This window comes from Lactuca virosa, chromosome 2 (genome assembly GCF_052849685.1).
Source record: "Lactuca virosa cultivar CGN04683 chromosome 2, Lactuca_virosa_CGN04683_v6, whole genome shotgun sequence".
In the NCBI taxonomy this organism is placed as follows: domain Eukaryota; kingdom Viridiplantae; phylum Streptophyta; class Magnoliopsida; order Asterales; family Asteraceae; genus Lactuca; species Lactuca virosa.
This window is the reverse complement of record NC_136427.1, coordinates 102,960,750-103,032,838: the sequence shown is the minus strand read 5'-3', so window position 1 is coordinate 103,032,838 and position 72,089 is coordinate 102,960,750. Positions and strand designations below refer to the sequence as shown.

Genomic DNA, 72,089 nt, shown 5'->3' with positions numbered 1-72,089 from the left:
TTGGATCTATGTTTTCTCTAATATACATGCAAATACTTAAAATTCCAAGGTTTCATCCTAACTAGCATATTATGAAGTAACTATACTACAAGAATCTAGTAGAATAACATACCTTGTTGTTGTAGCTTGACTCCATGGGGCTTCAGTGCCTAGTGCCTCAAATGTGACACCTTAAATGGCTCACACAACACCAATTACACTTGGAATAAACTTGAGAGAAAAGACCACTTCATGAAATCAGCTAGCCCTCTTCTTCACACACTAGTGCCGATTTTGGTGAATAATATGACCTTTATATAGTGTGTTACAATTAGGGTTACACCATGTAAACCCTAATTGTCATGACCTTTCATTTGCATGACCCATGGGTTATGTAACCTCCATGGAGCATCCATGGAGCATCCTATGGGTTTAACCCAACTTGATTATCCATGGAGCTTTGGCCTACTATATAAGTTATAGATGATTTACACAATCAACGCATATATTTAATTAGTATTCTTTTGATCACATAATTAATTCTAAATTAATTCTTGATCAATACTAATTAAATATTATTATTCTTATTATTAATATGTTAGAACTTATAATATATTAATAACCATAAGTGTCTTATTTCACTCATTTAGTCTATCCAAGTGCATGATGCCATGCAACCCAAATGGACCATGCGGGGTCGGGTCAAGTACATACCAATATAGTTATGGACTTAGACATTAATCCAACAGTCTCCCACTTAGATAAGTCTAAAACTATTATTGCGTATGACTTCGAAACCCAACTAGCAATCGTAGCTCTTAAAAGCCGCTGTCGAACTCTGACGTTGTAACTGAACTCTGATCTCGTCAATGACTTGTCCATTAGATAAGGGATCATATATATTCCTCCATTCAAGATATCATATGGACTGAGACATGGATTATAAATCATTCTCTCTATCCATTTGTTGTTTCCCGATTTCCGATTTATGACGACTGACTGATTGAACAAATCAAATCAGTCCTGGCTTGGCCAAGCACTCACATGTGTCATCGCTAAATCATCGAGGGGCCCACAGATATCGATTTTATCCCGAAGGTAAAAGGAATGGATAAACTTCGACTCATATGGCTTGTTCTGCTACTTGTTGAATCATACACAAAGGCACGTTTTATAACATCGAGTTACCAATGCGTTTTCATGCAATCAATGTACTATCAACTCATAGTAACAACTCATATCTCAAGGTTTGAAGAATATAAGATATTATCGTCTCATGATCACTCGTGATAAAATCCATGAAGTGATTCAAATGAGTGTGGTTGAATTCAATACTCAGAACTTATGAGCACTCATGAGTGTTGTAGCACCACCTTGTCCACCAACTTGGACCTCTACAAGCCAACTCATGACAGTCTTGATTCATATCTACTTCCAACATATGACCGACTGTGGATGTTTTGAATAACTTAGTCATTTAGGAAGAATAACCTAGTTTATTCTGGAAGTCAAAACATGCAAAATGAAAACAAAAATAAATGAATCTAATATGGTATCAAAAACTATGAATATAAATAAAACATTTTTTATTTATGACCATACTGATTACTCATTATTCATTGTTTCGGTTTTATCAACTTTATACTTGAATTAAAAAACACTAGTTGTCCCATGCTCCAAGCATGTACACTATGTTTTTCTTAAACAATAGCTTTTCCATACACCAAGTATGCACTCTATGTTTGTCTATGATCCTTACTTTGTGAACTAGATCGATTGAACGTACTTTCAATGATTCTCTTTACACACTCCCAAATCCTTATCGAAAAATATAAGAATTCCAAATTCTTATCATTTATCGAAATCTGTTTAGATTTTAAACTTATATGCACAGACCCTCTTGTAATGAATGTGTACAAAGTCACAAAACTTGTCAACAGTCATTACAGGGCATTCCTATGAAGATCAACTTCATGAAATTAAGTCTCATATTCAAAGTACATAGCTTCAAACATGCTTCTTGCATTAAGTTTTTATAATCTTACACATATAACTTCCACCTATGGAGACAACTCCATATTCCCATTTTGACTACACTTTCTGAACAAGAGTTGCCTCTTTCAGATTGTGTCAATATGGCCCTTCCAAAGTTAACACTATACTTCCAACTGTCCTTGAGCAACCAATCTTTGGTAAAACCTTAGATTGTCCTCGACAATTCCTCAATCACTTTAGTCATATCCAATTCTAGACCTTTTCCCTCCTTTATGCCCCAAGACATTTGGAAAATTTAGAAAGGATAAATATTATAGCACATGTAATCGATCTTGTACCCAAAGCAAATGGGACACGATTCATGATGTCTCACATAAAGACATGATTCTAAATCAGTCTTTTGCTACAATATTTTTTTATTTGCCATGTTCTCAAGATTTGACTATGAAGAGGGATGTCGTAATCATAATCAAATTTTGAGAATGCAATATATAGAATTTCCTTAAGTTGAACCAATCCAACATGAAATTCATATATATATTCTTGACTAAAGATGATTAAAATATCAATCTAAGCTTAAAATCTCACTCTAAGCCTTTTAGATTGACATGAAGTATAATTTTCTCTCCCTTAATTATAGAAAAACAACTTTTCCAAGCCCTGCAACCTCATGAATTGAAATTTTGTTTTCTATAATTAACATTGTGAATTTGCAATACTTATCATAATTATCATGCTCCCACTAACATGATGATTATTAGCATAACACTTATGCTCCCACTAACTTTGACATGTATCAAGAAATTACTGGACTTCTAGAAAGCAATACTTTATTGACTTTCTTACCAAAGTTCAGATTTCTGATACTAGATTGCTTTGATAAGACTTTATCAAAATCATACACCTCCCCTTAGATAGCTCACAGGTGTGTCTAAAAAATTTCAGAACTATTAAAAGGGATGCCGTAATCATAGTCTTAATTGTTTAGACCTTTGCTATTTCTCATAAGTCCTTGTTAGTGTGCCGGTTAACCACACACGCTCCATTAACGACTTTGAGAATGCAATGATTGCTATCTGCTTAAAATCTACTTGGTGGAAGTGTTTCCTCACCATCATTTTCATGAATTGGAGAGACACCATGTGACCCTTAGATTTTATGGTGTATGTGTTCTTATCCACATGAATTTGTCAAAACCATAATCACAAGACTAGGTTAGTGACAAATCTTAACGCATATGGATTGAACTTGTGCAATCTTAACTTCTTGCCACCTGGCATCACAAGGGACTGCTATTGCTTCCAAGTAGTTATGCAAACAATTAAGAGCATGTAGAACTCAAATGTATAGCCAACTTAACTGGAATGGGCACAGAAATGTCAACACGATAGGTTATAAACATCTAGTTGTGCTAGTGATGAAATACATGTTTTATTCTTGATTAGTTCTTAAAACCATTTCAGGATCTTTTAGACTCTCACTGTCTCCTTGACCTATAAGACTTTCTTGCCAAATATTCAAGAGATAGTGTAGATTCAAATCAAGACAAACACTTCACACAATTGGCCTTAGTTGGTCTTTGTTTTATCCAAAACATCACAACTTACCAATTTCAAATGTACAAGAGTAGAACACTTTTACTCTTACATTTGACAAGTGTTTTTAAACCTTCTTTAAGACGTGTCACTCAAGATACAATCTTGGAGTATGACTCTAAGATTTTTTTTGGAACGAAGTATGATTCATCTTATTGATTTAACCACTTCAACAATTCATTACTCCTTTTCTTAGCTATCATAATGCACTTAGAGGATGAATTGTAAGAAGGTCTCAAAATCATTAAGATGATCATAAAACATGATACTAAAGTACTCTCCCATCTTTTCAGATTTGAGAAACTTTTATCCTTCTGCCTAATTTGATTCTTCTTATTCACTCTGCCATACATTTGGAACTTTTCCAATGTCTCAGAGTTATACTTAAGCTTGTAAGTATAATCATATTTACTAAACCTTAGTAAATCACGATGAATAGTCTTATCCATCTTTTGTGGTGGACTTTGGCTAGTGCACAATAATGTGTACTTGATCCCTTAGTCCTTCACTTGACTCACATATACATGTGAACAAGGAATTAGTCTTAATTTTCCAAAGTTGAAAAATTCTCATACATCATAGTATACACCTTGTATGATTCCAAGTTTCGGTCCAATTGAAACTTGGGTGATGAGAATCTTCCCTTATTTGGTAAATTTAGACACTACCACAAATGAAAGAATCAAATTCATATTTCCAATATTACTAGAAACATACAAACATCAAGTTTTCATAAATGCCATTGTAAGGAGATATAAAATAAAGAAAAATAAAACTTTTATTTATTTATCAAAATGCGGAAAATCTTTTCCTTACAATGTAATCTTGAAATGAAAACTATGATATTACATGTTTCCTAGCAAACTATCATAACTCCTAAGGAGTAGCTCAAGAATCCGATCTGCAACCATGCGATAGAAATCCATCTTCGCGATCAGATTCAGCATACTCTTTCTTTAAGTTTCCTTTGATTCTCTAAAACATCAAGATGTAATTAGATTACATTATGTATTAGGAATCTCCAAAAGATACTTAGTAGAGTTAGATAATGGACTTTGACTTTACCATATCTTTCAGGTAAATCTGGCAGCTTCGCTTCCAATACCCCTTTTCTTCACAATGAAAACATATAGACTCTTTGAGAATGGTACAAAAGGCTATTCCAAACTTAGACTTTCTCTTTACCTTCCGGTCAACCGAGTTGACTAAGGCCGATCCCTTTCCATTGGGAAGAGAAAGCTTTTCTGGATTTTCAATGTTACCATTGTCCATGTCCATGGAAATTTGAGAAATAGACCTTCCATTCATATTTGCTTGACTATTGCACCAAATCATTTCTGATTCAGCAGCAATAAGCAAATAAGAATGATCCATTAGGGTCATGTCGTGACCTGTCACATAGTAGTCTTTCTATATGACTCAGGAAGTGACTGAAAGACCCAGTCAATAGCCAACTTCCTTAGAACAATGACACCCAACATTCTCAACCTGTCAATGTGTGACTTCAGTCCTAAGACATGAGTGCACACAGGACTTCCAATTTTATGTTTATTGTGAGTAGGGATTGAGTGATCTTGAACTATTCAAGTCTTTGAGCTTGTGGGTCAGGGAGAATGATTGAAGGAGGTAGAGGAAGAGAAGTATGATTTCCATGAGACAAACCTGGGAAATCATCTTCATTAGGAAAGCTTGATTTGGGAAGATCATTGTTGTCTAAACTAGACATCACAATGGGAGAAATTCAAGTAAGTTGATTTAAGTCCTTAATATGACACCCAATATGAAATATTAAGGCTAGGACCCAACAAACTATTTTATAACTTGGAAGAGGGATGCCGTAATCCAAGCTATAAAATATTTGAAGGTAGGTGAATGACAATTCACCAATTTCCACCATGAAAACGAAATGTATTATTAGGTTTTAATTGATTTTGAAACTCCTAGATTTTTCGAGATTCATTGAACTTTTCAATGGCATGTTTCAATCTCGAGTGTGCCCTTCAAGTTTTGTGACTGGGATGCCGAGGATCACAAAACAAGGTGTGAAGTAACCATGCAAATTACTTGGTACCCTTAATGTATTACCCCTCAATCGAAGTGCCGGTTAACCACACACGCTCCATCGATACTATGATACACATTAAATTACCGTTTGCCTACCTTGTTAAGTCTAATTAGTGTGCCGATTAACCACACACGCTCCACTAACGGCTTTAACAAAGTGCAAAGTGTAATTTCATGGATTAGCACCTTATTCACATTTTCCTAAGTAACTAAGATTGGGAATTTCTAAGTGTTTAGTTACTTAGTATTTATCATTATACTTATAATGAAGGGAGAATTATAGTCCTTGTCCTACCCTTTTCGGCTAACGACCCTCCACCGGTCAAGAAAGCGGTGGGTGGGAGTGGACACCCATTAAACTGCCATTTTATAGGCAGTAACCTTATACCCCCCTTATAGACCGGCTTCGTGAATGAGGCCTACTAATGATAAGAGGACTTTTGCTCTTATATATATATATATATATATATATATATATATATATATATATATATATATATATATATATATATATATATATTATTAACTTATAATATTATAATAGTATAAGGGTTGAATTTTAACTTTTAAAATTCTAAGGGCTTAATTTGGAATTAAAGTATTGATAAAGAAAACTTTTTAAATTCCAAAACTTGAGGGCAAGTTTTGAAACAATTCAAAACTATTTAATTCCATAACTTATATGATTAAAGTAGTTTTAATTAAAAAAACTCTTCAAGTTCCATAACTTGAGGACAAGTTATGGAAGACTTTAAAACATTAACAAGAAGACTCTTCATCTTTTTATAACTTATGGAAATTTTATGAGTTTTAATAATCATAAATGTGACTTTTAAAATAACTTGAGGACAAGTTACAAAAACACATATTATGAACAACTCTTAGATTAATTTGGATTGAAAACACATATTCAATTAACTTTTCTATTAATCTAAGCAACTCATAAGAACAAATATAATTCACATCAAACTTTTTCAAGTAATTAGCATAACTCTTAAACTAATACAAAATATGAATCTATTGACAATTATCTTTGAAATTGGATTAGCATGAACATTACCACATCAAAAATAGGTTTATAGGTTCAAAAACAACTTATGGTAATGTTCCTTGTCCATTTCCAGCCAAAAACTTCGAAGATAAGCTGTCAGGGGGTCCAACTCGTCGAGTGCATGAACCAACTCGACGAGTTGGTTGAGTTTTGCCTTGGACTCGTCGAGTCCATCAGGGAACTCGGCGAGTCCACTGTCCAGACAGCAGCTAACTTTGATTTTTAAGTAGTTTTGCAAGTATAACAAGAAAACAAGCCTAGGCTCTGATACCACTCTTGGGTTTTGAGCAGTCTAACACTCCTATGGTGTACATGCAACCCTATAAACCTTGGATCTATGTTTTCTCTAATATACATGCAAATACTTAAAATTCCAAGGTTTCATCCTAACTAGCATATTATGAAGTAACTATACTACAAGAATCTAGTAGAATAACATACCTTGTTGTTGTAGCTTCACTCCATGGGGCTTGAGTGCCTAGTGCCTCAAATGTGACACCTCAAATGGCTCACACAACACCAAATACACTTGGAATAAACTTGAGAGAAAAGACCACTTCATGAAATCAGCTAGCCCTCTTCTTCACACACTAGTGCCGATTTTGGTGAATAATATGACCTTTATATAGTGTGTTACAATTAGGGTTACACCATGTAAACCCTAATTGTCATGACCTTTCATTTGCATGACCCATGGGTTATGTAACCTCCATGGAGCATCCATGGAGCATCCTATGGGTTTAACCCAACTTGATTATCCATGGAGCTTTGGCCTACTATATAAGTTATGGATGATTTACACAATCAACGCATATATTTAATTAGTATTCTTTTGATCACATAATTAATTCTAAATTAATTCTTGATCAATACTAATTAAATATTATTATTCTTATTATTAATATGTTAGAACTTATAATATATTAATAACCATAAGTGTCTTATTTCACTCATTTAGTCTATCCAAGTGCATGATGCCATGCAACCCAAATGGACAATGCGGGGTCGGGTCAAGTACATACCAATATAGTTATGGACTTAGACATTAATCCAACAGTCTCCCACTTGGATAAGTCTAAAACTATTATTGCGTATGACTTCGAAACCCAACTAGCAATTGTAGCTCTTAAAAGCCGATGTCGAACTCTGACGTTGTAACTGAACTCTGATCTCGTCAATGACTTATCCATTAGATAAGGGATCATATATTCCTCCATTCAAGATATCATATGGACTGAGACATGGATTATAAATCATTCTCTCTATCCATTTGTTGTTTCCCGATTTCCGATTTATGACGACTGACTGATTGAACAAATCAAATCAGTCCTGGCTTGCCCAAGCACTCACATGTGTCATCGCTAAATCATCGAGGGGCCCACAGATATCGATTTTATCCCGAAGGTAAAAGGAATGGATAAACTTCGACTCATATGGCTTGTTCTGCTACTTGTTGAATCATACACAAAGGCACGTTTTATAACATCGAGTTACCAATGCGTTTTCATGCAATCAATGTACTATCAACTCATAGTAACAACTCATATCTCAAGGTTTGAAGAATATAAGATATTATCGTCTCATGATCACTCGTGATAAAATCCATGAAGTGATTCAAATGAGTGTGGTTGAATCCAATACTCAGAACTTATGAGCACTCATAAGTGTTGTAGCACCACCTTGTCCACCAACTTGGACCTCTACAAGCCAACTCATGACAGTCTTGATTCATATCTACTTCCAACATATGACCGACTGTGGCTGTTTTGAATAACTTAGTCATTTAGGAAGAATAACCTAGTTTATTCTGGAAGTCAAAACATGCAAAATGAAACACAAAAATAAATGAATCTAATATGGTATCAAAAACTATGAATATAAATAAAACATTTTTTATTTATGACCATACTGATTACTCATTATTCATTGTTTCGGTTTTATCAACTTTATACTTGAATTAAAAAACACTAGTTGTCCCATGCTCCAAGCATGTACACTATGTTTTTCTTAAACAATAGCTTTGCCATACACCAAGTATGCACTCTATGTTTGTCTATGATCCTTACTTTGTGAACTAGATCGATTGAACGTACTTTCAATGATTCTCTTTACACACTCCCAAATCCTTATCGAAAAATATAAGAATTCCAAATTCTTATCATTTATCGAAATCTGTTTAGATTTTAAACTTATATGCACAGACCCTCTTGTAATGAATGTGTACAAAGTCACAAAACTTGTCAACAGTCATTACAGGGCATTCCTATGAAGATCAACTTCATGAAATTAAGTCTCATATTCAAAGTACATAGCTTCGAACATGCTTCTTGCATTAAGTTTTTATAATCTTACACATATAACTTCCACCTATGGAGACAACTCCATATTCCCATTTTGACTACACTTTCTGAACAAGAGTTGCCTCTTTCAGATTGTGTCAATATGGCCCTTCCAAAGTTAACACTATACTTCCAACTGTCCTTGAGGAACCAATCTTTGGTAAAACCTTAGATTGTCCTCGACAATTCCTCAATCACTTTAGTCATATCCAATTCTAGACCTTTTCCCTCCTTTATGCCCCAAGACATTTGGAAAATTTAGAAAGGATAAATATTATTGCACATGTAATCGATCTTGTACCCAAAGCAAATGGGACACGATTCATGATGTCTCACATAAAGACATGATTCTAAATCAGTCTTTTGCTACAATATTTTTTTATTTGCCATGTTCTCAAGATTTGACTATGAAGAGGGATGTCGTAATCATAATCAAATTTTGAGAACGCAATATATAGAATTTCCTTAAGTTGAACCAATCCAACATGAAATTCATATATATATTCTTGACTAAAGATGATTAAAATATCAATCTAAGCTTAAAATCTCACTCTAAGCCTTTTAGATTGACATGAAGTATAATTTTCTCTCCCTTAATTATAGAAAAACAACTTTTCCAACCCCTGCAACCTCATGAATTGAAATTTTGTTTTCTATAATTAACATTGTGAATTTGCAATACTTATCATAATTATCATGCTCCCACTAACATGATGATTATTAGCATAACACTTATGCTCCCACTAGCTTTGACATGTATCAAGAAATTACTGGACTTCTAGAAAGCAATACTTTATTGACTTTCTTACCAAAGTTCAGATTTCTGATACTAGATTGCTTTGATAAGACTTTATCAAAATCATACACCTCCCCTTAGATAGCTCACAGGTGTGTCTAAAAAATTTCAGAACTATTAAAAGGGATGCCGTAATCATAGTCTTAATTGTTTAGACCTTTGCTATTTCTCATAAGTCCTTGTTAGTGTTCCGGTTAACCACACACGCTCCATTAACGACTTTGAGAATGCAATGATTGCTATCTGCTTAAAATCTACTTGGTGGAAGTGTTTCCTCACCATCATTTTCATGAATTGGAGAGACACCATGTGACCCTTAGATTTTATGGTGTATGTGTTCTTATCCACGTGAATTTGTCAAAACCATAATCACAAGACTAGGTTAGTGACAAATCTTAACGCATATGGATTGAACTTGTGCAATCTTAACTTCTTGCCACCTGGCAGCACAAGGGACTGCTATTGCTTCCAAGTAGTTATGCAAACAATTAAGAGCATGTAGAACTCAAATGTATAGCCAACTTAACTGGAATGGGCACAGAAATGTCAACACGATAGGTTATAAACATCTAGTTGTGCTAGTGATGAAATACATGTTTTATTCTTGATTAGTTCTTAAAACCATTTCAGGATCTTTTAGACTCTCACTGTCTCCTTGACCTATAAGACTTTCTTGCCAAATATTCAAGAGATAGTGTAGATTCAAATCAAGACAAACACTTCACACAATTGGCCTTAGTTGGTCTTTGTTTTATCCAAAACATCACAACTTACCAATTTCAAATGTACAAGAGTAGAACACTTTTACTCTTACATTTGACAAGTGTTTTTAAACCTTCTTTAAGACGTGTCACTCAAGATACAATCTTGGAGTATGACTCTAAGATTTTTTTTGGAACGAAGTATGATTCATCTTATTGATTTAACCACTTCAACAATTCATTACTCCTTTTCTTAGCTATCATAATGCACTTAGAGGATGAATTGTAAGAAGGTCTCAAAATCATTAAGATGATCATAAAACATGATACTAAAGTACTCTCCCATCTTTTCAGATTTGAGAAACTTTTATCCTTCTGCCTAATTTGATTCTTCTTATTCACTCTGCCATACATTTGGAACTTTTCCAATGTCTCAGAGTTATACTTAAGCTTGTAAGTATAATCATATTTACTAAACCTTAGTAAATCACGATGAATAGTCTTATCCATCTTTTGTGGTGGACTTTGGCTAGTGCACAATAATGTGTACTTGATCCCTCAGTCCTTCACTTGACTCACATATACATGTGAACAAGGAATTAGTCTTAATTTTCCAAAGTTGAAAAATTCTCATACATCATAGTATACACCTTGTATGATTCCAAGTTTCGGTCCAATTGAAACTTGGGTGATGAGAATCTTCCCTTATTTGGTAAATTTAGACACTACCACAAATGAAAGAATCAAATTCATATTTCCAATATTACTAGAAACATACAAACATCAAGTTTTCATAAATGCCATTGTAAGGAGATATAAAATAAAGAAAAATAAAACTTTTATTTATTTATCAAAATGCGGAAAATCTTTTCCTTACAATGTAATCTTGAAATGAAAACTATGATATTACATGTTTCCTAGCAAACTATCATAACTCCTAAGGAGTAGCTCAAGAATCCGATCTGCAACCATGCGATAGAAATCCATCTTCGCGATCAGATTCAGCATACTCTTTCTTTAAGTTTCCTTTGATTCTCTAAAACATCAAGATGTAATTAGATTACATTATGTATTAGGAATCTCCAAAAGATACTTAGTAGAGTTAGATAATGGACTTTGACTTTACCATATCTTTCAGGTAAATCTGGCAGCTTCGCTTCCAATACCCCTTTTCTTCACAATGAAAACATATAGACTCTTTGAGAATGGTACAAAAGGCTATTCCAAACTTAGACTTTCTCTTTACCTTCCGGTCAACCGAGTTGACTAAGGCCGATCCCTTTCCATTGGGAAGAGAAAGCTTTTCTGGATTTTCAATGTTACCATTGTCCATGTCCATGGAAATTTGAGAAATAGACCTTCCATTCATATTTGCTTGACTATTGCACCAAATCATTTCTGATTCAGCAGCAATAAGCAAATAAGAATGATCCATTAGGGTCATGTCGTGACCTGTCACATAGTAGTCTTTCTATATGACTCAGGAAGTGACTGAAAGACCCAGTCAATAGCCAACTTCCTTAGAACAATGACACCCAACATTCTCAACCTGTCAATGTGTGACTTCAGTCCTAAGACATGAGTGCACACAGGACTTCCAATTTTATGTTTATTGTGAGTAGGGATTGAGTGATCTTGAACTATTCAAGTCTTTGAGCTTGTGGGTCAGGGAGAATGATTGAAGGAGGTAGAGGAAGAGAAGTATGATTTCCATGAGACAAACCTGGGAAATCATCTTCATTAGGAAAGCTTGATTTGGGAAGATCATTGTTGTCTAAACTAGACATCACAATGGGAGAAATTCAAGTAAGTTGATTTAAGTCCTTAATATGACACCCAATATGAAATATTAAGGCTAGGACCCAACAAACTATTTTATAACTTGGAAGAGGGATGCCGTAATCCAAGCTATAAAATATTTGAAGGTAGGTGAATGACAATTCACCAATTTCCACCATGAAAACGAAATGTATTATTAGGTTTTAATTGATTTTGAAACTCCTAGATTTTTCGAGATTCATTGAACTTTTCAATGGCATGTTTCAATCTCGAGTGTGCCCTTCAAGTTTTGTGACTGGGATGCCGAGGATCACAAAACAAGGTGTGAAGTAACCATGCAAATTACTTGGTACCCTTAATGTATTACCCCTCAATCGAAGTGCCGGTTAACCACACACGCTCCATCGATACTATGATACACATTAAATTACCGTTTGCCTACCTTGTTAAGTCTAATTAGTGTGCCGGTTAACCACACACGCTCCACTAACGGCTTTAACAAAGTGCAAAGTGTAATTTCATGGATTAGCACCTTATTCACATTTTCCTAAGTAACTAAGATTGGGAATTTCTAAGTGTTTAGTTACTTAGTATTTATCATTATACTTATAATGAAGGGAGAATTATAGTCCTTGTCCTACCCTTTTCGGCTAACGACCCTCCACCGGTCAAGAAAGCGGTGGGTGGGAGTGGACACCCATTAAACTGCCATTTTATAGGCAGTAACCTTATACCCCCCTTATAGACCGGCTTCGTGAATGAGGCCTACTAATGATAAGAGGACTTTTGCTCTTATATATATATATATATATATATATATATATATATATATATATATATATATATATATATATATATATATATATATATATATATTATTAACTTATAATATTATAATAGTATAAGGGTTGAATTTTAACTTTTAAAATTCTAAGGGCTTAATTTGGAATTAAAGTATTGATAAAGAAAACTTTTTAAATTCCAAAACTTGAGGGCAAGTTTTGAAACAATTCAAAACTATTTAATTCCATAACTTATATGATTAAAGTAGTTTTAATTAAAAAAACTCTTCAAGTTCCATAACTTGAGGACAAGTTATGGAAGACTTTAAAACATTAACAAGAAGACTCTTCATCTTTTTATAACTTATGGAAATTTTATGAGTTTTAATAATCATAAATGTGACTTTTCAAATAACTTGAGGACAAGTTACAAAAACACATATTATGAACAACTCTTAGATTAATTTGGATTGAAAACACATATTCAATTAACTTTTCTATTAATCTAAGCAACTCATAAGAACAAATATAATTCACATCAAACTTTTTCAAGTAATTAGCATAACTCTTAAACTAATACAAAATATGAATCTATTGACAATTATCTTTGAAATTGGATTAGCATGAACATTACCACATCAAAAATAGGTTTATAGGTTCAAAAACAACTTATGGTAATGTTCCTTGTCCATTTCCAGCCAAAAACTTCGAAGATAAGCTGTCAGGGGGTCCAACTCGTCGAGTGCATGAACCAACTCGACGAGTTGGTTGAGTTTTGCCTTGGACTCGTCGAGTCCATCAGGGAACTCGGCGAGTCCACTGTCCAGACAGCAGCTAACTTTGATTTTTAAGTAGTTTTGCAAGTATAACAAGAAAACAAGCCTAGGCTCTGATACCACTGTTGGGTTTTGAGCAATCTAACACTCCTATGGTGTACATGCAACCCTATAAACCTTGGATCTATGTTTTCTCTAATATACATGCAAATACTTAAAATTCCAAGGTTTCATCCTAACTAGCATATTATGAAGTAACTATACTACAAGAATCTAGTAGAATAACATACCTTGTTGTTGTAGCTTCACTCCATGGGGCTTGAGTGCCTAGTGCCTCAAATGTGACACCTCAAATGGCTCACACAACACCAAATACACTTGGAATAAACTTGAGAGAAAAGACCACTTCATGAAATCAGCTAGCCCTCTTCTTCACACACTAGTGCCGATTTTGGTGAATAATATGACCTTTATATAATCTGTTACAATTACGGTTACACCATGTAAACCCTAATTGTCATGACCTTTCATTTGTATGACCCATGGGTTATGTAACCTCCATGGAGCATCCTATGGGTTTAACCCAACTTGATTATCCATGGAGCTTTGGCCCACTATATAAGTTATGGATGATTTACACAATCAACCCATATATTTAATTAGTCTTCTTTTGATCACATAATTAATTCTACATTAATTCTTGATCAATACTAATTAAATATTATTATTCTTATTATTAATATATTAGAACTTATAATATACTAATAACCATAAGTGTCTTATTTCACTCATTTAGTCTATCCAAGTGCATGATGCCATGCAACCCAAATGGACCATGCCGGGTCGGGTCAAGTACATACCAATATAGTTATGGACTTAGACATTAATCCAACAATAACTTCATCTTTGGATATAAAATCCTCATCCCTGATTCCTCGCGTTGTCGTCTGCCTTGTCGAGGATCATGTGGAACGCCTTTGGCTTTGCTGGTTCTTTCTTCTTTGGGCAATTGATCGAAATATGCCCTTTTTCATTGCACTCATAACACACTTTCTTACTGGATGCACATTCATTGGCGTAGTGCCCGGTCCTTCCACACTTGAAACATGTAACCTCCTCGTCACATTTTCCTAAGTGTTTCTTCTTGCACTTATCACACCACCTTGCTTCATCTCCTCCTCCTTCGTACTTTTTCAAACCAGACTTTGAGAATTTTCCCTTCTCGTCGGATCTTGATGATCCTTCAATTTTTCTCTTCTCGCCAACCCCAACCTTGTTGGCGGTTCTGCCCTTCATCATTCCTTCGACAGACCTAGCAACCCAAATGGCTGCCTCAATGGTAGGTGCCTAGCGCACTGGCACAGTGTACTCCCATGGTAGTCCCTTTGCATACCTATCTATTTTCGCCAGCTCGTCTGGGACAATACGCAAAGCAAACTCCATCTTATCAGTGAAGGCATTTGTGTATTCATCAATGGACATGGTGTCCTTCTTTAACGTTAGGAATTGGTTCTCTATCTCTAGCAGATCTTGGGCCGAGCAAAACTTCCGTTTGAATTATACCAAGAATTCTACCCAAGTCAGTTGCAGTGGCTCATTGGGGCTTATGGTCTCCCCCAGAGTGTTCCACCAGCGAACAACACTACATCTGAACTGACGTACTGCATATGTGGTTTGTAGCTTGCCCTTGCAACCACATGTTATGAATGCCAATTCCATCTCAGATATCCAATCCATAACTCCAATTGGGTTTTCTTTACCTGTGAAATTCGATGGCTTGCAAGTTAGAAAATCTTTGTACTTGCATCAATTTCTTTCGACCCCGTCGTCTTGGTTTATACTCCTAATCACTGGTCGATCAGCTTAACCAACAGTCCCACTGTGGTTCCCCCTTCCGAATATCCTCCATTTACTCCGGGCTCTTCAACTTTTATTGAAAGTTCTTCACGATTCTGCTGAAGCAGATGTCTAGTTTCTTCCATCTGACGATCCAACATCGTTTGAATCATCAATTGTACTCCAGCCATTGTCATCGGCTCAGGTGCTGCTGCTGCAACAACTACTTGCTCAATCACAGGCGCTTGATTCCTATTTTCGTCCGCGTTTCCAACTCCACTTTTTGTTCTCACCATTTTAGATCTATACACCGAATAAGGTGAATTTCGATCCTTAACCACGATAGATATTTAAATCATACTTATCACTCCGAAACGATTATATGTGAGTTCTAATACCGTATTCTTACACTTATAATCCTAAACACGTAAGGTTTCCATATTCGGTTGGCAACAAACCGTAGATCCGAACAAATAATATCACATATAGTAAACACAGCATTTAGCACATAAAAGCATTTTAGGCATCTTTCCTAAAATAAACTAGTGCTCGTGTCTAAAATATAACAGACACACGTCTCACAATCTTCACTTAGCATTCTAAGTTTAAGTCTAGAAATCCTACAAATTCCTAGTTCGCTTAAACTAATGCTCTGATACCAACTGTGACATCCCCAATTTCACGGCCAGAAAAGACCGGTTTGTTTATGCTTTGTTTTAAAATCAGAGTTATCTTTTAAAGAAAACAGTTGCAGAATTCGTCCTAAAAACAAAATATGATAACCATTTATCAAAACAATTCTCAAAGAGAATGTATTTTCATTAAATAATAAAACCTCGGGATGTCATGTTCCGATACAGACCAAAAGCATAAACAGTATTGTATAGACCTTACAACAGTTATTTATAACAACTGGTCTATAATCCGTAATCTCTCGTCAAGTCATCCGACTTATACTCTTGTGTCATTACCTGTAATACAAAGAAAACTGAGTGGATCAGGCTTGGGAACCTGGTGACCATATAGGGTTTTCAACCCATAATAATATAATAATTATATTTAATCATCAAACAATCAACCCAATTACCCGTCCCCATTATCTCCTTTTATTTCTTAAAGCTTTACCTTAAGAATCAATTATCCTTCATTCATTTATTGCTAAGTATAGACATAAGGAATTGACACAAAGTCCGTTACTGTCCACGGTCCATACATTTGGTGAATACGTAACTCAAACGTCTGACGAACACCTAGTTCTAAAATACCCAGTGAACACACTCAGTTCAACAACACCAAGTGAAAACATCTAGTTCAGAAATACCTAACAAACACATTGAGTTCTAAAATACTTAATGAACACATATAGTTCAAAATACCTAATGAACACATTGAGTTCAAGGACACCAAGTGAACACATATAGTTCAAAATACCTAATTAACACATTGAGTTCAAAAACACGAAATGAACACATAGAGTTCAAAAATACCTGATGAACACATTGAGTTCAAAACACCTAATGAACACTTAGAGTTCAAAAATACCAAATGAACACATTGAGTTCAAAACACCTACAGGTTACAAACCTGTTGACTTTTCGTTGGATTGTGTAGAACAGACTGTGGTCACCATCTCTATTCCACTATTTAACTAGAACATCAATATCATCCAGACTTCTTATCCTTTCGTCTCACATTAACTATTTCATCTAGCCATGTTCTACCCAACATATTTGTAGATATAAATTACATATACAGTTTTAATCATTTAAAAACTATATAAAACATCCATTCCACACCCATCTCATATAAACAAACAATATATAAACACATAGCACGTATTTCATAGCAAATACTTCGTATATATGTGTTAGAAGAAAGTAACTACACACTCACTTGATCAGAAGATGATCAGACATCACTACGGCTTGTAAAAGTAGTATTCTTCGGTAGATCTGGAAGATCTTCACAAAAACCGGCTTCTCGCGGGCAGAGCTTCGGCTCGGAAACTCTTTTCTTCTCGGGATCTTCGGGCTTCGGGACTTGCTTCGGGTCTCGGGATGATACCGGGGCTTCGGGGGTACTTCTTTGCACGTAAATCGATGTAATATGGGTGAGAGAGAAGAGTGTTGGCAACCACAAACGGCTGCCCCTTCAAATCAATTTATAGAGCTGTTTTCTCGATTTTCTCGTCGTGAACAGTGCTCCCACGTCGTGGGCATAAATGTAATTGCATGCGTCATCGGTCCACTTGCTCTGTTAGGCTCCAGAAGACGTCAGAAGTCAGTTCACGTCGTGAACACTGTTTTCACGTCGTGGTCCCTAACACAGCTTTGGGGTTCGCGCCCCAAACTTCAAAAAATCATAACTTTCGCATACGAGCTCCATTTTCGACGTTATTTTTTCCACGCGTAGGTAAGAAGAAGATCTACAACTTTTGTTTAGACTCCGTCGGCTAATTTTGATTTTATTTTTATTATATTTTTATTATATTATTTTTAGTAGGCCGGGAGAGGAAAACTCCGTTAGAAAATCATAACTCCTTCGTCTGACGTCTGTTTTCGTCTGTCTTTTCACCGTTGGACTACTATCGACGAGATCATCAATTCTCGTTTAGATTGTTTCGACTAAATATCTCTCGATCTCGTATTCGAACTTTGGGTTGTACACTGCTAAGCCGAAACTTCGAAAAATCATAACTTCCTCATACGAAGTCAGATTTCGGCGTTCTTTTTATGGACGCTCTCGGTTTAACGTATTCTACAACTTTTGTTTGGATTACTAAGGCCAAATATCGCTCCATCGTAAATTCACTATTCATGTCACGCTGTGTCGTGCCGGTTCTCTCGCGAACCTTCGACAGGTCATAACTTCTTCGTTATAACTCGGATTCCGGCGTTCTTTATATGTCCGGAATCCTTATCACGACCACTACAACTAGGTTAAGACTATTCATTCTTCATAATCTTCTAATAAAAAGTCATTTTTGACGCTTATCGTCTTTAAATTGACTAGCCCTGATCTACGGGCGTTACAGTATACCTCGATAAGAGCTTCCCACAATGCTTTAGCTGAAGTGTACTCTCTGAATCCTTGTGCAATATCTGGAGATAAAGCCATGGTTAAAGTAGCCAATGCTCGCTCCTGTTCTTCAACTTTTTCAAAATCCTCATCAATATAGTCAGCATACAACTTATCAACTTTTTGTCCATTTGGCAAAGTAGTAAGGATTCTGACTGGACCTTTAAGAATGCTTCTCCAAACTTTGAAATCCTTCATCTTAATGTACTTTTCAATCTTGTACTTCCATTCTGGGAACCCATCAGCAGACAGTAAGCGTGGAATTCGAGTTGTTGTTCCCATGATTGAATCTAATTCTTGATGAAGTGATGGGTTTTGAGAATCCATTTTTGTTTTGTTTTTGGTGGTTTTTTTTAATTTTTAATTTTAAGAATGAAAATGACTTGAAAAAAAAAACAAACAAACAGAATATGGTTGACTTATGAGATTACGGTTGGTTGGATGCCTGGACCGTAAACAGTGTTTACGGTTGAGATTACGGTTTGAAGATTATGGTTTAGAGATTACGGTTTATGTTTTCGGTTGAATTCACGGTTGATGAAGATCTATTGATTACAGTTTATGAACAGAGTACACGGTTTGTGCAGATCTACAGTTTACGGTTGCAAAGAAAGTTCAAGGTTGATGAATTTGACCGAAAATGCTTGGTTTTTGATGAAACAACACGAATCTGAAGCTAATCTGATCCTCCACGCAGTGAAAATAGCAAAAACGAGCCTTGAACACCACCACAACGAAATCACTTGGACCGTAAACACCACCAAAATTCGAATTGACACCGGTTTGGCTCTGATACCAATTGTAAGGGCCTGATTACTAGGAACCTAACTGATGATCAATCAAATATCAAGTAAACAATAAGAATTGAGTAGAAACAGATTGGATTCAAGCCTTGCACACATTACACTATTGAAAACTTCATGTACAAACTTGACCGCAAACAGCTAGAATAGCAACAACCTATTACAGACTAAGACAAGATCCTTATATAGTAAATAAGTCATGACCGTAAACTAGTTTACGGTCATGACCGTAAGCAAGACAGTAAACATGTTCACGGTCAGCCAGACCGTAAACGCACAAGTGAACCGTAAACACAAGAATAGACCACAAACACATGAAAACAAAAAACCAAAGCTATTATAAGAGATATCCTAGCCCAAACCATAACCAGGACCCTTCAGTGATGGCTGTCAAAATATAGTTAAGAACACTCTCATATATGTGGTAATTGGTGAGTAAGGATTGCTTAGAATTGTAGAATAATTGTCTTTCTATTGTCTCTTTGGTATCTTCGTTCATGATTTCTTTTGCTCCAATTCTCATAGATTCTTGTGTGATGTTTTTCTATAAAAAGACCATAATTTTAACCCTCCAAAAGGTCTTCAAAACAGTCCTTTAAGGTTTCATATGTGGCTTAATGGTGGAGGAAACTCAAGCCCTTAATGGTGTTTTTTCTTTTAGCAATGTTTGAATCTGCAAGAAGTATTATGAGTTGGCTTGGTGATTGTGCAAAGGTATAAATTTTATATTTTTATAAGATAAGATTAATACGTTTATTGATTTTATAAATTTTGACAGGTTATAGCAGTGAAAAACAATCCAGTACAATGGACAACTCGTCTTGGACTTCCTGTTGTTCAACCATACCGCAAATTAGGAAGACATCTTGTGAGTTCTTTTAGTATGTCAAATTGTCAAGTAAAGTCCTTGTATTTTGACTTTTTTGCTAATATGAACCAAGATATTTTTGTTGTTTTTTTGAAATGTGTAGATTAAGACATCGCTTCAAGTTTTGACACTACAACGAGAAACCGATAAGGTTATATCTGCAACCTTTTCTTTATTATGCTAAATGCAAGAAAAATAACTTTTTTTGTTGGTTATAAAAGGTGATGGTGAAAAGAATAAAAACAACCTTTCCTCCTAACTTTGTCCACTCTCTTGATAGGTCCCATATGATGATGATAGCCATTGCTTGTAAAGAGGCTGGCTTAAGTTTTGCAGGTTCAAAATTATTATTATTTCATATATTTTATTTCTCCATTTTTTTTCATTAAAAATATATAAATTAAAATCTCATTCAACTCTACGTGATTCAGCCATGAAAAACCCTAATTCTACTCTCCTTAGAAGTAAATGGAGTTCTATTCCAATACCCCATAGAACTATCCTTGAACCTAAAGGTCAAGATCTTGATTACATCAACATAGCTCACAGTCATCTTCTTCACTCTGATTCGGCTTAGCTAGATAAATTATTAACCAAATCTAATTCATTATGAGTGAAGCACATTGTGTTAAAGCTTCAAAACGACTACGTCATTTCACTAAAATTCTTCAAATGGATTGAGCTTCACAACCCTAGTTTACTCACCCTCGAAACAAATTCCATCATCCTCCACATCCTCACCAAGAATCGTAAATCTGTGTCAGCTGAATCCATTTTAAAGAAGATCATCGGTTATTGTTCTTGTGATGTAAACCTCCATTCTATTCTCTTCAATGCTGTTCTTCACTCTTATCGAATGTGTGATTCCACTCCTCGTGTTTTGGATTCCCTTTTCAAAATGTATGCATAGATGAAACAGTTCAGGAATGCAACATATACATTTTGTTGTATGAAGGAATACAGATTTCTTCCCACCATTGAATCATGTAACATGTATATGAGTTCACTGCTTAGTTTCAATCGAGCAGACATCGCGTTACCGTTTTACAACCAAATGAGAAGATCCAAGATCACAATCAATGTGTTCACTCTCAACATGGTGATGAATGATTATGTTCAATTAGGGAAACTAGAGAATGCAGTCCAAGTGTTCGATGAAATGCAAGGTATGGGAATGAAACCTTTTGTCTCCTCGTACAATACATTGATCACTACATACATCAACCAAGGCCTTTTAACAACCGCAATCAAGTTGAAACTTACAATTGATAAGAATAGAATCAGCCCGAATGCCATAACATACAACACAATAATCCATGGATTCTATAAAGAAGGGAAACTACATGATGCTTTTAAAGTTTTCCATGAAATGTAAAGGGTAAATGTGGATCCTAATACTTTAACTTACAACACATTAATCACTGCATGTTCCCAATCAGGTAAAATCGAAAAGGGTAATCAGATTTTTGAAGAAATGATAAGAACCGGGGTCAAACCTGATATTTTGCTTATAATGCATTGTTGTTGGGACTTTGTAACAAAGGAAAAACCAAGAAAGCTGCTTATTTGGTTAAAGAACATGCTAAAAAGAAATTAGTACCAAATTCTTCAACATTTTCTGCCCTAATTAAAGCCCAATGTGCTCGAAAGAACCCAGATCGTGGTTTTCAACTTTATAAAAGCATGGTGAAAAGTAATTGTCGTCCAAACGAAGATACTGTGAAGATGTTGATTTTATCATTCTTGCAAACGGATGATTATGATGGTGCTTTTGGTGTTTTTAAAGAGATGTTAGAGAGGCCTATTGGGCCTGATTTGGTTGTTTTGAGTGGGTTGTGTAAAGGGTTTTCAAAAGCTTGGAAAGATAGATTGGTTATGGATCTATTAAGCGAGGTTGATAATTGGTGTTTTAGTTATGAACGTTATGAGAAAGTTAAAAGCATTATTTGTGACTCTAACAATGAAGGTAAAGAACTTGAAGAAAATGTGTAAGTTGATTTATTTAATCATGACAAAAATGAATCTGAATACAGAATGTGTGTGGGAGCAAATAATGCGTTATACTTCATAATGTATATTCAATAAAGCTTTAAAAGTTTTTGATTTATATCAAATTAAACTATGATATTTGTGCTATCTATATCTATACATCTATACATATATATATGTATATATATATCCTACATCTATACATCTATACAATTATATAAAGCATATTGCTTCTTTCTTGAATTTTTAAGAGGCATAAGGTTCACTTCTTTATGTACACATCAACTTTGTATATAAACTACTATGTGGCCATGATCCTTAAAGTAATCACTCCAATCTATATAGCTTGCTAAGCTTAACTCTATAAATAGTTTTGAAGTAGCAGAAATAAAGATTGTGTAAGTAGCAATTGACTTTTTTATTATTTTATTTTCAAAAGTTTATGTTTATATTCTACCATATACACAAAGTACAATGCTATTTATGGTTACGTCTGTTTTGGATACGAAAGAGAAATGGGTCTTGAAGGTTGTGCAATCATGGTTGTAGTTTTCTTGGTCTTGATAGATTTGTACTCTATATATTAAAGATAACAATATTTTCAAATTTTAGTTTTAGTTCACAATAAATTATTAGTTTTATCGAAATTGGTAGTTATTACTTGTATAATCTTGATGTATGAACTATATGTGTTGTTTGATTTGGATCACACCCCATTTTGAACACATATGTGCTCTTTTATTTATATGTGTTATTGTGAGGAGGTTTAAAAACTATATTAGTTAATTATTTGAGACTTGAGAGCTCTTAGCTGTTGAGGATATTGATAGTTAAAGAATTAGTAACTTCAATTTTGTAATCTTTCATGCATTTGGTTCATAGAAAATTGAATAATTGAATGTAATTTAATTTGTTCAATGTTTCTAACTATATAAAATTATGTATTTATTTTGTTTGGGTAGATGGACTTCCATTTATCCTTTCATTTTATAGATTTAGAAGAAATGTTGGCTTAGAAATTAAATATTAAATATCTTTGATCTTTTTTTTGAAACAACAATAAAATCTTTGTTGATGTTTGGATTGATTGTGATAAATAAATAATAAGATTAGAATTTATTAATAGATAAAAGATATAGCATTTTAATTACTTTTCATTTTTAATTATTTTTTTGTCAATGAAAAAAAATAACAAGGTAAATATTTTGTGGAACACCTTTGCTAATTTTATTAAAAGAGTCAATTTAAGCTTTATAAAAATAAATGATATCTATCGATGGGTAGAGATCCTTACACGGTAACTTTTCCTTATAGACAAATATTTATGTTTTATTAAGTTGTGTAATACAAATATTTAAAACGTAAATACCAATATTTAAAACATAAATAGTTATATACAAATCACTCTTTATCTATCCTTTATATATCTTTTTAGTTGGTTAGCGGTAATTTTTTCTTTTGTAATGTGTTATCGACTTTTCATTCAACTGATTTCAACATACAACTGAATACAAATGCACCATAATCACTATTAGTTATCGGCGTTTTTATCTAAATGACTAATGTCTAAGAATAAAAAAACTTAAAGCGTTATATAAATTGAAATTGAAGTATAAATATAATGTACATATAAAAATCAATATTCACAATAATGACTACTATTAATTTATATGATTTTTGAAAAACTGACTGTCATTTTTATTAACTTAGAAAATAATTTCAAAAGCATAAACCACAAAAAAAAAAATTTAAATAACTAGATTATTTTTAATTGCTTATACTTTCCTATTTTTTATAATTTCAAAATACTAGTCATTTTTGTATTCTCTTATCATGGGTGGTCAGAAGACTATAATAGGTTTTCTGTCAACGTTATTTTTATTGTCAAATTGAGCACCCCTAAATATAAAACAATTGTATATAGTTTGTGAAGTAATGAAGGGGGCTAAATTGGCATTAAAAGAAACTTAATTTGTGAAGGTATCTAAGGTTAGGAAAGATAGGATAAAGTTCAATGTCTAAGGACAAATCCTTAAAAATTCGTCCATAACCCCCCCCCCCCCTCCCCCCCCCCCCCGCCCAACAAGAAAAAGTTCAAAGCCTAGGACCAAATTGGCATTACAAGAAACTTAATTTGTGAAGATACCTCCAAAAGTTTTTTTCCGACTGTTTTAGCCTTTACGCACGGATTAATGGAGTAATCTCAAAATCAATCCTTTGCATCGCTCGACATCATCATAGGAAAAAAAAGGCGAGGTAGGGTGCAGAAGGGAAAAAAGAACTGAGAAGAGAGGGGGGAAAGAAGGGTCTACAAGTGTCGGTTCTTGAAGGTGTGTTAAGGCTGCAAAACCGACTCATATAATCCGGTAGTTCTTTGCTTTAACTCGTCTTTTGATTTCATTTTTCAATTGCTAGTGATTGGATTCAAGCAATCTCATTCTTCTTACTTCCAATCTTTGATATGTTATGTGATTAATCCCTAGCCACGTTTTGTGTGTTTTTGATGGGTGATGGCTGTCAAAATATAGTTAAGAACACTCTCATATATTTGGTAATTGGTGAGTAAGGATTGGTTAGAATTGTAGAATAATTGTCTTTCTATTTTCTCTTTGGTATCTTCGTTCATGATTTCTTTTGCTCCAATTCTCATACATTCTTGTGTAATGTTTTTCTATAAAAAGACCATGTTTTGAACCCTCCAAAAGATCTTCAAAACAGTCCTTTAAGGTTTCATATGTGGCTTAATGGTAGAGGAAACTCAAGCCCTTAATGGTGTTTTTTCTTTTAGCAATGTTTGAATCTGCAAGAAGTATTATGAGTTGTCTTGGTGATTGTGCAAAGGTATAAATTTTATATTTTTATAAGATAAGATTAATACGTTTGTTGATTTTATAAATTTTGACAGGTTATAGCAATGAAAAACAATCCAGTACAATGGATAACTCCTCTTGGACATCCTGTTGTTCAACCATACCGCAAATTAGGAAGACATCTTGTGAGTTCTTTTAGTATGTCAAATTGTCAAGTAAAGTCCATGTATTTTGGCTTTTTTGCTAATATGAACCTAAACATTTTTGTTGTTTTTTTTAAATATGTAGATTAAGACATCTCTTCAAGTTTTGACACCACAACAAGAAATCGTTAAGGTTATACCTGCAACCTTTTCTTTATTATGCTAAATGCAAGAAAAATAACTTTTTTTTGGTTATAAAAGGTGATGGTGAAAAGACAAAGAACAACCTTTCCTCCTAACTTTGTCCACTCTCTGGATGGGTCCCACATGATGATGACAACCATTGCTTGTAAAGAGGCTGGCTTAAGTTTTGCAGGTTCAAAATCATTATTATTTCATATATTTTATTTCTCCGTTTTTTTTCCATTAAAAATATATATATTAAAAACCCATTTCAACTCTGCTTGATTCAGCCATGAAAAACCCTAATTCTTCTCTCCTTAGAAGTAAATGGAGTCCTATTCCAATACCCCATAGAAGTACCGTTGAACCCAAAGGTCAAGATCTTGATTACATCAACATAGCTCACAGTCATCTTCTTCACTCTGATTGGGCTAAGCTAGATAAGATATTAACCAAATCTAATTCATTATGAGTGAAGCACATCCTGTTAAAGCTTCAAAACAGCTACGTCATTTCCCTAAAATTATTCAAATGGATTGAGCTTCACAACCCTAGTTTACTCACCCTCGAAACAAATTCCATCATCATCCACATTCTCACCAAGAATCGTAAATTTGTGTTGGCTGAATCCATTTTAAAGAAGATCATCGGTTCTTGTTCTTGTGATGTAAACCTCCATTCTAAGCTCTTCGATGCTGTTCTTCACTCTTATCGAATGTGTGATTCCACTCCTCGTGTTTTCGATGCCCTTTTCAAAATGTATGCACAGATGAAGCAGTTCAGGAATGCAACAGATACATTTTGTCGTATGAAGGAATATGGATTTCTTTCCACCATTGAATCATGTAACATGAATATGAGTTCACTGCTTAGTTTCAATCGAGCAGACATCGCGTTACCGTTTTACAACCAACTGAGAATATCCAAGATCACAATCAATGTGTTCACTCTCAACATGGTGATGAATGCTTATGTTCAATTAGGGAAACTAGAGAATGCAGTCCAAGTGTTCGATGAAATGCAAGGTATGGGAATGAAACCTTTTGTCTCCTCGTACAATACATGGATCACTACATACATCAACCAAGGCCTTTTAACAACCGCAATCAAGTTGAAACTTACAATGGAGAAGAATGGAATCAGCCCAAATGCCATAACTTACAACACAATAATCCATGGATTTTGTAAAGAAGGGAAACTACATGATGCTTTTAAAGTTTTGCATGAAATGAAAAGGGTAAATGTGGATCCTAATACTATAACTTACAACACATTAATCACTGCATGTTCCCAATCAGGTAAAATCGAAAAGGGTAATCAGATATTTGAAGAAATGATAAGAACCGGGGTCAAACCTGATATTTTGACTTATAACGCATTGTTGTTGGGACTTTGTAACGAAGGAAAAACAAAGAAAGCTGCTTATTTGGTTAAAGAACTTGATAAAAAGAAATTAGTACCAAATTCTTCAACATTTTCTTCCCTAATTAAAGCCCAATGTGCTCGAAAGTACCCAGATCGTGGTTTTCAACTTTATAAAATCATGGTGAAAAGCAATTGTCGTCCAAATGAAGATACTGTGAAGATGTTGATTTTATCATTCTTGCAAACGGATGATTATGATGGTGCTTTTGGTGTTTTTAAATAGATGTTAGAGAGGCCAATTGGGCCTGATTTAGTTGTTTTGAGTGGGCTGTGTAAAGAGTTTTCAAAAGCTTGGAAAGATAGATTGGTTATTATAGTTGAACTGTAACGAGTAATCGAATAAAGATCCGAGTAATACAAGCTAAGATAAGAACACAAGAAGTAAATATAATCTGGTTTCAGCTCTATTACTCTCAATGAACAAAGAGTACAAAAGTAGACAACGTAATGGGAAAACTCGTATGTCTAATTCTAAGTTCAGATCCTATTTATAGGAGACTGAGAGTACAAAAAATACTTAGTAAATAACATTACATACGAAATATTACAATGACATTTCGACTCTTTACAAGACTTTGACCCTAACAATCTCCCACTTTGTAAACGAGTCGAACTACTCAGTTCGTGAGAATCTGAGCAGCGAAGTGCATCATCCTTCGAATTTCAGAATACCCAGTTAATACCTTCTTTAACTCGGCTTTGTCTCCATTATTGTTCTTGGTACAACTATTCATACAAACAATAAAGTTCGTATATTGTGAAGTTGTGTATCTTTCAATTTCAGCAACTTGGAATAAAAATCTCTTAGCCTTCACCTTCGTGTCTTTTCCAGCAAATACCATTCTAAAAGGCTTCAGACATATTTCACCATCAGCATATTTCTTCAATTCTGGTTGAGGCTTTATAGGTTTCATTGCAACCATTACTTTTCTTCCTAAACCCGAAGCGAACTCTTCGTCTGTCAGAGCAAGACAATCATAGTAGTTATCTATAAAAATCTTAATGTCAGCAAGACCAAGTCTGAACACATCCTTGTCTGTACCCTTGAGTTGAGAAGCTTCCATATCCTTCAGAATTAATGAAACTTGAATCAAGTCATTCAAGTTCATCAGAGGAAAGTCAACCACACTGAAATCAGCAGGTTGGTTGTTTGCTCGAATCACATGGAATCTGAAGTTTTGTAACATATTTTCAAACATCACATCTTTCTTGATAGCAACAACTTTCTTTATCTTGACAAGTGACCACACCTCTTCGGGTTCCTTTCCAAGTACAACATGAAATCGAATCTTCATGTGTGTGTGTAGTCATCTGGGTTTTCGAACTTTTCACTTATCTTGTACTGAGCAGTTATGAACATCATCTCATTTAACGGAAAGTCGAGCAGGTTCATATCAGTATTGGCAATGGAGTAACTCTTCTTTGGCTTCTTTTCAAAGGCATGCATATGGTTAAATGCAACCCTTGATTCGATAGTTTCATAACAGTAGAGCTTCTTCGGGTCTCCCTTTTCCATACCTGGTGGATCACTTTCCCTTAGCCTTAAAATGCTTTGAATATGCCTTTGTAACTCAATCTCAGCTTCGACTTCAGCCTTTTTCTCTTCCTTTGTCTTTTCGACAGCTACCCCCTTTCCTTTACCTTCAGCAACAGGATTCGGTTTCGATGAACTCGAACTTCCCCCTTAATTTGATGAACCAATAACAATTCCGTTGGCAATAGGTCTTGCTATTGGTTTTGTGGTTACAACAGTTGTTGTAATAGGATTGATCTTGATAGGTAGAGAAGTTGGAATTTGCGAAGTCAATACTGTCACACCCCCAAACCAGACGACGGAAACGTCCGGGGGTGGAGGACTTCATTTGTAGTATCACAACACATGCATCATAGTAATCAAAGTACAAACAACCATTGTATTTAAAAGTGAAAATATTTACATGTGTTCAATCATTGTATATTGACACCAAAACATTTATAGTAAAATACAAAAGATATGACTCAAGATAGCTCCATCTTCTCAAAAAGCTTGGGGAGTACCTGCTTATTATTTCCCTGAGAATACAAGTAATTTGAAAAGAGAGTATCAACATAAAGTTGAGTGAGTGCATAAGTGGTTATGTTTGAAAGTATGTTTTCTGTTACTTGAATATGTAAGTTGCTCCAGAAAATCCTATATTTTCTTTTTATTTGAAAAGAAGTTTTAATGTCATAAAACCGCTCTGTTTGTAAATCTCTGTTCTGTATTTGTATCCTTTTGGTAACACTTGTAAACCGTATCTCTGTAAACTTGTACTTTGAAAAGTGTAATTATGTGTTAATTATACACTAACATATTTTTAATATCTTTTTAATGAGTTATTATAACCATACTATGACTGGATGGCCTGAAACAAACGCTTGAAAGTCATTTAAAAATGGTTGATAACAATTGTCACTCGTAGGCGTGTATGCCTAACTGTAGCTAGTAGCCTGATTGCGGGGTTGTCAATCCCAATATAGATCTGCACACAACTTGTTTCGATCCCCTGGCTGGAGACTCTGGTTATAATATCGGTTATAATATCAGGACCTTAACTATGTTCTTAAAATAAATAAACAACCTGAATCGGATGACTCATAAAAAGCATATAGATGTTATGTGTATAAAGAAAACCCAATCATTCTGAAATAAATAATTGATAGTATTTTCCTTGTTAAATATACTTGAAAGTTGTATACCCTTGTTTAGTTTTGAATCAAACTCTTGTTCTTGTATAATAGTATAAACCATGTTTTTGTAATATAGTGTACTCTAGTATACTTGACTTGTGAGTTAGTATTCTTGAATCATAAATTATACCTACTATAATTTATATGTACTTTCTGAATTGATAAAAACTATTCTTGAATATAATCCTTTGCTCAACATGTTACAAAGGGTAATTAAATTAAATGAAATGACTTTTATATTTATATACATATACAATTTTATATAAGTAAAATTTAAACGACACTCGGACAAATAACCGATATTATAAGTCCACATCCAAACAAGGAAAAGGACTCCAAATAAGTTATTAGTCCTATGTCTTTTACATCTTTTATATATATATATATATATATATATATATATATATATATATATATATATATATATATATATATATATATATATATAGATATATATATATAACCTTTAGAGAAAAATATAAGTTATTAAAGGAGTTTAATATTTTTGAGTATTTTTGATGACTTAATGTCATTTTATTTTGATTTGTAATCATTTATATATAACACAAAAATTAATGTATTTAAACTTGTTTCCCCCCCCCCCCCCTCCCCCCTTAAAACAGTAAAAATTATGAAAATACGAGGGTATGAACTCACTTGATAAGTGGTGATTTGGACAATGTTTTCTTTCCCAGAAATGAGTTTATTTGAGGAAGAACCGGCTTAAATTGGGCAGAGTTTTGACTGGAAAAGATTGATATTCTCAGGAATATCGACGCTTCGGGGTTGCTCGGGGTCTTAGATATGCTTCGGGGGCCTTGGGGGCTGTAGGTAAGCTTATGGGAGTGAGAGAGCTGAAAAAGATGGAAAAAGTGAAGAAAAATGGCTTAAAATATGAGAAGTCTCGCACCTTTTATATAGGGGCCAAAGCTTCGGATGCCGTCTTAGAAGACGTCTCAGACATCGCCTCGGACGCGAGGCACGTCGGAAGTTAAGTGGGCCGCGACTTCGGTCGAATCAGAAGCAGCCATGCGGCGGATCTGCGAGAGGGAGCTGGACACGCGTTGGATAAGGCGTCTTAGGAGCCGTCTTAGACGTCGCCTACGATGCCAGGCGTGTTGGAAGTTGGATGGACCTCGCTTCGGTCCAATCAGAAGAGGGCACGTGTCCGGTACTGTTCATGCGAGATTATCCGGCATTTTTCCTTTTTTTTTTTTTTTAATTCAAAATCTTCCGAAATTCATAACTTTCACATACGAACTCCGTTTTTGACGTTCTTAATATGCACGCTTAGGCGGAAAAATAATCTACAACTTTCGTTTAGACTTCGTCGGCTATTTTGACTTTATTTTTAATATTATTACTTTTAACAGACCGGGACAGGAAAATCCGTTAAAAATTCATAACTTCTTCATCCGACGTCCGTTTTCGTCAGACTTTTTACCGTTGCACTAGTATTAATGAGACCTTAGATTCTCGTTTAGGTTGTTTCAGCTAAATCTCGCTCGATCTTTATTTCGAGTTTTTAGCTGTCTACCGCTATTCCGAAACTTAGAAAAATCATAACTTCTTCATACGAAGTCAGATTCAAACGTTCCATATATGAAAGTTCGTTATTTTTGCAAGTTCTAACAACTTTCATCTAGGTCATTAAGGCTAAAAAGTAGTTTATCAAAAACTCACTTTTTATGCGAAATAGCGTTTGCCGGATTTGTCACGGATCTTCGATTGGTCATAACTTCTTCGTTATAACTCGGATTTGGGAGTTCTATATATTTTTGGAATTCTTGTTAAAATCTCTATCACTTGGTTCATCCCAATTGAGATTATTTAATACTTTATTTTTTAGGGTCAATTATGTAAATATACACAATATGCTAAAATTTCTCTTTAATATTTCAAAAAGAACTACAAATTGACCTATATTATTACATAGGTTCGAAATAACGGTTTGTTACATTATCCCCCCATTAGAGGGAATTTCGTCCCGAAATTAGTATTACAAATAGACTCTGTGGATATTTCTGTTGCATTTGATCCTCCCGCTCCCAAGTGAATTCAGGTCCCTGTTTTGCATTCCAACGAACGTTCACTATCGGGATACGGCTTTGTTTGGTTTTCTTAACTTCCCTGTCTAGAATCTCCACGGGTTCTTCCACAAAGTTTAGGCTCTCGTTTAACTCGATTTCCTCGAGTGGGATTACAAGAGTCTCGTCAAATAAACACTTTATCAAGTTCGAAATGTGGAAGGTAGGATGAATGTTACCTAGTTCTTGGGGTAATCGAAGTTTGTAAGCTACAGGACCGATTCTAGCAAGAATCTCGAATGGTCCTATGTACCTTGGATTCAGTTTGTCACGCTTTTCAAAGCGTATCATGCCCTTCCAGGGTGAGACCTTTAACAAGACACGGTCACCAACCTGGAATTCCAAGGGTTTTCTCCTTTTGTCAGCGTAGCTTTTCTGCCTATCTCTTAAAGCTTTAAGTCGCTCTCGAATTTGTACAATTTTCTCTGTAGTTTCTCGAATGATTTCCGGACTAGTGAGAGCACTGTCAGGAGTTTGACTTCTAGCTAACTGTGTGTCACCCACTTCAGCCCAACACAGAGGGGATCTGCACTTGCGGCCATAGAGAGCTTCGAATGGAGCAGCCTTTATGCTAGTGTGATAACTATTGTTAGTCAACAAGGGGTCGATGAATATCCCATGCCTTTCCAAAGTCTATCACGCAAGCTCACAACATGTCTTCTAATGTTTGAATCGTCCTCTCACTTTGTCTGTCGGTTTGTGGATGGTAGGCTGTACTCATGTCTAGCCTAGTTCCCAGAGAATTTTGTAAAGACTGCCAGAAACGCGAGGTGAATCTGCTATCTCGGTCAGAAATAATAGATATTGGCACACCATGTAGTCTGACAATCTCTTTGAGGTAAGTTCTGGTTAGCTTCTCCATCTTATCGGTTTCTTTTATTGGCAAGAAGTGTGCGGATTTGTTAATCTATCTATGATTACCCAAATAGTTTCATAACCACCCGTTGTCTTGGGTAACTTAGTTATGAAATCCATTGTAATCCGTTCCCACTTCCATTCAGGGATTTCAGGTTGTTGCAGTAAACCTGAAGGTTTCTGATACTCTACTTTGTCTTTAGCACAAGTAAGGCATTTGCCAACAAAAGTAGCGATTTCGGCCTTCATGTTAGGTCACCAGTATAGTTTCTTGAGGTCCAGATACATCTTGTCTGAACCTGGATGAATGGAGTATCGGGTTTTGTGTGCTTCATTCATAACCACATCTCTGTAGCCACCGAGCTTTGGTGTCCAGATCCGGTTCATGAAATAATAGACTCCATCATCCCTGACTTCGAAGTTCTTATCCATTCCTCTCAGGGTTTCACCTGCCACATTTTCGGGTTTCAAAGCTTCAAGTTGAGCTTCTTTGATCTGTGTGGACAGATGTGAATGGATTGTCATGGTCAACGACTTTACCTGGCGTCCCGAGTATTCTTTTCTGCTAAGGGCATCAGCTACTACGTTAGCTTTACCAGGATGATAAAGAATTTCACATTCGTAATCGTTCAGTAGCTCCACCCATCGCCGTTGTCTCATGTTCAGCTCTTTCTGATTGAAGATATGCTGGAGACTTTTATGGTCCGTGAATATTGTACATTTTGTGCCATATAATTAATGTCTCCAGATCTTTAGAGCAAATATCACTGCTCCTAGTTCAAGGTCATGCGTTGTATAGTTGACTTCATGTGTCTTTAGCTGTCTTGAAGCATAGGATATAACCTTTCCTCTTTGCATAAGAACACATCCAAGGCCTTGATTAGAAGCATCAAAGTACACTACGAAATCCTCTGTTCCTTCAGGAAGAGACAGGATCGGTGCACTACACAAAGCTTGCTTCAGCGTTTGGAATGCCGTTTCTTGTTTTTCTCCCCAGCTAAAGGTTACACCTTTTTGAGTCAAGGTGGTAAGAGGCTTAGCTATTCGAGAGAAATTCTGAATGAATCTGCGATAATAGCCAGCAAGACCTAAGAATTGACGGATTTCTGTAGGTGTTTTGGGTGCTGACCAGTTTTCAATTGCCTTTATTTTGAAAGGGTCAACGTGTATTCCTTCAGAATTTACCACGTGACCTACGAAGTCAACCTCCTGATCCAAAACTCGCATTTCGAGAATTTTGCATAGAGTTTCTCCGTTCTAAGAGTTTGTAAAACTTGACGAAGATGTTGAGTATGTTCCTCTTTGCTTCTCGAATAGATAAGAATGTCGTCAATAAAGACTATGACGAATTTGTCTAGGAGTGGACGACACACTCTGTTCATTAAGTCCATGAACACAGTTGGTGCATTCGTCAATCCGAATGGCATCACTACAAACTCGTAATGACCATATCGAGTTCTGAACGCGGTTTTGGGAATGTCTTCCTCCAAAATCCGTAACTGGTGATACCCGGATCTTAAGTCTATTTTTGAGAAGAAGTTTGCACCTTGAAGTTGGTCAAACAGATCATCAATGCAAGGTAGAGGATATCTATTATTGATAGTGAGTTTATTCAGATTGCGGTAGTCTATGCACATGCGGAATGACCCATCCTTCTTCTTTACGAACAAAACCGGTGCTCCCCAAGGTGAGAAGCTTGGTCTTATGAAACCTTTGCTTAGGAGTTCGTTAAGTTGGCTGGATAATTATTGCATTTCAGAAGGTGCAAGACGATAGGGAGACTTGGCTATAGGGGTAGCTCCAGGAATTAGGTCGATTCGGAATTCGACTTGTCGTTCGGGAGGTACTCCTGGAAGATCATCGGGAAATACATCGGGAAAGTTGCAGACCTCAAGAATGCTTGCGATGTCTTTCACCTCTTGCTTTTTGTCTACCACGTGAGCTAAGAATGCACAGTACTCCTTGCGAAGGTACTTCTGTGCCTTGATGCAATAAATGATCTGAAGGTTTGTTCCGGGTTGTCGCCGTAACTAATAAGAGTTTCACTAGTTGGCAAGTTCAAGCGAATAGCTCTTTCATAACATAGGATGTCAGCATGATTAGGGCATAACCAATCCATACCGATTATGACATCAAAGCTTTTGATAGAGACCGACATAAGGTCTATTGGAAAAGATAAGTCATTCAAGGTAAGAGTACATCCTATGTATATATCATTGGTGGGGATTCGGATTTCCCGTTAGCCATTTCGACTGTGAAAGTTTTATTTAGTGGTTGGGAGTTCTGTTTTAGTAGATGTTTAAAATTATGGCTCACGAAGCTCCTCTCAGCACCACAATCAAATAGAATGCATGCATAAGTATCGTTGAGAAGGAAGGTACCCGTGACCACTGCAGGATCTGCCACTGCTTTATCATGACCTAATGCTAGAATTCTCCCAACTCCACCAGCATTTCCAGCTTTTGGACAATCTCTCTTGAAATGCCCAACTTCATCGCATTGGTAGCATGCTTGACCTACTCCAACGACAGGTACTTGTTTAATCGGTTGGGGTGGCATTCTACAGAATTGTGCAGTATGTCCTTTCCTGTTGCAGTTACGGCACAGTATTTCTTGGCAATTTCCTTTGTGGTGATAATTTCACTTGTTGCATTTAGGGAGGTTACCAACATAGGGCTTAGTTGGTGCATGGTTATTAGGGACAGCAGTAGGTATAGTAGCAGATATGGTTGCAGGTACAGTAGCGGCATGGACTGCCACTGTTTGTTGCTTCTTTGCAGGTTCCAGAAGAGATTTGCTTTTCCTCTTGTTCCAACCCTTCTTCTTGTTGTTGTTGTTTTCTTTGGTTGATCTGGGGCAGCAACCACAGAGTTTTGTCGCTTTCCGTGATCAATAAGTGACTGTGCCAGCTCCTTTGCACTGTCAAATGTGACACGTCTAGAAGCAATGACACTAGCTTGTATCTGGGGCGACAGTCCCCAAATATACCTTTCAATCTTTTTGCTCTCCAGAGCAACCATTTCTGGACACAGAATCGCCAAGTCACATAATCGATTTGTGTAAGTTGTTATGTCTGTACCGTTCATGGTAAGACTCCAGAACTCTTGCTCAAGTTTTTGAATTTCCCCTCGCGGACAGTATTCCCGCATTAACATGGTTTTTAAGTTCTCCCAACTCATAAAATTAGCCACAGTCAAAGTTAGTGACTTAATATCGCCATTCCACCATGTTAGGGCCCTATCAGAAAAAGTACAAGCAACAAATTTAACTTTGCTACTCTCCGGACAGGAGCAAATTACAAACATTGCTTCTGTCTTCTCAATCCATTGTCTTAAAGCCATCACTCCTCCATTTCCATTAAAGGTTCTGGGTTTGGCGTTCGAAAAATCTTTATAAGTACACTCTCGCGTGAGCTCAGGATTCTCGCCATGATTAGTAGGATGTGCACTAGCTCCCGACCCACTAGCACCAGGAGTATTGATATGAGACATGGCAGCTACTACAGCCGCTGCGACCACTGCCTGAAACATAGCAGCGTCGAATTGAGGAGGTGGTGGTGGGGGTGGCGTTGGTGCTTCATTGTTACGCTGTGGATTCCTACGAGGAGGCATCTTGTTCTATAAAAGTTAAATGATAAAAACAGGGTAAGATATTAGAAATAAATATGAATTTGATATCTTTGAACTAAACACTTAACTCAACATGAATTTTGTAAAGAATTGGAAATAGAAATCCATTGCAAGTACAATTTTCAATAGGATAATATAAACTTGAGTGGTTATTTTTCAAAGAGTATGAAAATATATGTTGATTGTATTGGTATATTAATAATCTGGATAACTTGACCTTAAAGCATGTCTATAATATACCACAATAGTGAGAAATTTTCAACATTACACCGACCTACCGAAAATAAAATTTTCGCGGTCATATTGAAAATCATGAAAAATAACACTAAGACATATCTGTAGATTTATATTATAACCAAAACTTTAAAATAGAATTGTAACAACTCGTGATGAAGTAAAGTGCTTTTTATTTTATTGATACATGATTTTGTACATAACAGGGAAAGTAGTATATACATTCGTTATATTACAATAGAAAGTAGCGTAAACACTACTTTTTGCGATTATGGCTCCTAGTACTGGGCCCTGCCTTGTGGGATTTTAACTCCCTTAAAGACCTCTCTAATGCATCCTGACGCTCTTGGAGTGCTCTCATTTCAATTTGAGCAGCAATCATTTCTGCATGGAGCATGTCTGTGTGATGTCTGGTTTGATCATGATCTCTGTCTAGATGATGAATATTTGCGGCGTTTTGTTGGGAGGCATCCGTGACTTCTAGGATTCGATTGATCGAAACCCTCGCCTGGTCAGTTTGGCGGTTTATTCTTCGTACGATATGTGGAAGGGCTTTATCAGTCGTACCTCCATTATCGAGGTTATAATGTCCCCTAGCCATTCCGTAAGGAGGGCGTATACCTTCTTGCCTACACTAATGGTTTATATGTTGGCCCCATCTTGGTATAGGTCGGACATCACCTTGTCTCAACTGGCGTTGCCCCAGATTGAAAACTTGCGGTTCTGTATCCGTACCACTTGAGTCACTATCAGTGGCTTCCAAGGGTTCTTCTTCTGAATCACTTCCATGATTTGGGAAATACGGGTCCCCTGGTATATGATGTCCAGCCATGTTATCTATACGAGATGTAGAGATGAGATGTATATAGGATATTTAAGACACGTGGTGTTATAGCATTCCAAAACACTCCTATAGTGTTTTATATTTGTTTTTGTAGGTTTGGTAAGTTTTTAGACTTGTTGCAATAATACAATCATTCCTAGGCATATGTAAATCACTTCTCAGATAGATATAGTTGATCAGGCTATATTTATCCCAGAGTTGATTTAATGTCCCGAGGTCTAATTGTACTATTCAAAAATCATAATACTTTTAGTTAATCTTTATTGTGATACTGTATTTGTAAGTATGAGTGCTAGTACACTTCTTGTAAAAATACTTAATTTTTTTTAATAAGTATACTTGTAGTTAGAGCTCTTAGCACCAATATATTTATAGTTTGTATATCTTTTATGGATTGATATACTGAGTTCACTATAAACAATGCTCTGATACCAATCTGTCACACCCCCAAACCAGACGGCGGAAACGTCCGGGGGTGGAGGACTTCATTTGTAGTATCACAACACATGCATCATAGTAATCAAAGTACAAACAACCATTGTATTTAAAAGTAAAAATATTTACAAGTGTTCAATCATTGTATATTGACACTAAAACATTTATAGTAAAATATAGAAGATATGACTCAAGATAGCTCCATCTTCTCAAAAAGCTCGGGGAGTACATGTTTATTATTTCCCTGAGAATGCAAGTAATTTGAAAAGAGAGTATCAACATAAAGTTGAGTGAGTGCATAAGTGGTTATTTTTGAAAGTATGTTTTCTGTTACTTGAATATGTAAGTTGTTCCAGAAAATCCTATATTTTCTGTTGTATTTGAAAAGTAGTTTTAATCTCATAAAACCGCTCTATTTGTAAATCTTTGTTCTGTATTTGTATCCTTTTGGTAACACTTGTAAACCGTATCTCTGTAAACTTCTACTTTGAAAAGTGTAATTACGTGTTAATTATACACTAACATATTTTTAATATCTTTTTAATGAGTTATTATAACAATACTATGACTGGATGGCCTGAAACAAACGCTTGAAAGGCATTTAAAAACAGTTGATAACAATTGTCACTCGTAGGCGTGTATACCTGACTGTAGCTAGCAGCCTGAGTGCGGGGTTGTCAATCCCAATATAGATCTACACACAATTTGTTTCGATCCCCTGGCTGGAGACTCTGGTTATAATATCAGGACCTTAACTATGTTGTTTAAATAAATAAACAACCTGAATCGGATGACTCATAAAAAGCATATAGATGTTATGTGTATAATGAAAACCCAATCATTCTGAAATGAATAATTGATAGTATTTTCCTTGTTAAATATACTTGAAAGTTGTATACCCTTGTTTAGTTTTGAATCAAACTCTTGTTCTTGTATAATAGTATAAACCATGTTTTTGTAAAATAGTGTACTCTAGTATACTTGACTTGTGAGTTAGTATTCTTGAATCATAAATTATACCTATTATAATTTATATGTACTTTCTGAATTGAGATAAATTATTCTTGAATATAACCCTTTGCTCAACATGTTACAAAAGGTATTTAAATTAAATGAAATAACTTTTAGATTTATATACATATACAATTTTATATAAGTAAAATTTAAACGACACTCGGACAAATAACCGACATTATAAGTCCACATCCAAACAAGGAAAAGGACTCAAAATAAGTTATTAGTCCTAAGTCTTTTAAATCTTATATATATATATATATATATATATATATATATATATATATATATATATATATATATATATATATATATATAACCATTGGGGAAAAATATAAGTTATTAAATGAGTTTAATATTTTTGAGTATTTTTGATGACTTAATGTCATTTTATTTTGATTTGTAATCATTTATATATAACACAAAAATTATTGTATTAAACTTGTATTCCCCCCCCCCCCCCCGTTAAAACAGTAAAAATTATGAAAATACGGAGGTATGAACTCACTTGATAAGTGGTGATTTGGACAGCGTTTTGTTTCCCAGAAAGGAGTTTATTTGACGAAGAACCGGCTTAAATTGGGCAGAGTTTCGACTGGAAAAGATTGATATTCTCGGGAATATCGGGGCTTTGGGGCTTGCTCAAGGTCTTAGATATGCTTCGAGGGCCTTGGGGGCTGTAGATAAGCTTATGGGAGTGAGAGAGGTGAAAAATATGGAAAAAGTGAAGAAAAATGGCTTAAAATCCGAGAACTCTCACACCCTTTATATAGGGGCCGAAGCTTCGGATGCCGTCTTAGGAGACGTCTCAGACGTCGCCTCGGAAGCGAGGCACGTCGGAAGGTAAGTGGTCCGCGACTTCGGTCGAATCAGAAGCAGCCACACGTCGGATCTGCGAGAGGGAGCTGGACACGCGTCGGATAAGGCGTCTTACGAGCCGTCTTAGATGTCGCCTAGGACGCCAGGCGCGTCAGACGTTGGATGGACCTCGCTTCGGTCCAATCATAAGAGGGCTCGTGTCCGGTACTGTTCATGCGAGATTATCCGGCATTTTTCCTTTATTTTTTATTTTTAATTCAAAATCTTCCGAAATTCATAACTTTCGTATATGAAGTCCGTTTTTGACGTTCTTTATATGCACGCGTAAGCGGAAAAATAGTCTACAACTTTCGTTTATACATCGTCGGCTAATTTTGAATTTATTTTTAATATTATTATTTTTAACAGACCGGGACAGGAAAATCCGTTAAAAATTCATAACTTCTTCATCCGACGTCCGTTTTCGTCAGACTTTTTACGGTTGTACTAGTATTAATGATACCTTCGATACTTGTTTAGGTTGTTTCAGCTAAATCTCGCTCGATCTTTATTTCGAGTTTTTAGCTGTCTACCGCTATTCTGAAACTTAGAAAAATCATAACTTCTTCATACGAAGTCAGATTCAAACGTTCCATATATGAAAGTTCGTTATTTTTGCGAGTTCTACAACTTTCATCTAGGTCATTAAGGCTAAAAAGTAGTTTATCAAAAACTCACTTTTTACGTGAAATAGCGTATGTCGGATTTGTCGCGGATCTTCGATTGGTCATAACTTCTTCGTTATAACTCGGATTTGGGAGTTCTATATATTTTTGGAATCCTTGTTAAAATCCCTATCACTTGGTTCATCCCAATTGAGATTATTTAATACTTTATTTTTGAGGGTCAATTATGTAAATATACACAATATGCTAAAATTTCTCTTTATTATTTCAAAAAGAACTACAAATTGACCTATATTATTACATAGGTTCGAAATAACGGTTTGTTACAAATACTTTTCCCATTACCTTCGCATCTTCGTTCGTTTTTCGTATGCCTTCTCCCTTATTCTCATTCTTCGTATTTTTGCTCACTCTCCTTTCTCCCCCTTGCACCACTGTGACAACAGGCGGGGCATTCGTTGTTATCATCTGAGCAAATTTGGTTATAGGAGCCACTGCCTTTTGAATTACTTGATCAAAGACATTTAACTTCTGAGTAAGAAACTCAGGAGTTAAGAATGAATGTTGAATAGGCTTCGAAACTACGTCTTTTAATTCAGCAATCAAGGCATTCAGTTTAGCAAACTGATCTCTATCTTCATTAGCCTTGGCTTCGAATGTTGGTATAGTTTCTTGAAAGGACTGGATGAAATTAGTCACTGCTCTAGCAATTATATCGACCTTCTCCTGAATCGAAGTATAGTGATTATTCACTTCGTGTATTTCATGCGAAACCTCCTTCTTTAATTCTTCAAGCTTGAGATTCACATCTTCTCGTACCTTCTTCACGTCTTGTACGAAAAGAACATGTCTCTCTTTTGCAACATTCTTTAGCTCCTTTAGAGAAGAATCATACATATCACCTTGAGCTTTGATCCGAAGCTCATTATTTTTATCACTGACATCAATCTTTTCTTGGAGACGATGCTCAACAGCCTTAAGCATCACGTCAACTTCAATCCCAGAAACCGAATTTTTGGTTCCTGAATCAGCTTGGGATTGCAGAATCGAATTTAGCTTTCGATTGAGGATTTCAAATTGCTTTCCTGACATCAGCATGTGATCAGGAATGTCCACTTCTTCTGAATCGAAGTGAAGATCTTTGAATGTTCCTCCGAAACCACCTCCATCAGTTTCTTCATCGGAATAAGGCTTTTGCGGTTCAGTGGATTGAGATGAGAATAATGTTGTGATAGGTTGTTGAAGAATGTTGTCAAAGATAGGTGAGGTTGTAAATGTGGATACAGGATGAATAAATGGTGGTAGTGAAATCAATGATAATGATGTGATAAGTGATAATGAAGTAGAAAGGGAAATTGGTTGCGAAATGTCGACACTCATGTTAACATGTGCTCCCGTATCAGATACGTTAGCAGTGATGATTGAAATTGGGACCTCCTCAGAAACTGACTTGGTCACCATAATTTCGAGTGGAATGGATACTGAAGGTTTGATAGTAACAATAAGAGTAGGAGAAATAGTTGCCATTGGTGAAGACGAAGCCAATTGTGTAGCAGGAACAACTTCGTTTTCGGACGAATCGTCACAAACAATAATTTTTCGCTTCTTTCGTTTCTCCACGATGTGTTTAGCCATTCCTTCAGCTCTTCGTTTCTTTCAAGAAGGAGAAGCATGATCAGGAATTTCTCGAACAACCACTCCTTTGCTACTCACCTGTGCTTTACGAACTGTTGGTGAAGCATCATCAGAAGATGTTCGTTTGTGAGACAATTTCCTCAATCGTTTCAACACTCCTGATTTCGAAGGCATCAACTCCTTCTTTGATTCATCAATCTCTTTTTTCGTTTCTTTTTCAACATCCTCCTCTATCTGTGTTTTTGGAGACTTTGATTTAGGCTGCTTCGAACTTGTAGCCTTAACTTCTTCATCACCAGTTTTGGTCTTCTTAGAAGGCTTGGTCGAACCTGTTTCGATTTCAAGTAACACCCCTGTTTCAACATCAGGGTTAACATTCTTCAAATACTTCACCAGAACTTTGTGAGAAGGATTCACTTTCTTTAACATTGCATCAGGGATTCGTGCAATAGATGGAAAAATCTTCGAATCATCTTCCACCATCTTTGGAAATTGATACTTCACAAACTCAGCTCGTGCTTCATCAACAGGGACTTGAATTCCCTCTTTTTCATAGATCTTATCAAGAACCAGACTCCAGTATCTTGCACACGAAATACCTTCACCAGATTCGTGTTCTCCAAGCTCTTGACAAATTCTTACCATAACTGAGTGGCATAATCCACACTCAAATCGTAATACAAGCCCATTACCATGGCATACACTTCCAATCTGCCTTTGTCAAGACCCATACTCCTCCCTGTTAAACATCGGAGATAGATTCCGAAAAAAAGTTCCACATACAAGGTAGCCCTGACTTCTTAAAGTCACTAATCTTCTCGAGTGGGGGCTGATGACCAATCTCGTTGAACATATACATGATCTGAGAATTTGTAAGCATAAAGAATGGTGGAGAGTTGGGAAGTTAAAGAAATTAAGTGAACATCTTCTTAGTTAGGCAAATTCTATTCTCACTGATGAGATTAAAAGTAATCACATCAGTCGCCTTGTTGTATGTTGCAGTGGATGCAGCCATGGATAACCAGGAGATCGGAACTACGAAGGAGTTGAACATAGCAGTAGTAAGCCCAGATCGTTTGAGTGCAACGATAAGCATCTTGAGTTCATCGGGGTAAAGTGAAACATCAGCCTCAACCTGATAATTTGTGCTTTGAATCTTCATGATGGCGTTGGAAACAGTTTCGTCAGTGGTGGTGTTTTGAGTAGCAGCCACTGTTGAGTTTTTGAAGGAAATTTTGAGAGAATGAAAATTAGGGCTTTTGTTCGTCTGAAAGTTTTGATCGTGTAATGAACAAAGGAAAAAGAATTTCCTTTTATATGTAACCCCAAAATAATGTGAACCGTTTATCATTAAAGAGTAGGCCACGTATTCCCTTGAAACTCGCACCAGTAGCCGTTTAACTCATCACGTCACATAAAGTGCCTTGAAAATCGCACCATATAGCAAACGGTAACTTTTTGTAACGTTTCGCGAGTACCAAGTGTATAAGATCAAACCCTTCGGCATGGAGGCTAGGCTCTTTCGTTTTTGGGCTTAGAAACGAAGTCATTTGCCAGTCTTGCGAAATCTTTAGCCTAAGTTGATGTTACTTAGAACCTCAAGGATTCCGTGAGCGCTGTGTGCCAATGAAAAAGAAAAGAAGCAAATTAACGAAAAATTTGGATTTTGTGATGTCGAAAATTTCGACACGAAAGCAGTTAAACCCCGGGCAAAGGTTGATTCGCCAATTATCAAGAGAGATAATCAACAACTTGTGTATGTTCCCGTGAATTACAATTAAATACTTATAGAGAAGTATTGAAGGGCTTCTTTTTCAAGGCTTCAAAGGTGGCTGACGAATTTCGTTACATATCAGCCTAAACGTAAGGTGAGTAATTGTAACCGAAATTACTTGTTTGACTAGTATGGTCAGTGACAAGTTTGCTTTGGAAAATATGTAAAATTGACTAAGGATAAGAATTGATACTCACACTCAAGCCATATTCAAAGAAAAATATTTTAGCTGGATCTTGTTGGGAAACAAATGTCGTGGGCTTCGAACATTTGATCAAGACCTCTCAAACGAAAGAATGTGATTTGAAGTATACGAAATTTTGATACAGAAACAAGTGTTTCGTAAGAATCTGGAACAAAGTTCCCCGTCAATTCCTTGATAATTTCGAAAATTTGGGTTTCACTTGCATCACGGTCTCATGAATTAAGATCATTAACACAGATGTTTGACATGTCTAAGTCATGATTGGTTTGATCAATGACCTCATGAACATGTATCTTTGTGTGTGAAAAGTGTTAAGAATTTTCAGATGAAAAAGGTTGTTTAAGATTCGAATGTACCTCTGTTATATATGGACCAAACAGGAAACTCTTAACTCATTTGAGAAGAGTAAGGTAGCTTAGTTAACTAATGTGAATGTAAGCCTGATTGGGAAGAAACTTTCTTATGATAAATTTCATTAAGGCTTTCGTCAACACACATTGAGTTTTTGGAGGCTTGGGTCTACATGCTGCAGCATGCTTCTAGGGACATCTTAACTAGTACATAGTTTTAAGAAAAATACCTTTCCTAAGAAACATAAGCATGACCCTTGAAAATTCTTCGTGGAAACATCCTTGATACCTAAAAAATAAAAAAAATAACAAAGTAACAAAAATCTTTTTGCGATTTTATATTTTTGAAAAAAAAAATAAAAAATATTTTTGTGATTTTGGATTTTTCGAAAAGTAGAACAAATAACAAAAGAAAATCTTTTTGGTATTTTTGAATTTTCAAAAATTAATACAAAGAAATGAAAATATTTTTGGTTTTTCAGTTTTTCGAAAAATAAAAGACAAATTAACGAAAATTAAAGAAGATACCAAACACAAGAAAATCTTCACATCCAATATACGAAAACGAAGCATGTCGAAACGCTGAATGTGAACAGTAACCGCTGAATGATTAATACTATCAGCCTCTAAATGAATCATTTTGCCTCTGAATCGACACCTTTTTACCAATAAAGACTTCGTCAATTTTGTAAAGTTGATCCTGGAACAGAATTCGCATCTAACATTCCTAAACCTGCCAAAATTCTCACAAAAGATTTTTCATCAAGTGGTTTTGTGAAAATATCAGCAAGCTGATCAGTTGTTTTCACAAAATGAACTTCAATATTTCCATCTTTACCATGATCGTTTATGAAATGATAATGAAGAGCAATGTGTTTCGTTTTCGAATGTTGTACTGGATTATGAAAAATGCGTATAGCACTTTGTGAATCACAATACAATGGAATCCTTTTCATATTAATTGCATAATCATGCAATTGACTTTGAATCCAAATAATTTGAGAAGTGCAAGCAGCAGCAGAAATATATTTAGCTTCAGCAGTGGAAATTGCAACACAAGTTTGCTTTTTCGATTGCCAACTTACAACCTTCCCATCTAGTAATTCACATCCTCCACTTGTACTTTTTCTATCAAGAGTACATCCACCAAGATCTCCATCCGAAAAAGCTTGTATGAAAAATCCAAATTTCGAAGGATACCACAATCCTAACGAAATTGCTCCTTTGAGATAACGAAAAATGTTTTTCACAGCTGTTAAGTGTGGTTCTCTCGGATTTGCTTGATACCTAGCACAATTACAAACAGAAAACATGATATCAGGTCTACTTGCTGTAAGATAAAGTAAAGAACCTATCATGCTTCTGAATAAAGTGAGATCAACAACAGGTGTATCTAACGAAGGGGTTAATTTCGTTCCAACCACCATAGGCACTCTCAGCTTCGTGCTATTTGTCATTCCAAACTTTCAAGCAAATTCTTCATATATTTTTCTTGGTTGATGAAAATACCTTCTCTGCTTTGACGAATATTCAATCCAAGAAAATTATTGATTTTACCCATCATGCTCATTTCGAATTGACTTTTCATCAAATTCTCAAATTCACTGGACAAAAGTTAGGTCAGTAGAGCCAAAAATAATATCGTCAACATAAATTTGAACAAGCATGAGATGATTCCCAAGTTTCTTTCGAAATAATGTGGGGTTAACTGATTCTTGTTTAAATTTTGATTGTTTTGAGAAATTGGTAAGTGTTGCATACCATGCTCTTGGTGCTTGTTTTAACCCATAAACAGCCTTATCTAATATGTATACATGATTAGGAAATTCTTCGTTAATAAAACCTGGTGGTTGTTCAACATACACAGTCTCTTCAAGCTCTCCATTCAAAAATGCACATTTGACATCCATTTGATAAACATAAAAGTCCTTGTGAGCTGCGTAGGATAAAAATATTCGAACAGCCTCGAGTCTTGCGATAGGGGCAAAGGTTTCTTCATAGTCGATACCTTCTTGTTGCGAATAACCTTTTACTACAAGCCTAACTTTATTTCGAATAATATTTCCATCTTTGTCGGTTTTGTTTTTGAAAATCCATATTAATCCGACAATCGAAACATCATTAGGTTTTGGAATAAGTCTCCAAACCTTATTTCGTTCGAATTCAGCTAGTTCAGATTGCATGGCAACAACACAATCTGAGTGTTCCATAGCAACCTTAACTGTCTTTGGCTCTATTTTCGAAATAAAGACATTAACCATGCAAAATTCTTGATTAGTATTGAGTACCTCATTCTTTGCACGAATTTGAGCTCTTGTTAAAACTCCATCTTGTGGATTTCCTATAACTTGTTCTTTTGGATGATTTTTCGTCCATTTATCAAGTGGTGGATATGTTGGATCAAATTCTAATGGTGCCTCTTCGTACATATCTTCATTTTCAGAACCTGTAACAGAAATATTATCATTAAATTCATGAAATTCATCATTTTGATCAAGATTTATTGTTTCTGTTTCATTATCCTCCCCCTAAAAGTAATTATCATTTTAATACTCCCCCTCGAAACCATCGTTTTGATGCTCCCCCTCGAAACCATTGTTCATACTACTCTTCTCCCCCTCGAAAGGATGCTCCCCCTCAACATTTAAAGGAATATGTGCATGCTCCCCCTCCATGCGAGCATCTAGCATACTTTCACCATTTGCAGTAGTATCTGATGTTAATGTTGAATCATCAGTGTGTTTTGAAGATTCTGGTGTTTGATTATCAGCAGCATTTACTTCAGCATCAACAGCCCTGTCTGGAACACCAAAAATTAAGTCATAATCAAAATCGATTGAATGATCATCTTCAGTTTGAGTATTTGATTCATAAAGATTTGGTTTTTGTTCAAACTGTTTTTCCACTTGTTTGACAAAATAGTCATCAAAAGTAAGATTAAACTTTTCTTCAACTTTTCGTGTTCATTTGTTTAACACTCTATATGCAACCGACTTGTTCGAATAACCCAAAAATATTCCTTCATCAGCTTTAGCTTGAAATTTCGAAAGATTATGTTCGAGGTTCATTATGAAGCACCTGCAACCAACATGAAAGAATTTGACATTAGGTTTCGATTGTTTATTATTTCATATGGAGTGATATTAAAACGTCTATGAATAAAAGATCTATTATGAGTAAAGCATGCTGTTGAAACGACTTCTGCCCATAGATATTGAGGAAGATTCGCATATGTCAACATTATCCTAGCCGCTTCGGACAATGACCTATTTCTCCTTTCAACTACACCATTTTGTTGAGGTGTATATGGTGATGAGAAATTATGCGAAATTCCTTTTTCCTTTAGAAACGAATCCAACACTTTTTTCTTAAACTCAGACCCATTATCACTTTTGATTCTTCGAACATTCTTTTTCAGACTCATCTCTATTTTCTTGATAAATTCGATCATTGTTTGAGTAACTTCAGATTTTAACCTAAGAAAATATACCCAAGTGAATCGTGAAAAATCATCAACAATAACCAAAATGTACCGTTTCTTGTTAAGTGTTTCAACAATTGATGGTCGACAAAGGTCAACGTGAAGAAGTTCCAATGGTTCAACAATCTTCGAATCTATGATGATAGGATGTCCTTTACGATGTTGTTTTCCTTGTTCGCAAGCTGCACAAAGAGGATCATTGTTAAATTTTAATACAGGTAAACCACGAACAAGATCCTCTGTAACCAGCTTATTCAAATTTCGAAAGTTGAGATGTGATAAACGCCTATGCCATAACCAGCTGACATCATTTGAAGCTTTCGAATATAGACAAACAGATGGTTTGCCCACAATTGGTTTGAGATCAAGCGTGAACATATCTCCATATCGTTTGGACTATAACAACACTTCGTTCGTTGCAACTTTTGATATGATGCTTCCTTCTTCATTAAACACAACTTGATTGCCAGTGCCCACAACAAGTTGCGAAACACTTATCAAATTATGTTGAAGACCTTCCACATAAGCAACACGATTCACTGTGAATTGTCCATTTATTACTTTGCCATATCCTTTGACTTGACATTTATGATTATTTCCAAACTTCACCACTCCTGCATTTTCAAGACTTCGAAAATCTCTTAAATTTTCCTTCCTTCCAGTCATGTGACGTGAGCAACCACCATCAATGTACCATTTTTCATCATATTGCTCGTCACATAGTACCTGCATTCAATTAAAGAATTTAGGTACCCAAGGCTTTTTGGGTCCTTGGTTATTAGCTTGAAACAATGAATGAAATTTAGAACTTAAAGCCCAAGTTCGAACTTTTTTTTTGACACTATCAATTAAGTCAACATCATCAGTTAAAGATATTGAAACATAATTTTTTGATTGGTTGCCACCTCTGAACTGGAGTATTCGAGTCTTGAGAAAATGAACTTCCAGATGAAGATTCATTTAAATACTTTTCATAAGCATTTTTGATCTGTTGTTGAGAAAACTTTCCTGATTGAAACTTTTTCCCTTGTCCCTCAAACCAATGGTTGATTGTTTGCACATCTGACATACCTTTTGAGTACGAAACCTTTGTAGCTTTGTGGACAGATGGATTTGGAAAATTTGGCTTTTGTGGAGTGAATTTTACATTCGATTGAATGTGTGTCGATTTTCGAACATTTTCAAATTTTCGGACATTCACAAACTTTCGAGTTGTCTCAAAATTTCGAATGTTGTCAAACTTTCGAATGTTCTTAAATGGACGAACATTTTCAACCTTTTGATTTGTATCATTATTATGCTTAGTTGAAGGAAATTTATCTATTACATTTGTTGGTTTATGAAAAGAAGTATTTGTTGGTTTACTTTTGAAAAACGTCTTTTGAAGAGTCTTTGTTTGAGAAATCATTGATGATTTTAAATTTGAAGAATTGTTGATTTTTCGTTGTTGTGAATCAGACGAAACTTTGGATTTTTTCAGAGCGGGATTTTTCATTTTATCTGATTGAGATTTAATCTTTTCAAACTTTTTCTTTGTTGACTCAACTGTTTGTTTTTCGTTTGACACTACTTGCCAAAAAATTGCTTTTCTTACCTTCCTTTTTGAAACTCCTTTCTCTTTCGAAAATTTGTCAACAAGTGTTTTGAATTCTAGTGAATTGAGTTTCACAACCTAAGTTGTCTCAACAACTTCTTGTTTGAAAACTTCTTTTTCTTTTTCAGATTTTACAACCCATTTTCGTTTTGGTTTTTGTCTTTGAAAAACATACGAATTCTTGGTTAGGTTGTTTTCAACTGTGCTTTGGTTCGAAAAGAATCCTTCGTCTGATGTTCTCTTATTGTCTTCTTCAACCAATTTATTAAACTCTGGCTTGATATTCTCAACATTCCCAGCAGTGACAAAAGCTTGATTTGGAAACACTACTTCATCTGTGCATGTAAAATTTGGATACACAACAATGTTGGTTTCCAAATAGTAAGCACCTTTGTCATTCATCACTTTGTCGAAATTTTCTGTATCTCCATACACTTGTTCAACAACAACTCTTGGAATAGATGTTTCACTCGAAACATTATTTTCTAACTCATAATCATTCGAAACTTTGACTTCGTCCTCCTCATCATCACTACTATCCGTTTGACTGTCTCGTACATCCACATCATCAAAGTCACAAATTTTCGAAGTAGACGGTTTTCCAATGTCATCCTCAACCATCGAATCATTAACAATTTCTTTACCTTTGATTTTAGATGTGACATTAATGATATATAACTGAGAATAATCAACACTTTCCTCTTCTTCAATTTCACTGATTTCACTAATATTATCAGAATTATCATCAATATCAGCAAAATTGAATTGAGAATTAAGTTTCGAATGTTCAGTTCGTTTCAAAATTTTCACTTCTTCATCTTTTGTCAATCTTTCATTCACAATTTCAACAAGTTCATCGGCATTTAGAAATTCATCTATCTTAACAATACCATAAGCAAATCTATCATCTGGCACTTTGTTAAAATCGGCTATGGTGTTCTCACAATCATATGACATGATATTAACTTTTTCTCTCTCAAAAACAAGAAAAGGTAACAACTTACGATGTTGTTCTTTGCTAATATCAGAAGAATGATGTAAAGCAGTCAACTTAGCATACAAACGTTTAGCAGAATTACAGTAGATGTTTCTTTGAGCAAGTAACATTTAACATCCTTATCTAAATTTTCTCTATCAGTATTAACATTTCTTAATTGCAATTCTAGATACTGTACTCTGCTTCGTTTCGTGTCAAGTAACTTTTGTGTCTCTAGCAGTTGATTATTTAGTTTCTTTGCTTCATTACTAGCAGACACAACAATAGTATCAAAGTAAGCAACAGTATCATCAAAAGCAATTATTTAAGAATCATATGTTTGTAAAGGAATGTTAAAAGACTCAAGAATAGAACGTACCTTTGTGGTCATCGGAGATTTGTCACTTGACTTCGTCATGAAGCATCGACCAGTCACTTTCTCTTCTTCTCCATCCTCAAACTTTGCAAACATGGCACCATGAATGGGATGCCTCATTTCTTCATCATCAGATCCAGATGACCAGATCTGATAAGTGCCTTCTTCTTCATTTTCACCTCTTGCCACAACGACATTCCCTTTGCCTTCGTACGAACCTCTTCAAGCTTTTTATAATAGTATGCTTCGTCCTTCACTCGATTCTTTTTCTCATCTTTCTTACGAAGCATGTAGTCATTTGCAAGATGGTTCGCCCCATTGCAGTAATGACAATCTATTCCTGAATCTCCTTTCAGCTTCTTTTCTGACTTTGATTATTTCGCTTTTTCATCATTCTTCTCAAACTTTTCGAACTTCTTCTTCTCTTCCGCACCAGACTTTCCCACGAAGCTTCCTTTTACATCACTTTTCTTCCCTTTAGGATTAAAAGGCTTCTTGAAAAACTTTTTAACTCAATTGTTTGAGTAAAAAGCAACAGCTTCATCATCAGAATTCATGAGAAATCCTTCTTCATCCGAACCCTCTTTTTCAACAGCTTCCATCTCAGATACTTTCGAAACTAGAGCCAGTGGTCCTCCTATGCTCTGTTTCGCCTCTTCCATCATTTCCGAAACTTCTCTTTTGTGTGTTTTCAGCTGATTGTATAGATCATTTAGAGATGAACTGTCGAAACTCTATTGATTTTTGATCATCATACTCACACTCCTCCATTCCTTTCGAAGTCCCATCACAAAAGTGAGATTAACTCCATTAAGGACCTTGTAATTCCATACCGATTGCATCTGTAAATCAGCTCATTCAGACGATCATAATAAACTTCAAATGTTTCATTTTCCTTCTGTCTGAACTCCTTCACCTCTACCAAACACTACTTGACCGAATTGATCTTCGTCTTCTCACTCCCCTGATCTTTCTCCTTGAGAGTGATCTAGATCTCTTTAGCTGTTTTACAACCACGGTTGTAATTGTAAACAACATGTGGCAATGCACCTCTCAGTTTTCTCATACAACTTTTCTCATTGTTTTTCAACCTTGTTGATTGTTCTTCAACAGCAGAAGTTGTTCCAGATGACCCAATGTTCTGAGCATTTGGTGGAGGTTGAATTGTTCCTTTGATTCAATTCCACAATTCTTCATCCAGACCATTTAGATAGTCTTCCATACGATCCGCCCATTGATCGTAGTACTCTGGAATCAGCATCAGAATTATTGTTGATCATCCAAGCAGATGTGAATAAGAAGTCATCGTGTTCATGTTGAAGTTCGCCATTGATGAACAGATGAGAAAATTCAGAAAACTTAATGAATTTGAAATTTGATCAAATGAATTGATCAGAAGCTTGTAATCGATCACTCGATTATACAATGCAAATGCAGAATCTAATCAAATATGTAGATCAGACGTGATTTTCAGAACCAAAAGTGCGGAAACTTTTTGAGACAAAAAATGACTCAAAAACAAATGATTTAAAATGAAAATCAGATCATTGCAGTTTGATTCCTGCTCTGATACCAATTGTAGTTGAACTGTAACGAGTAATCGAATAAAGATCAGAGTAATACAAGCTAAGATAAGAATACAAGAAGTAAATATAATCTGGTTTCAGCTATATTACTCTCAATGAATAAAGAGTACAAAAGTAGATGTGACATCCCCAAATTTTACGGCCAGAAAAGACCGATTTGTTTATGTATTATTTGAAATCAGAGTAAACTTTTATAGAAAGTGTTGCGGAATTTGTTCCCAAAACATGATAAAGACCTTTTCAAATATTTTTGAAGATAAGTAATTTCAACTTCATTACAAACCATGGGATGTCATTCGTCAATACAGACCAATAACATAAACAAAATATTATAGGCCACAAAACAACATAGGCCTCAAAAACATCGTTCTATTTATTTCTATTGGATTATAATCCCATAATCTCTAATCAGGTCATCGCTTTTATGCTCTTGTGTTACTTCCTGTAAAACAAAACTGAGTGGGTCAGGCTGGGGAGCCTGGTGAGCACATAGGGTTTTCAACCCACAATAAATAAGTTTATTATTATCATCATTTTCATCATATCATTCTACCCGATTACCCGTTCCCGTTATCCTCACTTTACGTCCCTAGAACATCTATTATAAGGGACCTATCCTAAGGAAATTTCATCGGGATGGACACTATTGCTAAGGGGATTCCTCAGCCAAATAGGTCCGTAAGGCAGCCATGGGGGGATGGAGTACATCTGGTGAACACATCGTTCACAAACACATACAGGTTGCGAGCCTGCTAGTGTTCCACTGGACCGCCTAGAATAGTCCGTGGTCGTCATATATACTCCGCTAGATGACTGAATCATCGTCAACGTTGAGGCCTCTCATCATATTATTTCATCACACACCATCTATTTCATCTACCTATGTCTTACCCATCATAAAAATACATACACGTTTCAGATCTAGAGAAACATATCAAAACTTTGCCAAGAAGTACATAAATAGTTTAGATCCGTAGAAAAATCATTTAGATCTTGACAAAAATACATACACAGTTCATATCTCATAGGAAAAGGCTTAGATCTAACAAATAAATACATATCTAGCACAGATCTGATAGAAAAGTCATAGATCTAACAAATAATTGCATATATGATTCAGATATGAAAGAAAAGACTTTGATCTTGGCAAATAAATACATATACGGTTCAGATCTGAAAGAAAAATCTAGATCTAGGATGGCAGAGCTTAGATCTGAAGGAAAAAGTTTAGATATGAGAGAAAGAGTTTAGATCTGGAAGAAAAACTTCAGATCTGGAAAGAATAAAGCTCAGATCTTTCATTTAGCATAGATCTCATACAAATAGATAATATATACACATAGCATGAAAATTTTTATAGAATACTTCATATCTATGTGTAAGAAGAAAGTGACTATGTACTCACTTGATAGGTGGTGACTCGGGCAGCACTTCGTTTCCTAAAATGATCTTCTTTGACGAAACCGAGAGATTTGCTTGAAACCGACTCTACACGGGCAGAGTTTCAAACCGAAAAACTCTTTTTCTTGAAGTCTTTGGTGCTCCTGGGCTTTCTACTAATGCTAGGGAAGTTTCCTAGGCTTTTGGGGTTGTTTTGGGGTGGCTAGAGAGTGAGTAGAGAGAAGAAGAAGAGGATTTTGGTATGGAAAATGAATGAACTCTCGAGGGCTATTTATAGGCTGAAAAAGGGGTGAACTTGTCGCGTTTCTGGCCCAACTCGTCGAGTTTCTGACCCCCATATCATCGATTTACTGGTCCAACTCGCCGAGTTGGTGCCACGTTTCGACACCAGATTGCGCCATGTCGCCCAATTCGCTGCACCACCCTTCTGACTTCTAAACCCCGTAACTTTCGCATACGAACTCTGTTTTTGACGTTCTTTTCTTCAACGCGTAGTTAAAAACAAGATCTACAACTCTCCTTTTGACTCCATCGGCTAATTCTCGACTGATTTTAAATTTAACAGTAGGAGAAGATTATACTGTTAAATGACCACGAAGAATTCGTAACTCCTTCATACGGACTCCGTTTTCGTCTGTCTTTTTACCGTTGAGTTCCTATTAATGAGATCTTCAACTCTCATTTAGGTCGCGTAGGCCAAAAACCGCTCAAACTAAAATTCGAGTTTCGGGCCGTGCACTGCTAAGCCGAATGTTAGAAAAATCATAACTTCCTCATACGAAGTCAGATTTGGGCGCTCTTTTTATGGACGCTCTCGGTTTAACGTATACTACAACTTTGGTTTAGATTACTAAGGCTAAAAAGTCTTCTATCGTAAATTCACTATTTACGTTTCCCGGTGCCGTGCCGGTTCTGTCGCGAAACTTCGACGGGTCATAACTTCTTCGTTATAACTCGGATTTTGGCGTTCTTTATATCCTCAGAATCCTTGTTTCGACCACTAAAACTTTACGTAAAGATATAGGGATTATCTCACACTTTAATTTTGACGCTTATTTTTATCCTTTATTTATTATACATTTATAAATAGATAATCAGCACATAATTCACATAATACTCAAATAATTCATCTTTATTACTTCAAAAAGAGTTACAATACTTGACCTAGACTATTACATCGTGTAAAAATGCTTAGCCCAGAAACCCAGGTGTTACAATTCTCTCCCCCTTAGGATGATTCCGTCCCGGAATCATGCATCAGCAAACAGATGTGGGTAGCGACTCATCATGTCACTCTCTGTTTCCCAAGTGAGATTCGGCCCATTTGAATGTTTACATCGGACTAGCACTAAGTCGACCATCTTGCGTTGTAACTTCTTAGTCTTACGGTCAACAATTGCCTCGGGCTCTTCGATCAGCCTCTTATTCTTATCCATTCTTAACTCTGAGATTGGAATTATGTCGGGAACTTCTCTCGTAAACTTCCTCAAATAACACACATGGAAGGTGTTATGAATACCATCCAGTTCTTCGGGTAATTTAAGCTTGTAAGATTGGTTCCCAACCCTCTGAAGAACTTTGAACGGTCCAATAAACCTTGGACTTAGCTTCCCTCGTTTTCCGAATCTTATAAGTCCCTTCCATGGTGAGACTTTAAGCAAAATGGAATCTCCAACTTCAAAAGTCATTGATTGTCTCTTATTATCAGCATAGCTCTTCTGACGATCCTGAGCTGCTAACATTCTTTCCCTGATCACTTTCAACTTCTCAGCAGTCTGATGGACTATCTCGGGGCCCATAAACTGCTTTTCTCCAGCTTCAAGCCAACACGACGGCGTACGACACTTCTATCCGTACAAAGCTTGGTAAGGTGCCATCTTGATGCTCGAATGGTAACTGTTGTTGTCGAAAAACTTCACCAGGGGTAAGTGTTCGTCCCAGTTACCTTGGAATTCCAGGGTACACGCTCTTAACATATCCTCTAGTGTTTGGCTTTTTCTTTCGCTCTAACCATCGGTCTGCGGATGGTAAGATGTACTCAAACATAACTTCGTACCCAATTCTTCTTGCAGACTCCTCCAAAACCTTGACGTGAAACGGCTATCGCGGTCTGATACAATCGTTAAAGGAACACCGTGTAGTCTTACTACCTCTTTCACGTAAGCATTAGCAAGCTTATCCATAGACCATCTCTCGTTAGCGGCTATGAAGTGTGCACTCTTTGTGAAACGATCAACGACCACCCAAATCATGTCGTGACCGTCCTTCGTTCTGGGCATTTTAGTGAAAAAATCCATGGTAATGTCCTCCCATTTACCCATGGGTACAGGTAAAGGTTCTAAACTCCCATATGGTTTCTGATGTTGTGCCTTAACTCTCGCACATGTTACACACTCAGCTACATACTTCGCAACATCAAGCTTCATCGTCGGCCACCAATAGTAGGGTTTCAGATCCCTATACATTTTTGTGCTGCCGGGATGAATCGAGTACATGGTTTTGTGAGCTTCCTCCATCAGAAGATCTCTTATTCCTCCCGTCTTTGGTACCCAAATCCTTTCTTGGAATACCTTCAGCCCTTGACTGTTTGTATCGAACACTAACGTTTTTCCCAAACGTTCTTCCTTTCGGTTACCTTTATCTGAAGCTTCTTCTTGGGCCTTCCTGATGCTTTCCACAATTATTGAGACAACTTCAATTCTCAACGCTCTTGGCCTTTTCTTTTCTAGATTTACTTTCCGACTGAGAGCATCAACGACAACGTTTGCTTTACCAGGGTGGTAAAGTATCTCGCAGTCGTAATCCTTGAGTAACTCTAGCCAGCGTTGTTGCCTCATATTCAATTCTTTTTGGTCAAAGAGATACCGGAGACTCTTATGATCGGTGAAGAGTTTGCACTTCGTGCCGTAGAGGTAATGCCTCCATATCTTTAGCGCAAACACTACCGCTGCCAACTCTAAATCATGAGTAGGGTAGTTCTTTTCGTGCTCTTTCAGTTGTCTCGATGCATAAGCTATCACCTTATCCCTTTGGGTCAAAACACAACCTAACCCAACCCCAGATGCGTCGCTATAAACTGCGAAGTCTTCAACTCCGTCGGGTAGAGAAAGAATCGGTGCTTCACACAACTTTTTCTTTAACTTTTTGAATGCTTCTTCGTGTTTCTCATTCCAAGTATAAGTAGCTCCTTTATGGGTCAAAGCTGTCAACGGGGCAGCTATCGAAGAAAATCCTTGGATAAACCTTCGGTAATATCCAACTAATCCTAGAAAGCTTCGGATCTCTGTGGGATTCTTCGGTCGCTCCCACTTCATCACAGCTTCAATCTTTGTCGAGTCAACAATGATCCCTTCCTGGTTAACCACATGACCCAAGAATTTGACTTCTCGAATCCAAAATTCACATTTGGAGAACTTTGCATATAGCTTCTCCTTCTTCAAAACTTCTAACACTTCCCACAGATGCTTGGCATACTCCTGCTGACTTTTAGAGTAAACCAGAATGTCGTCTATGAACACTATCACGTATTTATCGAGGAATGGTTTACAAACCTTGTTCATTAAATCCATGAATGCTGATGGAGTATTGGTTAGTCCAAACGACATAACCAAGAACTCATAGTGTCCATATCTTGTTCTGAACGCAATCTTCTCCATCTCCTGCTCTCTCACCTTCAGCTGATGAAATCCTGACCTAAGATCGATCTTTGAGAAATAGCTCGAACCTTGTAGCTGATCGAATAGGTCGTCAATCCTTGGAAGTGGATACTTGTTCTTTACCGTTTCCTTGTTCAGCTCTCGGTAGTCTATGTACATTCTCATGCTTCCATCTTTCTTCTTTGCGAATAACACTGGAGCTCCCCAGGGTGATGAACTCGGTCTAATGCAACCGTTGTCCAACAACTCCTGAAGTTGTGTCATGAGCTCCTTCATCTCTGTTGGTGCTAATCGGTATCGTGCTTTCACTAGTGGTGTCGTTCCTGGTAACAAGTCTATTCGAAACTCTACTTATCTATCAGGGGGCAATCCAGGAAGATCTTCGGGAAAGACTTCTGGATAATCACACACCACTGGTATACCTTGTATCTCCTTCTTTTCCTTCTTAGCATCGATCACAAATACCAAATATGATGTGCATCCTTTGGATAAAGATTTTCTGTCTTTCATTAGAGAAATGATTCCAGAATTCACTCGACGTTTGTCCCCGTACACCATAAATGACTCTTTTCCAGGCGGGTTTACCCTCACAATCTTCTTCTTGCACAATATTTCAGCATCATTGGCGCTAAGCCAATCCATTCCCAATACGATGTCGAAACCATTCAGCTCAATGGGTAACAACTCCTCATGGAATTTGTTTCCATTCAAGTCGATGACGATATTTTTAATACAGTCGCTAATAGGCACGAATTTGCCACTAGCAACTTCTACAACTAGGGCATCATCAAGTTTTTCTACAGGCAACGCTAGTCTTCTACCAAATTTATGTGATATAAAGGAGTAATTTTCTCCGGAATCAAACAATATATTGGCAGACAATCCATTTACAAGAAAAGTACCTGATGCGACATCCGATGCCTCCTTCGCGGCTTCCAGCATCATTTGGAAAGCTCTTGCCTTCGGCTTCGGTGGAACATTGTCCCTTGCTGCCTCCTTTTTCTTTGGGCAGTCCCTGGAGATGTGCCCTTCCTCATTACACCCATAGCAAACTTTCTTGTTAAAGGTGCACTCATTGTCATAGTGCCCGGTCCTTCCATATTTAAAACAAGTTACCTCCTCGCCACATTTCCCAGTATCTTTCTTCTTACACTTGTCACACCACTTGGCTTCACTTCCTCCTCCTAACTTCCTCAAACCAGACTTCGTGAACTTTCCCTTTTTGTTGGATTTTGACGACCCCTCAAACTTCCTTTTCTCACCGACCTCCGCCCTCTCCAGATCCTTTTCCCTTATCTGGGTCTCAACATTCTTGGCTGCTCTAACGGCCGCCTTCAATGTGCTTGCCATCTTGACTGTTGGGGCAAAGTCGGCTGGCAATCCGTTAGCAAATTTCTCTATCTTAGCAAGTTCAGTCGGCACCAAGTATGGAAATAACTTCATCTTCTCGGTGAATGCAACATCATAGTCATCAATGCTCATTTTCCCCTTCTTCAAATTCTGGAATTCATTGTTGAGGTCGATCAGATCCATTTCTGAGCAGTACTTCATCTTCAACTGCTCCAAGAACGTTTCCCAAGACATCTTCAAAGCTTCTCCTTGTGGCATCCTATCTGCCAGCAACTTCCACCAGCTTAAAACCCCAGTCTTCAGCTGTCTGACCGCAAAGACGGTTTTCTGATTGTCGCTACAGTTGCAGCTTTCAAACACCATCTCTATCTCGGAGATCCAATCCATAATCTCAACAGGCTTTGGGCTTCCCGAAAGACTTGGGGGTTTGGGACTCAAGAAGTTCTTATACATACGTCCATCTCTGTTGTTCCTCCTTTCTAGTTCATTCCTTTCCACCACTAGGGGTTCCTCTCGACTGACAGTGCGGTTGTCATTTCCTTCCTCTGACTGTCCGTCACCCAGTTCTGGTTGTTCAACAAGAATCGAAGGTTCATCCCTGTTATTCAGTAACAGTTGCCTCATCTCTTCTCTTTGTTCAGCCAACATCGCCTGAATCATGGTTCGAACTCCAGCCATCGTTACTGGCTCTGGAGCAGCTTCTACAATCGGCACATGTTTGATCGCTTGGGGATGAGGCTGCTGATTCCTATTTTCATTTGCATTTCCAGCTCCACTTTGGGTTTTTGCCATTTCGATCTATGTACCAAATTAGACTTCCAATGTTACCATTGTCCCTATCCATGGAAGTTTGAGAAATAGATCTTCCTTCCATATTTGCTTGACTATTTCGCCAAATCATTTATGATTCAGCAGCAATAAGCAAATAAGAAATATCTATTAGGGTCATGTCGTGATCTGTCACATAGTAGTCTTTAACAAACTTACTATATAACTCAGGAAGTGACTAAAGAACCCAGTCAATAGCCAACTTCCTTGGTACACCGACACCCAACATTCTCAACTTGTCAAAGTGTGACTTCATTCCTAAGACATGAGTGCACACATGACTTCCATTTTTATGTTTTATTGTGAGTAGGGATTGAGTGTTCTTGAACTTTTCAAGTCTTCGAGCTTGTGGGTCAGGGAGAATAATTGAAGGAGGAGGAGGAAGTGAAATATGATTTCCATGAGATTTGGGAAGATCATTGTTGCCTAAACCAAACATCTCTAATGGGAGAAATTCAAGTGAGTTGATTTAAGTTCTTAATAGAACACCCAATATGAAATATTAAGGCTAGGACCCAACAACCTATTTTATAACTTGGAAGAGGGATGCCGTAATCTAAGCTATAAAATATTTGAAGGTAGATGAATGACGATTCACCAATTTCCACCATGAAAAACGAAATGTAATTAAGTTTTAATTGGATTTGAAACTCCTTGATCTTTTGAGATTCATTGAACTTTTCAATGGCATGTTTCAATCTCGATTGTGCCCTCTCAAGTTTTGTGACTGGGATGCCGAGGATCATAAAACAATGTGTGAATAACCATGCAAATATACTTGGTACCCTTAATATTTATCACTCAATCGATGTGTCAGTTAACCACACGCGCTCCACCGATACTATAATAAATATTAAGTTACCCTTTGCCTACTTTGTTAAATCCAGGTTAGTGTGCCGGTTAACCACACACGCTCCACTAACGAATTAAGTAAAGTGAAAAGTGTAATTTCATGGGTTAGCACTAAATTCACATTTTCCTAAGTAACTAAGATTGGGAATTTATAAATGTTTAGTTACTTAGTATTTACCATTAATAATTTTAATGAAGGGAGAATTATAGTCCTTGTCCTACCCGTTCGGCTAACGACCCTCCACCGGTCAAGGAAGCGGTGGGTGAGAGTGGACACCCATTAAACTGTCATTTTATTGGCAGTAACCTTATACCCCCTTATAGACCGGCTTCGTGAATGAGGTCTACTAATGGTAAGACGACTTGCTCTTATACATATAATATATTAAACTTTTAATATTATAATAGTATAAGGGTGTATTTTAGACATTTAAAATACTTGGTGGTTTAATCTATTCATTAAACTAAACTTTTAATTTAATTAAACTCAAACCATATATTTATTTATGGATTTAATAATACTCTTTTAATTAAACGCTTTAATTAACTATTAATAAAGTCCATGTAACAACCCAAAATACGACCCAAAAATTTTTGTTTAAATATTGCTAAAAGATAACAATCATCCATGACATATAATGAAACCGTACGTCACAATTTTCAAAAGTTATAATAGATGTGTCATAACAAGAAAAATCTGTCACATATCATAGTATTTGAAACAAACTCCCAGGATAAAAGAACTGAAGCGGTGGTGTGTGCGATGCCATCATCCCGAGCTCTTCCCTTTACTAGCGGAAGTACCTGAAACCAAAACTGAAAACAGTAAGCACGAAGCTTAGTGAGCTCCCCCAAAATATCACATACCATACAACAACATATAAACACATATTGGGCCTTGCCCACTGCATCGGACCGAGGTCCGAAAACTGCATCGGACCGAAGTCCGGAACTAACCAGGGCCTTGCCCTCTACATCGGACCGGAGTCCGGAAACTTCATCGGACCGAAGTCCGGAAACTAACCAGGGCCTTGCCCTCTGCATCAGACCGAAGTCCGGAAACTGCATCGGACCGAAGTCCGGAAACTGACTGGGACCTTGTCCCCTGCATCGGACCGAAGTCCGGAAACTGACTGAGCATAACATAGCATAACATAAACATATCAACTAGCATAAGCACATACACTGCATACTGCATCGGACCGAAGTCCGGAACACATAACACAACATGCTTGAATCACAAAGACATCAAGCAACTAACTACTGCAACGGACTGAGATCCGGAACTACTGCTAACTATACGGGCCGGCATTGTGGCCTTAGACCCATTCCTACTGAAAGGAAACTCACCTGGTACTGCTGGCTGCTGGGATGTTAACTCTACAAGTGGCTGACTGCTGCTCCGGAGCTGTCCGGCTATAATTCCCGAAAACATAGATCAGATACTCATAAACGTCCTTAGGGTCAAATGACTGTTTTACCCCTCGTCCCAAGTCAACTCTTTGGTCAAAGTCAACTTCTAGTTGACCGGACGCGGCGAGTCAGGGCGCAGACTCGCCGAGTCCCTCAATTACTACTCTGACTCTAACTCACCGAGTCCCCTTCCCCACTCACTGATTCTCCCTGAACTCGCTAACGAAGGAAGACAGGGGAACTCGCGACTCGACTCGTCGATTTCGAAGAACAACTCGCCGAGTCCTAGCGTGCAGATCTCATACAATCGATTCCAATCCTTTCCAGGGCATCTAACTCGTAGATCTAAGCTCCTAGGACCATCTGAACACGTAAAGTTGCTAACTTTACGTGTAAATAGAAAGGAATGAAGCTATTTCACTCGAACTCCCCTTTACTCGGGAAACTCATCTGACTCGCCGAGTTGTATGAATAACTCGTCGAGTTCTAAGGCAATCTTCATCGGACTCGCCGAGTTGTTCATCCAACTCGTCGAGTTCCACGGCTATCTTCATATGACTCGCCGAGTCAACCTTGAGACTCGCCAAGTCCATTCAGTCCACTTTCCATACAGACCTGATTTGAGCCATGCAGCGACTCTAAATCACAGATCTAAGCTTCTAGGGCATGCTTATCACGTAAAGTAGCAAACTTTACGTGCATGCATGGCTTTAAAGGCTTCAAATGTCAAATCTAGGCTCTTAATGGGATTCTAAGCTCAAGAGGGACCTCAATCACGACCACAACTGAAACTTTACACTTCTAGAATGCAATGAGAGTCCAGATCTGAAGTATAACCCGATCACAAGGCTTTATCACAAGGGTTTTGGGGTTTTAGGGCTTAAAAGCCACAATTTGGGGACAAACAAGATCTACTAGATCAATAAGCAAGATGGAGACTTTATTACCAGAAAAGATGACCACAATTGAGTGTGTTCTGGATCTATTTCCTCTTCCTTGGACTCTTCAACCTTCTCCTTCTTCTATTTGCTCCAAAATTCCTTCACAAGGTCACAAACACTCATAAACACTTTAAGGGGGCTAGGGTTTGATGAAAGATGCTCTGAGGGTGATGGAGGCGAGGCTGGGGGTGGATAAATGAGTTTAAATAGGGTGCAAACCCTTAAAATTAGGGCTTCATCCAGACAGACGGACTCACCGAGTCGGCATAACGACTCGCCGAGTCACCAACTTAAACGCGTGATTCCCCCGTCTCTACTCGACGAGTCGGGCTACAGACTCGTCGAGTACCCTTTAAGAAAAGAAAATACTTATAAAACACATACCGGAAAATGAGGCGTTACAGTCCATAAGAGTTAATTTGAACTATTCAACAAAACATCATAATTCCAATTATTAAATTCAAAATTAAAACCATTTAATTAATTGTTTAAGTTATGAACCCAAGAGTTTTAGAATTCAATTCTTTTTTTTCATAAAAAACTTTTTTCAAATTCCAAAACTTGAGGGCAAGTTTTATAACTCTTGAAAACTTTTGGATTCCATAACTTATGAAGTTAAATGCTTGTTTTATGATGAAAATTTTCATGTTCCACAACTTAAGAACAAGTTATGGAATTCTTTAAAACATTAGCACCAAGTTTTGTAACTCCATAAAAACTTTGAATCAATTTTTTTTTTAAAAAAACTTTCATATCCATAACTTATGGAAGTTTCAAAACTCTTAAGATCACAACTTAAAAAAAAAAAACTTTTGAGCTCCAAAATTTTATGACAAAATTTGTAACTCCTTAAAACATTTAGATCAAACTTTTAAAACTAACAAAATAATCATATCATTTTATCTTTTACTAAATTTGACCTAATTCAACTCATATAGCAAATGATTCAAATTTTACAAATAATTAGTTTTTCACAAAACAATTAATTATCTTAAAATTTGACAAACATCATGTTTTTCTTCCTTTTTTTTCAACTTTGAAAATCAAACATTTGCATGAATATAACAGAAAACAACCCATGGCTCTGATACCACTGTTGGGTTTTAGTATACTACAACATCCTATGGTGCACATACAACCCTGAATACCTTGGATCTATGTTTTCTCTATTATACATGCAAATATGAAGTTTCCAAGGTATTACCCTATACTAGCGTACAAATATCATATACTTGGGTAATATAAGAAGTCAGAATACATACCTCTTGATGTAGCTTGACTCCATTAGGCTTCAGTGCCTAGTTCCCCAAGTGTGACACCTCAAACGGTTTACACAACACCATGAACATCTTGGAATAACCATGAGAGAAGATTCTTATGCTCAAATCGGCTAGCCCTCCATAACATGCACTTGTGCCAATTTCTTGAGCTGAAGAGGTTCTTATATAGTGTGCACATTAGGATTCCACCATGTAACTCATGAATTTACCTATTCCTTATGCTCCATGGGTTTTAACCTCCATGGAGTATCCATGGGTCACCACATGGGTTAAACCCAATATACGAAATCATGGATCATAAGCCCACATATATAAGAAGGAATGATTTACACAATCAATCCCCATATATTTAATTAGTCTCTTTTTGATCACTCAATTAAGTCCAAATTAATTCTTGATCAATACTAATTAAATAATATGATTTCATATTAATATATTAGAACTTATAATATATAAATATGTCACAAATATCCTCATCTCATAAAAGGTCTATCCAAATGTCCCGATCTCATGCAACCCAAATGGACCATGTCGGGTCGGGTCAAGTACATACCAAATATAGTTATGGACTTAGACATTAATCCAACATGATTATGATGGTGCTTTTTGTGTTTTTAAAGAGATGTTAGAGAGACCAATTGGGCCTGATTTGGTTGTTTTAAGTGGGTTGTGTAAAGGGTTTTCAAAAGCTTGGAAATATAGATTGGTTATGGATCTAGTAAGCGAGCTTGATAATAGGTGTTTTAGTTATGAACGTTATGAGAAAGTTAAAAGCATTATTTGTGACTCTAACAATGAAGGTAAAGAACTTGAAGAAAATGTGTAAGTTGATTTTTTTAATCATGACAAAAATGAATCCGAATACAGAATGTGTGTGGGAGAAAATAATGCGTTATACGTCGTAATGTATATTCAATAAAGCTTTAAAAGTTTTTGATGTATATCGAATTAAACTTTGATATTTATGTTATCTATATATATACTTCTATACATCTATATCTATATCTATATCTATACATCTATACAATTATATAAAGCATATTGCTTCTTTCTTGAATTTTTAAGAGGCATAAGTTTCACTTCTTAATGTACACATCAACTTTGTATATAAACTACTATGTGGCCATGATCCTTAAAGTAATCACTCCAATCTATATAGCTTGCTAAGCTGAACTCTATAAATAGTTTTGAAGTAGCAGAAATAAAGATTGTGTAAGTAGCAATTGACTTTATTATTATTTTATTTTCAAAAGTTTATGTTTATATTCTACCATATACACAAATTACAATGCTATTTATGGTTACGTCTGTTTTAGATACGAAAGAGGAATGGGTCGTGAAGGTTGTGCAATCATTGTTGTAGTTTTCTTGGTCTTGATAGATTAGTACTCTATATATTAAAGATAATAATATTTTGCAAATTTTAGTTTTATTTCACAATAAATTATTAGTTTTATCGAAATTGGTAGTTATTACTTGTATAATCTTGATGTATAAAGTATATGTGTTGTTTTATATAGATCACACCCCCATTTTGAACACATATGTGTTCTTTTATTTATATGTGTTATTGTGAGGAGGTTTAAAAATTATATTAGTTGATTATTTGAGACTTGAGAGCTCTTAGCTGTTCAGGATATTGATAGTTAAAAAATTAGTAACTTCAATTTTGTAATCTTTCATGCATTTGGTTCATAGGATATTGAGTAATTGAATGTAATTTAATTTGTTCAATGTTTCTAACTATATAAAATTACGTATTTTATTTTGTTTGGGTAGATGGACTTCCATTTACCCTTTCATTTTATTGATTTAGAAGAAATTTTGGGTTAGAAATTAAATATTAAATATCTTTGATCTTTTTTTTGAAACAACAATGAAATCTTTGTTGATGTTTGGATTGATTGTGATAAATAAATAATAAGATTAAAATTTATTAATAGATAAAAGATATAGCATCTTAATTACTTTTCATTTTTAATTATTTTTTTGTCAAAGAAAAAAAATAATAAGTTAAATATTTTGTGGAACACCTTTGTTAATTTTATTAAAATAGTCAATTTAAGCTTTATAAAAATAAATGATATCTATCGATGGGTAGAGATCCTCACACGGTAACTTTTCCTTATAGACAAAATATTTATGTTTTATTAAGTTGTGCAATACAAATATTTAAAACGTAAATACCAATATTTAAAAGATAAATAGTTATATAAAAATCACTCTTTACCTATCCATTATATATCTTTTTAGCTGGTTAGTGTTAATTTTTTCTTTTGTAATGTGTTATCGACTTTTCATTCAATTGATTTCAACATACAACATAATACATATGCACAATAATAACTATTAGTTATCAGCGTTTTTATCTCAATGACTAATGTCTAAGAATAAAAAAACTTAAAGCGTTATATAAATTGAAATAGAAGTATAAATATAATGTACATATAAAAATCGATATTCACAATAATGACTACTATTAATTTATATGATTTTTGAAAAACTGACTATCATTTTTATTAACTTAGAAAATAATTTCAAAAGCGTAAACCACAAAAAATATTTTTTTTAAAAATAAGTAGATTATTTTTAATCGTTTATACTTTCCTATTTTTTATAATTTCAAAAAACGAGTCATTTTTTTATTCTCTTATCATGGGTCAGAAGACTATAATAGGTTTTCTGTCAACATTATTTTTATTGTCAAATTGAGCACCCCTAAATATAAAATAATAGTATATAATTTGGGAAGTAATGAAGGGGGCTAAATTGGCATTAAAAGAAACTTAATTTGTGAAGGTATCTAAGGTTAGGAAAGATAGGATAAAGTTCAATGTCTAGGGACTAATCCATAAAAATTCGTCCATAACCCCCCAACAAGAAAAAGTTCAAAGCCTAGGACCAAATTGGAATTACAAGAAACTTAATTTCTGAAGATACCTCCAAAAGTTTTTTTGCGACTGTTCTAGCCTTTACGCATGGATTAATGGAGTAATCTCAAAATTGATCCTTTGCATCGCTCGACAGCAACATAGGAAAAAAAAAAAGGCGAGGTAGGGTGGAGAAGGGAAGAACGAACTGAGAAGAGAGGAGGGGAAAGAAGGGTCTACAAGTGTTGATTCTTGAAGGTGTGTTGAGGTTGCGAAATCGTCACATACAATCCGGTAGTTCCTTGCTTTAACTCGTCTTTTGATTTCATGTTTCAATTGCTAGTGATTGGATTCAAGCAATCTCATTCTTCTTACTTCCAATCCTTGATATGTTATGTGATTAATCCCCAACCACGTTTTGTGTGTTTTTAATGGGTGATGGCTGTCAAAATATAGTTAAGAACACTCTCATATATGTGGTAATTGGTGAGTAAGGATTAGTTAGAATTGTAGAATAATTGTCTTTCTATTTTCTCTTTGGTATCTTCGTTCATGATTTCTTTTGCTCCAATTCTCATAGATTCTTTTGTGATGTTTTTCTATAAAAAGACCATGTTTTGAACCCTCCAAAAGGTCTTCAAAATAGTCCTTTAAGGTTTCATATGTGGCTTAATGGTGGAGGAAACTCAAGCCTTTAATGGTGTTTTTTCTTTTAGCAATGTATGAATCTGCAAGAAGTATTATGAGTTGGCTTGGTGATTGTGCAAAGGTATAAATTTTATATTTTTATAAGATAAGATTAATACGTTTATTGATTTTATAAATTTTGACAGGTTATAGTAGTGAAAAACAATCCAGTACAATGGACAACTCCTCTTGGGCTTCCTGTTGTTCAACCATACCGCAAATTAGGAAGACATCTTGTGAGTTATTTTAGTATGTCAAATTGTCAAGTAAATTCCCTGTATTTTGGCTTTTTTGCTAATATGAACCAGGACTTTTTTGTTGTTTTTTTGAAATGTGTAGATTAAGACATATCTTCAAGTTTTGACACTACAACGAGAAACCGATAAGGTTATACCTGCAACCTTTTCTTTATTACGCTAAATGCAAGAAAAATAACTTTTTTTTGTTATAAAAGGTAATGGTGAAAAGACAAAGAACAGCCTTTCCTCCTCACTTTGTCCACTCTCTTGATGGGTCCCACATGGTGATGACAGTCGTTGCTTGTAAAGAGGCTGGCTTAAGTTTTGCAGGTTCAAAATTATTATTATTTCATTTTATTTCTCCGTTTTTTTTACCATTAGAAATATATATATATATATTAAAATCCTATTTCAACTCTGCTTGATTCAGCCATGAAAAACCGTAATTCTACTCTCCTTAGAAGTAAATGGAGTCCTATTGCATTACCCCCATAGAACTATCCTTGAACCCAAAGGTTAAGATCTTGATTACATCAACATAGCTTACAGTCATCTTCTTCACTCTGATTGGGCTAAGCTAGATAAATTATTAACCAAATCTAATTCATTACGATTGAAGCACATTCTGTTAAAGCTTCAAAACGACTACGTCATTTCCCTAAAATTCTTCAAATGGATTGAGCTTCACAACCCTAGTTTACTCACCCTCGAAACAAATTCCATCATCCTCCATATCCTCACCAAGAATCGTAAATTTGTGTCAGTTGAATCCATTTTAAAGAAGATCATCGTTTCTTGTTCTTGTGACGTAAACCTCCATTCTAAGCTCTTCGATGCTGTTCTTCACTCTTATCGAATGTGTGATTCCACTCCTCGTGTTTTCGATGCCTTTTTCAAAATGTATGCACAGATGAAGCAGCTCAGGAATGCAACATATACATTTTGTCGTATGAAGGAATACGGATTTCTTCCCACCATTGAATCATGTAACATGTATATGAGTTCACTGCTTAGTTTCAATCGAGCAGACATCGCGATACCATTTTACAACCAAATGAGAAGATCCAAGATCACAATCAATGTGTTCACTCTCAACATGGTGATGAATGCTTATGTTCAATTAGGGAAACTAGAGAATGCAGTCCAAGTGTTCGATGAAATGCAATGTATGGGAATGAACCCTTTTGTCTCCTCCTATAATACATTGATCACTGCATACATCAACCAAGGCCTTTTAACAACCGCAATCAAGTTGAAACTTACAATGGAGAAGAATGGAATCAGCCCAAATGCCATAACTTACAACACAATAATACATGGATTCTGTAAAGAAGGCAAACTACATGATGCTTTTAAAGTTTTCCATGAAATGAAAAGGTTAAATGTGGATCCTAATACTGTAACTTACAACACATTAATCACTACATGTTCCCAATCAGGTAAAATCGAAAAGGGTAATCAGATTTTGAAAAAATGATAAGAACCGGGGTCAAACCTGATATTTTGACTTATAACGCATTGTTGTTGGGACGTTGTAACGAAGGAAAAACCAAGAAAGTTGCTTATTTGGTTAAAGAACTTGATAAAAAAGAAATTAGTACCAAATTCTTCAACATTTTCTGCCCTAAATAAAGCCCAATGTCCTCGAAAGAGCCCAGATCGTAGTTTTCAACTTTACAAAATCATAGTGAAAAGTAATTGTCGTCCAAATGAAGATACTGTGAAGATGTTGATTTATCATTCTTGCAAACGGATGATTATGATGGTGCTTTTGGTGTTTTTAAAGAGATGTTAGAGAGGCCTATTGGGCCTAATTTGGTTGTTTTGAGTGGGTTGTGTAAGGGGTTTTCAAAAGATTGGAAAGAAATATTGCTTATTGATCTATTAAGCGAGGTTGATAATGGGTGTTTTAGTTATGAACGTTATGAGAAAGTTAAAAGCATTATTTGTGACTCTAACAATGAAGGTAAAGAACTTGAAGAAAATGTGTAAGTTGATTTATTCAATCATGACTGAAATGAATCCGAATACAGAATGTGTGTGGGAGCAAATAATGCGTTATACTTCATAATGTATATTCAATAAAGCTTTAAAAGTTTTTGATGTATATCGAATTAAACTTTGATATTTGTGTTATCTATATCTATACTTCTATACATCTATATCCATATCTATATCTATACATCTATACAATTATATAAAGCATATTGCTTCTTTCTTGAATTTTTAAGTGGAATAAGTTTCACTTCTTAATGTACACATCAACTATGTATATAAACTACTATGTGGCCATGATCCTTAAAGTAATCACTCCAATCTATATAGCTTGCTAAGCTGAACTCTATAAATAGTTTTGAAGTGGCAGAAATAAAGATTGTGTAAGTAGCAATTGACTTTTTTATTATTTTATTTTCAAAAGTTTATGTTTATATTCTACCATATACACAAATTACAATGCTATTAATGGTTACGTCTGTTTTAGATACGAAAGAGGAATGGGTCGTGAAGGTTGTGCAATCATGGTTGTAGTTTTCTTGGTCTTGATAGATTTGTACTTTATATATTAAAGATAATAATATTTTGCAAATTTTAGTTTTATTTCACAATAAATTATTAGTTTTATCGAAATTGGTAGTTATTACTTGTATAATCTTGATGTATAAAGTATACGTGTTGTTTTATTTAGATCACACCCCATTTTCAACACATATGTGTTCTTTTATTTACATGTGTTACTCTGAGGAGGTTTAAAAATTATATTAGTTGATTATTTGAGACTTGAGAGCTCTTAGCTGTTGAGGACATTGATAGTTAAAGAATTAATAACTTCAATTTTGTAATCTTTCATGCATTTGGTTCATAGGAAATTGAATAATTGAATGTAATTTAATTTGTTCAATGTTTCTAACTATATAAAATTACGTATTTTATTTTGTTTGGGTAGATGGACTTCCATATACCCTTTCATTTTATTGATTTAGAAGAAATTTTGGGTTAGAAATTAAATATTAAATATCTTTGATCTTTTTTTTGAAACAACAATGAAATCTTTGTTGATGTTTGGATTGATTGTGATAAAAAAATAATAAGATTAGAATTTATTAATAGATAAAAGATATAGCATCTTAATTACTTTTCATTTTTAATTATTTTTTTGTCAAAAAAAATAATAAGTTAAATATTTTGTGGAACACCTTTGTTAATTTTTGTTAAAATAGTCAATTTAAGCTTTATAAAAATAAATGATATCTATCGATGGGTAGAGATCCTTACATGGTAACTTTTCCATATAGACAAACTATTTATGTTTTATTAAGTTGTGCAATACAAATATTTAAAACGTAAATACCAATATTTAAAACATAAATAGTTATATACAAATCACTCTTTATCTATCCTTTATATATCTTTTTAGCTGGTTAGTGGTAATTTTTTCTTTTGTAATGTGTTATCGACTTTTCATTCAACTGATTTCAGCATACAACTTAATACAAATGCACAATAATAACTATTAGTTATCATCGTTTTTATCCAAATGACTAATGTTTAAGAATAAAAAAACTTAAAGCGTTATATAAATTGAAATTGAACTATAAATATAATGTACATATAAAAATCGATATTCACAATAATGACTACTATTAATTTATATGATTTTTGAAAAACTGACTATCATTTTTATTAACTTAGAAAATAATTTCAAAAGCATAAACCACAAAAAATATTTTTTTTTAAAAATACGTAGATTATTTTTAATCGTTTATACTTTCCTATTTTTTATAATTTTAAAATATGAGTCATTTTTTTATTCTCTTATCATGGGTCAGAAGACTATAATAGGTTTTCTGTCAACATTATTTTTATTGTCAAATTGAGCACCCCTAAATATAAAACAATAGTATATAATTTGTGAAGTAATGAAGGGGGCTAAATTGGTATTAAAAGAAACTTAATTTGTGAAGGTATCTAAGGTTAGGAAAGATAGGATAAAGTTCAATGTCTAGGGACTAATCCTTAAAAATTCGTCCATAACTCCCCAACAAGAAAAAGTTCAAAGCCTAGGACCAAATTGGCATTACAAGAAAGTTAATTTGTGAAGATACCTCCAAAAGATTTTTTTGCGACAGTTCTAGCCTTTACGCACGGATTAATGGAGTAATCTCAAAATCAATCCTTTGCATCGTGTTAGTCCCTAAAATCTGTAGGATCTAAGCCAATGATCAATCAAGCATACAAAATCAAACAAGAAATGGAGTAGAAGATGAATCAAACTTGAGCTTGCATACAATTCAAACTTAGAATTGTCAGATAC

At 35.6% G+C, this 72,089-nt stretch overlaps 3 pseudogenes; all 3 read left to right on the top strand.

The window, feature by feature from the left end:
* Window positions 1-20,216: 20,216 nt before the first annotated feature.
* On the top strand, window positions 20,217-22,434 carry LOC145157646 (uncharacterized; annotated as a pseudogene).
* A 2,766-nt stretch (window positions 22,435-25,200) lies between these two features.
* LOC145157645 (uncharacterized) lies at window positions 25,201-64,807 on the top strand (annotated as a pseudogene).
* A 2,762-nt stretch (window positions 64,808-67,569) lies between these two features.
* On the top strand, window positions 67,570-69,769 carry LOC145157644 (uncharacterized; annotated as a pseudogene).
* Window positions 69,770-72,089: the final 2,320 nt, after the last annotated feature.